The sequence below is a fragment of the Pempheris klunzingeri genome, chromosome 8, assembly GCF_042242105.1.
Source record: "Pempheris klunzingeri isolate RE-2024b chromosome 8, fPemKlu1.hap1, whole genome shotgun sequence".
NCBI classification, from domain to species: Eukaryota; Metazoa; Chordata; class Actinopteri; order Acropomatiformes; family Pempheridae; genus Pempheris; species Pempheris klunzingeri.
In genome coordinates this window covers 3899229-3971052 of record NC_092019.1, presented here as the reverse complement: position 1 = coordinate 3971052, position 71824 = coordinate 3899229, and the positions used below count along the sequence as shown (strand labels likewise).

General features: G+C 41.2%; 4 protein-coding genes across 4 annotated transcripts in view; 3 read left to right on the top strand and 1 right to left on the bottom strand.

Moving 5' to 3' along the window:
* Nucleotides 1-2037: 2037 nt before the first annotated feature.
* On the bottom strand, nt 2038-9722 carry cndp1 (carnosine dipeptidase 1). The gene is given in 13 exon segments (XM_070835688.1): nt 2038-2116; nt 2896-3043; nt 4025-4166; nt 4752-4916; nt 5002-5162; nt 5715-5799; nt 5938-6135; nt 6712-6800; nt 7009-7171; nt 7857-8000; nt 8160-8270; nt 9644-9691; nt 9693-9722. Coding segments are annotated over 13 exon segments (1563 nt in total).
* Nucleotides 9723-15790: 6068 nt separating this feature from the next.
* taf2 (TAF2 RNA polymerase II, TATA box binding protein (TBP)-associated factor) lies at nt 15791-40366 on the top strand. The gene is made up of 27 exons (XM_070835781.1): nt 15791-16287; nt 16506-16560; nt 17312-17472; nt 18088-18206; nt 18560-18701; nt 19757-19988; nt 20899-21083; nt 21275-21388; nt 24145-24244; nt 24649-24734; nt 24860-24995; nt 25141-25295; nt 26139-26253; nt 26626-26735; nt 27140-27205; nt 27463-27589; nt 28067-28192; nt 30349-30489; nt 30833-30943; nt 31181-31374; nt 32103-32242; nt 32663-32732; nt 33601-33710; nt 37113-37342; nt 38009-38173; nt 38396-38498; nt 38612-40366. Exons 1-27 carry the CDS (start codon nt 16238-16240, stop codon nt 38905-38907), a joined length of 3639 nt encoding a protein of 1212 aa, XP_070691882.1. The 5' UTR covers nt 15791-16237; the 3' UTR covers nt 38908-40366.
* Nucleotides 40367-41596: 1230 nt separating this feature from the next.
* Nucleotides 41597-66269, top strand: enpp2 (ectonucleotide pyrophosphatase/phosphodiesterase 2). The gene is made up of 25 exons (XM_070835480.1): nt 41597-41642; nt 42576-42681; nt 47018-47173; nt 48561-48686; nt 50243-50303; nt 50495-50592; nt 50780-50859; nt 51285-51404; nt 52043-52098; nt 54700-54765; nt 55671-55743; nt 55850-55958; nt 56169-56294; nt 56901-56932; nt 57053-57180; nt 59366-59441; nt 59655-59742; nt 60525-60694; nt 61964-62009; nt 62236-62375; nt 63552-63687; nt 64149-64226; nt 64356-64488; nt 65262-65415; nt 66099-66269. Exons 1-25 carry the CDS (start codon nt 41625-41627, stop codon nt 66267-66269), a joined length of 2547 nt encoding a protein of 848 aa, XP_070691581.1. The 5' UTR covers nt 41597-41624.
* A 4405-nt stretch (nt 66270-70674) lies between these two features.
* Nucleotides 70675-71824, top strand: part of nod1 (nucleotide-binding oligomerization domain containing 1) — a 9484-nt gene continuing 8334 nt past the window's right edge. Inside the window, exons 1-2 of the mRNA XM_070835844.1 lie at nt 70675-70851; nt 71062-71236. Of these exons, the coding sequence (XP_070691945.1) occupies nt 70675-70851; nt 71062-71236 (352 nt within the window). The remainder of the gene's footprint in view (nt 70852-71061; nt 71237-71824) is intronic.

The following is a 71824-nucleotide window of genomic DNA, read 5'->3' as shown; positions in this document are numbered from 1 at the left end:
ACCAAATAGAGCACTGTTACATCTGAGGTCTGTCTTGTGTTTCACTGAGCAGTCACGCTGAGTTTTTGTAAGAGGTTTGCTAAAGATAACCACTCACTGCGCTCGGAGTGATTCGAGCATTTTACAGATTCGTTTTACCGAGTTTCATGTGATTGGTGAGGCTCTCCAAGACTCCTAATTTTCAAACGCTATATTAGCTTCAAAGCTGAAAATTAATCGTCCTGTTTCTGTCTCACTTTCTGCAGGTTTGCGGTGTGAGACTGACTTGGCATCAGATTGTCACTTCCACTGAGTGAGCAGAGAGGGGACTCTCTCTCTGTATTTAAACTGCCCTCCAGTGAAGACAATGTGAACTGCACCCATGCTGCTCTCTGTCCCACATTAGCCTCCAGTCAGTCAGAGTGTTTCTTATTGTTAAACCCTGTCAGTTGCACTACTACAGAGAAGAGGTGAGTATCTCCAGTCCACTACTTTAATGCTAATAAGGCAGATTATGGGTCTGTTTTTTCCTCTGTGGCTCCGCTGTGCCTGCTGCTCTCTGGGAATAATAAAAAGTAGCTGTAAACACTGGTTGGTGTCCCGTCAGCGGCCTGTTTCTGTCACTGAGCCACTGAAGATGAACTCCTGACTCCAGCCTTCACACTGCCTCTGTGCCGTCCTCTGCTACGGCACCGTGAGTGTGTGTGTGTGTGTGTGGGTGGGGAGGGTCAGCTGGTGTTGTGAATCAGGCCGCCGAAGTGTCAGATACGGCTTCTTCACAACACCAGGGTCCCTCCCTTCCACTTCCTGCGGGGATGGACACCACCTGGACAAGATCACAGCGATGTCCCCCCTCAGACACTGTAGATTAGAATATGGCAAACATGCAGTTCACCTTGTGGTGGAAGTGGAGGCTGAGGTGACACCTGCAATCCTCTGCTACCTACAAACTTTGTAATTCTAGGAGGAGGACACTGTGTCTCATTACCTTTATATTGTCATTTCATTTTTAGTTTTGTCGTGAGCTTATTTTCATTTGTAATCATGTGACTTAGTGTCACAGATGGTTGTTGTATTTGCTCAAAACTTCATTATATAAATGATTAAAAAGTGTTTATATACTGTAATAGTGTTTTTGCAGCGTGGTCAAATAACACAATGTCTGTGGTTTGATTCAGACAGTTTGATTTCATATGCATCCATCTCTCCTGTCTCTGCTCTCAAATAAAGGCAAAACATAATCTAGAATTGCAGTGATTTGTCTTATTTCATCTTGTTTTTCAATGACATAGTGACACTCCTGAAACATGTGGGATTATAATTATTGTTTCTCGTGTTAAATTAGGACAAACACATATTTAATGAAAACTTCTAGACTAAATTACCTATTTAGATGTTTGCCAGCATATTGATGTTGATGCATTTGCCTGAATAGGACTTTGTCTTGGGTGGAGTGCTCCAACATCAGACAATGGCTGGATTCAGCCCACATGTACAGTGACTATCACTTCCTATACAGAACGTTTGAGTGGTAAATGAATGTCTCATGACTGAGGCAACAATACCTGCGTGTTTGGGCATTTTTTTCCCATAATAACAAAAAAAACCACAATGTTTGCATTGTACAGGTTTTACTAGACGGCACACACACACACACTTACAGTACTGTCTGACATTATATGGAGCATAGAAATATGCCGCATATGCGAAGTGAGTGACGCGAACAGCAACATGAGATCACTAAAGACATCACATTCACTTACAGATAGATAGATAGATAGATAGATAGATACTGAGTCATCTCTCCTCGCCTGAGTTATAATCTAGACGTTATTTAGGAACACTTTACTAACTAAACAGGAGGACAGAGAGGCAGCAGAAAAGAGAAAGACAGGGAGGAGGTGCTTGAGGTGCAGATAAATAAAAGCTTGGCAAGACACATGAAAATGGTTGAAAGAAAGATGACAGCACAGTGGAAATAGAAAACAAGGCCCACGTCAGGGAGAGCTCACTGCAGCTGGAATGGTTTAGGAGGTCATTTAACGAAGCCACGGAGCTTCACACGCTGGTCTTCTTAATCTGCGACACTTCGTTCAGGTAGGCGATGAATAACTTGGTTCCCTCAATGTAGTTGTACCTGTGAGACGCAGGTTAGAGGTTGAAAAATCTCCTTCAGTCTCCTTCACATTCACAATCACTTCCTGCACGCTTCCACCGCGTACGCTACACCTTCTTCAAAATGATCCAAAGCATCAAACACCGTTTGTCCCTCCTCTTTGTACTTTGCTGCTGCCACTAGCTGACAGGACTTAGACACTAAACACTTTGGGATTGGACCAATGTGTCTTTATTTCTGCTTTTAAGGTTGCAAAGGCATCCATCTTAAAATCAGAAAGGCCTGCTGTGACCCTGTTTAGCTTTTTAGCCATCTGTCCTGTTCTCTCCTCAGATTCTGTGCCTTTGTCCTTGTGGTGTTGAATGTTTTATCTGGCTGTATAATTAAATTGACCTCTCAGATTTGTCTGAGCTGTTCTGCTTTTTGTTTCAATATTTAGAGCCGTTTTAGAGCCTAAATCGCAGCCCCATGTTCACGTTGTTTTTCAGACTGTTGCATGGTCTGCCTTTTTATCGATTCATTTCATCCTGGCTTCCTCATTATCTTGTGTTTTATATATTGTGAATATTAGGTTAAAGGATTATTTCAGTCCAAGGATGTGGATGATTAAGAGATAAGACTGCGTTAGCCCTGGAGGCTCTGATTCCTGCTTCTTTCCATCTGATTAAATCCCAGCTTCTCTCCGGCAAATTGTGTTCGTCTTAACACTCAGTAGTACGGAGAGTAAAGATAAACCAATAAAGGCTGTCTGTAAAAATGAAATCGAAACAAAGGAGTCATGTGTAAAACAAACGTCGAACCTGCTCATTTTCTCATTCTGGGAGTGCAGCCCGTCATCAAAGCCTCCGATGGGCATCATGATGATGCTTTTCCCCGTCACGTCCTGGAAGGTTCTGGCAATAGGGATGGTCCCACCCTCACGGATCAGATCAGGCTCCATGTTGAAAACTTGAGAAGAATATTGTATTTTATATCAGAGAATGGACATTAACCGAGCCTGCATGCAGCACATTAAGCACTTCTCAGTTACAGGGCACTTTCCAAAGGATTAAAAAGTCAAAACAGTAGAGGCACATAAAAAGAAATATAAAAGCAAGTGAGGGTAAGAGTCATAAAGGAGAAGCCAAAAGCAGTCATAAAAAGTAACTCCATAAAATGACCCCTGTAAAAACTGTGGTTTAAAGCCCACTAACTTCCTCAGGCAGGTTGTTTCAAAACCTCAGAGCCACAATGACGACTAATCAAACTCTTGTTTTTATAGTGCAAACAGGGGATTAACAAGTCAACTGAAGAATAGCAGGTAGAGGCCCAAGTAATAATGAGCGAGCCAGAGTAATAATGTGGGCCAGCAAGGTGCGACTCCAAAAAGATGTATGATTGTGTGGAAGTCTATGAGAAAAAGATCTTACTTCGTACTTTAATTAACTCAGTAAAAACCTTCCTGATGAGTTTATGAGCGCATTTTGGAAATGATGGTCCCATTTAGAGTAAAACAATAAAGCAGCGCATGTTTTAGTGCCCACACTTAACCAATCAGATGGGTTTTTGTGAAATGTAGGTGGGAAAAAAAATCAAACATCACTTCTTAGATGTCTTTCTTTATACTTTATTTGGATCATTAGCGCCCCATTAGCTTCTGCAAATTGACGGCCAGGCCACATCTAGTATATACTGTACATGTGGGATCAAGTAAGTGCTTCAGTACAAATATGAGGTACTGGTACTTTACTTCCATAACTGATGTGAGAAGCATGAATATACCTACATGTAAAATGTTTGAGATCGGACTCCAGGATCAGAAAGAGACACAATACATTACAAGCATTTATTCTACTACTACCATCACTTGTATATTTTAGCATTTAAGCATCTAGAGGATTGTGATGCAGTCATGTGTGTTCAATGTGAGGCGATGTGTGTGTTCGGTACCTCTCTTGACAGCAGCCTTCCCAACCTCATAGAGAGAATGCTGAGTGTCAGCCAGCCACGGCTTGGCCCCGATCACCATAGTGACTTTCAGCTTGTTAGGACTCTTCCTCTTGGCAAACACTGAGTTAAGGTAGTCTGTTACCTAAAGTGTTGCACCAACCAGACAAAAGCAGAGGTAGTTTATGGAAGAGACACTACACCAAAGTTTCCAGCATTATTCCTATCTATCTATCTATCTATCTATCTATCTATCTATCTATCTATCTATCTATCTATCTATCTATCTATCTATCTATCTATCTATCTATCTAATTAATTTAATTTACATAACATTTTATTGTGAAAATTGTTTTGTTTTTGTGGCTGCTGACAGTATTTTATGACTTATGACATGATATAAAAACATATGAAACATTTCCTCTGTAAAATCCTTTGGCTCTAATAAGTCCTTAAAATGTCTTTATTATGAAATAAGAAATAATAAATCATTTTGAACCTGGCTTTATCCAGGATTCGTTCTGCATATGTATGTAAATGAGTGAATATTAAATTGTATAATGCATCATTTGCATGTTTAAATATAACATTTCAGACAATGTGTAATACAAAAATAATCTAAGTGTAATGTAAGTGGAGACGCTTCATGGTTTTTACCCTTGTCTGGTCTTATGAGATAAAACTATTAGCTTACTCTAACAAAAAGCAAAACGTTCACATCCTGTTTTACCTGTTTCTTCACCATAGCGGGGTCCATGTTGGGAACTTGTCTGATGGAGAACTTAGCTGTAACCTTAGCAGGGATGACAGTCTTTGTGCCAGGGTCAGAGAAGGCCCCCTCAATGCCATGGATGGAGACAGTGGGGTAGCGCCACATGTGGGCCAATAAGTCCACCTACAGGAAGCGTACAGCGACAGTCACTCATTCAGTCGTGTCCACCTTGTCCTGGCCACCATTTCCGAGATGCATACACTCATACCTTGTTGCTGTACATGAGCTGGTTGACGCCGATCTTGTTCTTATAGTTGTCGATGTCAAATTCGATGTCCTGGTACATCTTCCATTCCTCATCGGAGAGGGGAGCCACTGCCTCCCTGATCCCAGGAATCAGGATCTTCCCGCTGGGGCTGATCAGTGTGTCTGATACAGGAAGTTATAAAAGAATACATTTGATGTGTTGTAGGGAGCAGGGAGGGATTGAGTCTTACTTTACAGTACACAACAATCCTAAACTACACCTACACTGCATCCTGTTTATGAAATATATTGAGACCTCTCAGTCATATTAGGCATTCATATTAATCACAATCATTCAAATATATATAATAGTTACTATTAAGTGATAAATAATGATCATCCAAGTTGTCACAGACCTGAAATCTCTCACTTAGTTTATTCTATGTGCACCATTTACTTGCAATATCGAGTTTAATGAATGAAAATGAAATCATAAAAGTGGTCCTCTACTACCTCCTCTCTTGAGTGTATAGGGAAATACTGATGCACACTTCTATACATGATACAGGCTGAGCATGATGCACATCGCTGAGGCCCTACTGTGGCTGTATGTGGTTTTCTTTATTGTCTTTCTGTCTTTAATATGCTTCATGTTTGTATGTCTCATGTAATGAAATGTGCTGTATAAATAAAGGTGCCTTGCCTTGAGTGTGTTCTGCCTCAAAATACACTCACCAAGAATGCCAACGAGGTCAGTCATGGGTTCGATCACGGTGCCTCCGTAAACACCAGAGTGTAAGTCCTGTTTAGGTCCTTCAACCTGCAAAGACACCAGAGGAAACCTTTGCCATGAAACCGCCAAGAAGAGCTCGATGACTTCAAGAGTATGTGTATGAGTGAGGATTTAGGCTTATTTGAAATCAAATGCTTTGTGTCTCTGTGCGCACGCAGACACAACCTCCGCATAGAAATAGCAGTTGCCTCTGGTGCCGTAGGTGAGGGCGGGCCGTCTGCTGAGCCAGCCGCAGTCTGAGATGATGATGTAATCCACGTCAGAGAAGAAGGTGTCTCTCTGGGCCAGGATCATGGCGTCCAGGCCGTTAGAGCCCGTCTCCTCCATGCCCTCAATGACAAACTTCACGTTCACTGGCAGCTCCTGTTGGACAGGAAAGAAGACGGTGCTGCTCCATTAGATCTGTCTGGCAGCAAGCGATAGTGACAGCATGTGGTCGGGGTGGAGGATGAGCTGCTGGAGGAGACTCTCATCTGAGAAACAGCTTATTTTGGGATGACGAGCATTTGTAATGGTGCTACAACAGACTTACAACAGTCTCCAAAATCTTGAGCCATTAGCTGCGTCTTGACAACACTCGCACGGCTCCTTTCCCCTTAATGCATCCAGCATCTGGCTGAGGCCTTTTGATGTACACATCATTTTTTCACAAAGTGGCAGGAACAGACTGCTGCAGTGACTTTGCAAAAGCAGCAGTGACTTTGCACGTTAGTTTGGCAGAAGCACAGTCTCTCCTCCCTCACTAGCCTGACAGCGTGCGGCTTGTTCCGCTAAACTCGACTTATACAGTCTGATCAAACAAGTGGGACTCATTTTTAGGTCTGTCTTTCCTGAGGCATATCTCTCTGTTTCCCTTCTTTATATTTCAAGTATTTCAGAGACAATGATGATTTAAGTGCCAGAACTAATATAACAGGGGTGTTGTGAACTTTCTCTTACCATATTGAGGGCCTGGTAAGCCTCCACTGCATGGATCCAGGCTAAAACTGGGGCCTTGTTGTCAGATGCTCCTCTTCCGTAAAGGTTACCTGCAGGAGCAAGAATCATTACACAAGTATGGGCTCTCATTTATACACGTCACCCAAATTCAGCCTGACACATTTGGTATCTTCTGAAATTTTGGAAACCACTTGAATTTAAAATGAAGTTCTGTGGGGTTTTTTTTTTTTTTTTTAACATTTTTTGGCTGCACAGCATGAATGTGTAATGACGACTGAGGAGTTTCAAGGCAGTTACCATTTATGTCAGTCAGGTTGTAGGGATCTGTTGCCCAGCCGTCCTCTAGCTTCGCTGGCTGGACGTCCACATGGCCGTAAACACACACTGTGTGCTTGTTTGGGTCGCTGCCAAACTGAGCTGTCGCCACTTTAGGCAGCGCTAACGTCTGCCCGTCAGGAAGCTGCAGGCGTTAAAGGACAGTTAGCATCAGCATGAATGGCTGCAGCGTTAAATAAAGTTAATCTATATCATCTATAGAACCCTAAAGTGCAGCCAGTGCTTTGTTTTTATGTGTTACATCAGTAAAATCCACCTGACCAGCAATGAATCTGTTGCACAACCTCAGTCTAGGTGTGCATGTCCCAAATATCAAAGGAATTCAAGTGATCCAGATTGTCTAACAGTGTATAACAGTGGTTATCTTACAGGATAAGAAGTGCCGTTCCATAATAATAAGCACACTCTAGTCGGATGTCGAAGGGTGATCAGCTATTGTTTTCACCGTTTACTAAGACAATACAATGCAGTACCATTTCCAGCTGTGTTGGTCCTAATTACTGGTGTGAAGCTGATGTTGTTGACCTCTAGTCTGACCTCAAACACACTATATGTCTAATGAGTTTGGGAAGCAGCTTTGATGTGTCTCAGTCAGTAATGAGGAGGTAGGTTTAGTCCTGACCACTCTGCTGTCTTTTTGAAGTTAGCAGCTCATTTGCCACTGTTACCCTCCCTGATGAGGCAACTCTCTGTTTGAAATACAGAATATTTACCAGGCAATTAGTGTGCTGATTATATACAAGGCTCTAATATCTCAGTATTGTAGTGTTTCCTTAAAGACGGGGGGGGGGGGGGCTCTGTTCACTGACTTCTTGGTTTCCGATGTCCACCAGCTCTACGGTCCCTTTCATCAGCCTCAGCTTCTCAGCCACCATATCCATCATGCGGTGTAGGTCTGGTCTCTTCAAGACGTTGCTGGAGTCGCTTTCGACTGCAACCCAGTCCCGCAGAGTCTAAAAACACACACCAAGGTTATAGATGATTTCTTAAATCAGAGCTAGGGATGTTTTACTGCACATTTGATGCTCTATAGGATTTACAATCTCTGCGGCGCAGATTATTCTAATAGATTTAAGTGCTGCTAAAGGAAGAAGAGGAAAAATGAATTGTACCTCCACATATTCCTCTTGATGGCTGTCAATGTACTGCGCCAGCTCTGTGTACTGGAAAGCATGTACAGTTGAAATGGCCAGCAGGATGGAGGGCAGGACTGGAAAATTCATCTGTTGGGGGAGTCAGAAACTGGATCATTGAATCTACTGATGGAAGTATAAAAGATCATCACTCCATCATCAGTACATCCCACAACACAGAATACCCCGTAGTACAAGAAACACACTATGTATATGTATGTATATATATATATAGGTTTAGGTTTAAGGTTCCATGATTTGAGGGGTGGGATTTCCTACGGCCTTTGAATGCACCATGCACGTGTTTCTGCGTGTCAAACGTTATGTTAAATGTTTAAAAAAAACACAGCTGAATATTTTAAAAGGTTTAAAAGGTAGATATGTGAAAGGTCACAGCCTGCATGTCCTCAGCGAGCTGAACATTTTCATGTTTGAACGGTTTCTCCAGCACAAAGTATGCAGGAGTAGGAACGTACGAAAGAAAACAAAATGGCCGAACAGGTTAACAATAGCTTTCATTATATTGTGATGGAAGCAGTTTGAGAGAAAAGTAGACTGTTGCACCTCTCCTGAGCTGTTTTCAGGCCTCTAGCTAGTGACGGTACACTTTGGCCAATCACAAGTCCTACAGTTGTTCCTGTTAGCTGTCCTACAAATGCAGATGCACGTCCCTTCAGATGCTGGTTAAAGCCTGATTCAATGTTTGTTACATATGTGGAGTTACCATGAAAGCAGGCGATGAGTGGCTGTGTTGAATGATGCAAATAGTTTTAGACTTCTGATAAATGTAGCCAAAGTCTGCAGCCAATTCCAGTTCATCTTATGTTTTATAACAAGTGTATCATTTCATCAAGGGCTTTACAGTCCTACATATTTACAGACAAAACAAGAAATCTATTAAATACTAACTTCATTTTCCTGCATGTATAAATGTCCGTGCTCGTTGGTTATCTTAAGTATATATAATCTATCGTCTGTATTATCTAACTACATAATGGCCTCAGTTAGAGCTGTCACTTATCATACTTTAGTTATTGAATAATCTGTAAATGATTTATTCAATTAATCAATCCAAAGTCTTACTTTTTTTTTTGTTTCACCAATCAGCAATAGTCCAAAGCTCAGTTATATTCAGTTTACAGTGAAAGCCTGAAACTAGAACATGCTTTTCCAGTTTTCTGTTGCCAGTAAAGATATAATTCTAGTGGAAAGGCATTAAATTGCTTTTTCTATTCAATTAAAATGCCTATTTTTTGTTTAAAAACAGTCAATGTGATGATTATTCAATCTAGAAAGAAACAACCTGCACACTCAGTGTGATTACAGAATATGAAGCCCTCCTCAGGTCTTTAAAAGCCTCTATTTCCCCAAAACACAGCAACACATCAGCTTGCAGTATATCACACTCACCTGTGGATGCTTTCAAAGTACAACTACACCCAGCAGATGGCCTTTTGTCTTACCTTTTCTTTGTCTGAGGAGTGTGTGACAGTCTCCTCAGGCAGGCAGGCAGACTGTGGCCCCGCGTTGCTGCCCGGACATTTATATACGCCCCCGTCATATCACACTCCTACTGGGCCCCGGGGTCGCACAGTCAAACATTTCCTGACACACTGCCAAGACAGCTGACAAATTAAATTTTTCTTGCTGACAGGCACAAGAATTACACTCAATCTATTGATCCCGCTCCAAGAACGCACGCCGGGGTTCAGCAGGAACAAAAGCAGCGTGGTGAAATGAACAAATTCCTGTTGTTGTGTTTTGGAATCTCCAAGCAAACCCCCAGTTACACAAAAGTAGAGCGGCTTTTCTTGTTCCATATTAGGCAGGCGTCCCGTTGTGCTGAACTTCACGTTGAGCCACTTGTAAGCATTCTTAGCTGACATGCAGCTATATTAGATTATTACCCTAAAATAGGTTTGTCTGGAAATATTTAATCCCATCACGTCTTCATGGTCATTGGATAAATTGTTCTTGGTAAATACTTCCTGCCTCTTTCCGTGTGTCCCAGTGTGAGACAGGACAAGAGCCTGGGAATTTGTCACACTCGCATGAAAATAAAACTTACAGGGGGTCAAACAAATGAAGCCCTTTGCTGGCAACAGGAACCGTATACCTGTGCACATTTGTTTTAGTCACTGTATGCACTATTCCTCTTCATGGAGTTAGGGACTTTTTATTTTACATAAAGATTTGAACTAATTGTGATGGAGCAGACTACAAGGATTTGAAAGGACATAGCTGGAAAACAGCTGGAACGTCTTGTTGGATTAAAGACAGTGATGAACTATCTGTGAGGGAAAAATGACCCTTTCCCCTTAACAACATGCCTAAATTATGCTATAGGTTAGAGTAGGTCACTTTAACCTCCACAGGTCTGAGTCCTGTCTCCATGTTAATGCCTTATCTTGGCCTAATAATGACCTAGTATGACAGACAGACAATCTGCAATCTGGATTATATAAACCTAACAGGAAGAGAGGATCCTCAGAATTGATGTTGGCAGTGCTCGCATGAACTGCTGCTCTGCTGGTGTCACTTCTCCCGATCATCAGTGAACGTTACTACAACGTAAGCCATCTGAGTGTGTCTCTCTGTGTCTGCCTCCACAATCCTTCAACAACCTCTCATCTTTCCACAACACTATCAATACAGCCTGCTCGCTACGTGGATAAGAACCAGTCGTAAATTGAAAAATTACTTTATAGCCAAAGTTTTCATTCCTGTATAATAGAATTGTCAATTTAATAACATTAGACTTTATTTTTTCTATATCAAACATCAAAGAGTTGACTGGTTCTCCTCCCACAACAGTAAGAGATGGGATGAAAATGATATATGATATATATGTCTATCTGTGAGACATTTCAGTATTAATGACAAAACATATGTATTTTTCTTTTTATTTGAATTTTATTTGAACACCTACTCTGCAGCACCTCATTCTGGAAAAGAATCTGCAGATCCTGTTAAGCCACTTTCTGCGGCTTTTGACTTCCGTCACTTCTCCGCTGCAATTGTTGACACCGTCAGGATTATGTTTTTTAACAGAATCAACATTTTTAACAGGTGGTTTCTTATTGCTGCCTGTAGCTTTGACTTTGACTGGTTGTCCTTTATCATTGCCCGCAGCGACTTTGGTGGGCCGAGCGGCTGGGGCTGTAAAATCTAAGGCAGCAGCAGCATTGGTCAAACGGGCTGATTTCACATATTGGTTGTTGTTACTGAGGTGGTTCATTGAGATGAAACAATGCTTCAAGCCTTGCTGGGGACGGCATCTTTTTAGAGGATTCACATGCAGAATCTTTTTGAGGAGCGTTATAAAAGCCAGCGTGTCCTCATGCTCTGTGGCATCCTTTACTTCTGGGCGGGCCTGCACGATGTCATCAAGACTGTTAAATCTGTTGAAAATGCCCACAGATGGTTTGGATATACAGCCTGTTCTCCGCATGTACTTGGATCGTGTATGAAACGTCCACGGACTCCAGAGGTATTTGCCCTTGGTGAAATAGTCCCCTGATCTATTCCCCATGTTCAGCAGGTAGTTTTCTGGCGGACCATGCATCTGCACAATGACTCTCATCACCTCATATTTGCACTTAAATGGATACAGATTGTGTCCGAGGTACAGGAAAGCCAAAACGCAGCCAAGACTCCACATATCTACCGCTTCACTGACCAGTGGGATTTCCAGGATGACTTCCGGGGCCCTGTATCCAAGAGCCTGAATACAGTTGCTTCTCCTTATTTTGGACACCGGTGCAGCCAACCCAAAATCAATCAGCTTCACCTTGAAGGGATGCAAGTGATGGTTAACTAGCATTATGTTGTCTGGCTTGATGTCAGTATGTGCCAGATGGATGCTCCTGAGGGCCTCCAGAGCCGTCAGCATCTGTTTCGAGATTACTCTAATCTCAGACAGAGACAGCGGCTTGAATCTCCTCGCCACCATGAAGTCATGCAGACTTACATCGAGCTTTTCAAACACCAGACAGGCGTGTCCTCTGTGCTTAAAATGCTCAATTAACTTGACCAAGTTGTTCTTGTCTCGATCAAGCCTCCTGAGTTTTTCAAGCATGGTCACCTCGAATTTATAGTGTTTCTCCCACCTCTTCTTCACAATCTTCACCGCTATCTTCTCCTTGGTGACTAGACTTTCACAGCAGGCAACTTTTCCAAAAGACCCCTCTCCGAGGAAGGCGTCTACCTTGTACTTGCCGAACAGAATGTCGCTCTTTTGTATGGTAGCATCCTCCTGATTATTTATTGTTGAGGCCATTTGTTACAGTTTACAGGAAGTGAGCTCAATCTGTCACAGGTGGTGCTGACCACAACTTGGAGGACTACACCCATACATGCACCAAACACGCGCACATGTATATATATGAATTGCATAATGACGTCACGGAAGCGTCACTTAGAGCGCATTGATCTTCAAACAAAATCTCAGTTGATTCAAAAGATAACAGGGAGGACGTCAGCGCGCTGTTTTCATTTGATACAGAGACGTAGAGAGCACTGCGCATGCGCGTCATTTCCTCCCTCTCGGACGTGTGTTTTGTTTTGTTTTGTTTTTTTCAGCCTGTTAAATGTGATCGCACGTGTCACTGGGGATGCTATGCGTGGCACTTTGAGCGACAAATTGTAGACGTGAGCTGGAATTAATTTTTTTTTTTAGCATTGTTCTGTTTTTATTTATTGATGTGCCTCCACTTGTTACAATTATATTTTCTGTTTTACTTATGCGGGAATCGGGTTACGTCCTCATGTCATGTGTCGAGGTCATTGTAGGTTCCTGTACCTCAGACAGATAATGAGTTCTTTGTTTGGGATTTTACATTTGATATGACTTTAATAACTGTTGAACTGACTGGCAAAAATACTAGAAATAATATTGTTTAAGCATAATAACAAGAACCAGTAAGCTGCCATCAGAAACACCTTGACAACCACTGATTGCACCCTAGCAACCGTCCAACAGTGCCTCATCAGTCACTGAAGGCTAAAACCTTTTCCACTTTAGGCACTTCACTGACTTTTGCTGAAAAATTCAAGCTAGTTACTGTGACTGCAAGTACCAATGATTTAATAATACTCCTGCTACTTTATTATAATAATCCTGCTGCTTTATTATAATACTCCTGCTGCTTTATCATAATACTCCTGCTGCTTTATCATAATACTCCTGCTGCTTTATCATAATACTCCTGCTGCTTTATCATAATACTCCTGCTGCTTTATTTTAATACTCATGCTATTTCATTACAATACTCCTGCAGCTTTATCATAATACTCATGCTACTTTATTATAATACTCCTGCTGCTTTATCATAATACTCCTGCTGCTTTATCATAATACTCCTGCTACTTCATTATAATACTCCTGCTGCTTTATTATAATACTCCTGCTGCTTTATCATAATACTCCTGCAGCTTTATCATAATACTCCTGCTGCTTTATTATAATACTCATGCTACTTTATTATAATAAGATAAATTTGCAGCAGCAAAGAACAAGAACAAGAACAACAGTGCAAAGACAAGTTAAACAACAGGTGCCTTTATAAGTAGAATATAATATAAAATAGAATAAAAAAGCTATGCAGTATATACAAATATAACAAAGATATGGCGCTGTAGTAGAATGGATGAAGTGCACCAGTCAGAAAAACAGTATTGCACAGACTTGAATGAGAATAAGATATTGTAGATGAGTCCAGTTGAATTAACAGTTCTGATTGTACAGTCTAACAGCAGCATATATGACATCTTGCTACTAGCATCACTTGTACCTACACCTGCATTAAACAGTGTAGTATAATTAAACCACATCTGCACTGCCTACTGCGCATGTCCATGCTCATCTCCTGTATAAATCTTAGCATATTCATTACCCCTGCACTGTAATTATTGCATGCTATTTTTTTCTTTTGTCACCACTCAGCTGTAGGCCTACATTTGTTGCCCACATACTCTGCATGATGACTGCATGCTTATCTGTATTTACAAGTAACTTAATCTATTCTATTTTACTTTAAAATCAGCTGACGGTTCTGATTTGTTTCGCTGTTTTAGTGTCTCCTCTGTAATTACTCTAAACTACACTTTTAACCTTGTCTCTTTGAATAGGTTGATGTAGCTTGGCTCCTGATAAATCGAGAATACATCAATCTCCTTTAGCTTATTCTGTCCTTAGGCTCTATTAACTCCCCTAAAATGTTCAAACTCTTGTTTTTCCACCATGATTTTAATTACTTTCTGCCATTCCTATCTCACATCTTAGCAACTCATCAGCTCAGGCACTCATTAGTAGTTTTACACTCAAAATTCTTTATCTTGTGTGTTGCTGAGAGCACTGATCAAGGCCAAAGATGTTCCCACTGTGTTTTTTGGTGTGACAACATTTTCTTTATGTGTCCACATGGAGGCAGTACTGATTCGGGGACAGAAATTTGTTATTTAGCCTTTATTCATTTGTTGAGATCAAGAATTATTTTGCAAGACAGACATGAGTGCAGCAGAAGAACCATAGTTAGTTAGTTATGGCTGCAGGCTCTGTATGTGACCACATGGTGGCAGTACTGTATACTCTTGATGGCTGGGTCATGCATTTAGATGAATGTTCCTAATTAACTAGAGAGTGTATACTGGATATACGACTTGGACAGCCTTATAGATGGACTGTTTGTGTCCAAGCTGCAGCACTTTTACTGGCTGAGTCTCTTCTTTCTAATGCTGCAGAAGTGCGTGGCTTTGGTCAGCACATTGTAGCAGCCAAAGTGATATTAGCCCACATTTTGAAGACGCAAAACAAGGAGTGCAACCTGTTTCATTTTATTTTATGAAACAGGCCCTATTTTCCTTTTTAACACTACTGTGTGATACTGTTTGTGAAGCGGTGTTCAGGGGTGATGTTTCTGTAATCCAAATATTAATAATACTGCATGTGTCTCATAACAAAATGGACAAATGCAACGCAACATTTTTCATAAATGAAGTGCTGAAAGGTCTGCACAGCGTTCCCAGAATCAGAACCAAGCATGGTGCAAGCAGCTTTTAGTGTCTATGCTCCCCACCTGTGGAACAAGCTCCCTGAACACCTGAGCTCTGTAAGAACTGTCATTTAAATCAGGCCTTAAAACATCACCGTTTACTGTGGCTTTCTAATAATAGAGCTGCACGACTTTCTTTTAATTTGTAACTATTAATACACATGCTTTTATTGTCTATTGTCTATTGTCACTGAAATGAAATGGGCTTCTATAAGGTCCAGAGCTGCATTGCACAAGGTAGAAATACGTGATGTGGTCCTGAACGTCCCACAGGTTTAGCTTTCATGTGCGCGCTCCCGCGAATCTCGTGCACGTCCCGATAGTTTACGCCCCGCTCTGACGCGGCAGATACGCGTACTCTATTTTTTTAAAAATATAAATTATATTAAATAGTTTTTACTTAATAAATCATGAAAATGTCCCTGTAATGTTTGTGTTGTACATTTTGATGATTATCTCTTGATTTTATTAAAAAAATAATAAGAAATTGTTGTCATTTTTACGCGGGAGGTCAAAGGTTACTGACAAAATGGCGGAACGCAGTGGCGCTCTAGTCACAATGCAATGAGCAGCCGGGTAGAGAGGATATATTTGGATGATTTGATGCACAATCAACAGCAGCAATTAATATAAGGAGCTATTATCTTTTATGCAACACCTACTGGGGTCATGACCGGCTCATTATTATGGACACATCCCATATGGTTGCGGTAGAGAACTACACAGCAGCCTGAAAGACAAGCATTCACTGCCGAGTATCGCTAACGTTACAGTGCTGGATGCTGCATTTGACTCTGACTGTCGTTGTATCGATTCAGATAACGTGTTTGCTAGAATAAGGCTCAGTTTTTGAACTTTTTGCAGCCTGGAAAAGTGCATGAGCTCGCTGGATGTTGAGCTAGCAAAGTAACGTTAACGTTAGCTCGGCTGCTAAGAGGGAAACATCGCGAAGCAAAGTTATGGTTTGTTGAAACTTGAGTTAAGACACAGCAACAAGAGGCGAAGATGAACAGGAAGAAGGATAAAGGCTTCGAGAGTCCGCGTCCCTTTAAATTATAAGTATTTTTTGTATCATTTTGTCCTTGTTAGCATGAAATGCTTTGCAGGTAGCGTTAGCTTAAAGTCGGCGAGCCTGCTTAGAGCACAGACAGTAACTTTACTTCAAATACATATTGACAGATATCTCAGCTTATTGATTGAGTGTCTTGCTAAATTCGTAGCTCAGATTTAGCTTCACCACATATTGACATATCTGTTCTGTCATTGCTTTCACGACCCACCAGGTGGTGTGCATCAACAACATCAACTTCCAGAGGAAGTCTGTCATTGTGAGTACAGCAGCTTCTGTGTAACAGAGGAGACACAACACGGCTGTCCTGTTTAATCTGTCCTGTTTAATCTGTCCTGTTTAATCCGTCCTGTTTAATCTGTCCTGTTTGATATCTAGTTTCTGTCATTGTGCTCAATGTCAAGCTGCATCCTGTCCGGTCACTGCACCTCCTGTAATATTGTAGCTCACAGTAAGGGACAGCTGCATGATGATCCTCGTTCAATCATGGAGAATAACTGATTTCATTGTAAATAATCATACAGTGTATTATTAGATTAGATTAGATTAGATTAGATTCAACTTTATTGTCATTACACCTGTACAGTACAAGGCAATGAAATGCAGTTTGGCATCTAACCAGAAGTGCAATTTGTAGAAAAAGTGCAGAAATATATATAAGGTATGTACAGAATATACAGAATTACAGAATTACAGGTGCTACTACAGAATTACAGGTGCTACTACAGAATTACAGGTGCTAAACAGAATTACAGGTGCTATAAAGTTATAACACCAAGAGCCACATGTAGTAGATAATGGGTATAATGGTTGATTATTTGTATTTGCTGGATGTTATGCAGGGTTGTCCGTGTCGGCCAGTTGTGTTAATCCTAAATCACGAGCACGTGGGATGACTTGCTGCTGTGATGAAGCCAGCAGACACTTTGGAGCAATGAAAGTCACTTCAGCTGCCGATGAGCTCTATAAAGCATTTTCACCAACGTCTTCCTCTCTTTTGCGTCACTTAGGGCTATGTTGAGCTGACCATTTTCCCCACAGTGGTCAACCTGAACAGGATCAAGCTTAACAGCAAACAGTGCCGCATCTACAGGGTCCGAGTCAATGAACTCGAAGCCCCGTTCATTTACAATGACCCCACGCTGGAGGTGTGCCACCATGAGTCCAAGCAGTGAGTATATCAGTGCTCTGTATGCGACTCCGATGAGCATTGCAGTGAAATCCAGAAGTCATAGCTTGTGGTTTACGCTGTAGGCTTTAATATTTAGTCTCCAGGCTCAATCCTATTGTGTGTCATTAGATCTATTAAATCATCATCACTGCCTACTTAGTCCAAAATGTCACCTAAAAGTAATTGACTAAGACACTTTTTTTCTGATTTAAAGCAACAAAATAAGTGCCATTATATTTATGCCTCATCAGCTCCAAGGCACCAATCCTAAATCAAGCCAAATTCATTTTAACTATCTAATTACTCTTGAATAGCTAGTAGTTGTGAGCTTCTTTACTAGTACAGTTGTGTCAAAAGGTCTGTCTCTGTTAGATTTCTGACTATAAGTCACTGATATCTGCTTAAACTGATATTCTAGATTTCCTGCCTACCAAGTTAGCTTTGAGAAATGTGGAACTACATTTGGCTCAGATGGTGAGGTGTGGAGAAAATATTTTCATTTCTCTTTTTGGTTTCCTGTAGTTATCTAACGTTTCACAGGGGCAATATCACTGTCTGTCTACTTAAAGAGGGATGGTGGCATATTGGTCAATGTTCTTATGTGTGTCTTTGTAGGAGAAACCTCAACTATTTCTCCAGTGCCTACACAGCAGCAGTGAGTGCCGTGGACCCTGATGCAGGACATGGGGAGCTGGTCATCAAAGTTCCCTCTGAACTCTGGAAGCAGGGAGATGGTAAGACAGTGGCATGAAGGCAACTGAATATTAAAAAAGACACACAAAAGTTAATTTTGATAATTTTCTGTGTAAAATGCAGAGGATTCTGAAGTGCTTTTTTTTTTTTTTGCCAATCAAATAGAAACATAATCTACTGTCTGTTTTAAAATTCATCACATTCACCACATAATCTTCCATAATCAGTGATCAAATTTTAATCAAACTCCTTGCCAGGTAGTTTGAACTGACATGGTCATAAGATGTGGATCACCATGTCTCCTAAGAATATGTGTGTACGGTTTTCTTCTCTTGGATTATTGACAGAAACTGTAAGACTGACACACCAATGTTTCTGTATTTTGTGTCCCCAGATCTTAAAGTTTTGAAGGTGTACATAGAGTTTTCCTTAGACCAGCCAAAAGGAGGACTCCACTTTGTTGTTCCTGAGATGGAAGGCAGCATGGCGGAGAGAGGAGCTCACGTCTTCTCCTTTGGATACCAGAACTCCACCAGGTCTAGAGACAATGACTAACCCTGATGTAGTTGAGTCAAATTAACAACACTTGTTTTTAATTCCACAATGCCAGTTACAAGAATCAAGATGTCACTATTGTCACAAAAAAGATAGAAGAATATAAATAGAAAAATAAAGTAGATGACACTGAAACTAATATGAAGAATACATAAATAGAATACAGAAAACTGAAGATTATCCCATTCGTCCATTTCCTGGCACGCCTTTGAAGCTACACATTGTAAGATTGAACAAAGTATGTCATCCCAACAAATTCAGCTGCTATTTGCACAAATTAAATTTGGCTGTTAGGTATGGACCCATTTCTGCCCACAGAGTAAAAACTACAGACTGTTGTCTGTCCAGATGAATCAGCCTGTCACATATCTTCAGTTTATTTTGGTGTAACACAAGTACAGACCAGTCGGATGTTTCAAACTGCATGTGTTGTTCACGTTTTACAGTCAGTCATGATGTATTTTACAGAGAGGAGCACTTCAAATGTTTGAGCCGTTATCTCTAGCTGCCTTTTTAAACGATCATTGTGGGTAGTGTCCTGTCGAGGTTAGACGGACTGCTTCTACTCTGAAGTCCTACATGAAGATGGACATGTAGTATTATGCATTAGTAGATTAGACTCTCATCTTTTCTGGGCACTGTCATGAAATGTCACAAGCAATGACCCGTCATTAAAATAATCCAGGTGCAAAACACAGGAGTGTACAACAGAATACATAAAAGTAGATTTGGAGTCCAACAGTTTATTAAATCCTCAAAAATGTTTTGTCCAACTTCACCACAAGGCTCTAACAGTGTCAAATAGTTAATTTGTTTTAATGTAGGTGCTGTCAAAACTGGGCTTTGAAGTAGACTTCTTAATGTAATCTGGCCCAAGTACATAGTAATAAAGCCTCCTGCTTGTAGTCTGTTATCATGTCACAACTCTTAAACCTTTTTAGGCTTTGTCTTCCTCTAAGCTGCCCATGATGGCAGCGGTCTGTACAGTCCTGTATGTGTCCGTGCTCAAAGCTCATTAGAGTGTGTCCTCCCCCAGGTTCTGGTTCCCCTGTGTGGACTCCTACTCAGAGCTGTGTACGTGGAAGCTGGAGTTCACCGTGGATGCGTCCATGGTGGCGGTGTCCTGTGGCGATCTGGTGGAGACCATCTACACCCATGACATGAGGAAGAAGACCTTCCACTATGTCCTCCCCATCCCCACTGCAGCCCCCAACATCTCCCTGGCTGTGGGGCCCTTTGAAATCCTCGTAGATCCCTACATGCATGAGGTGGGTTTGTAGTGACCAAAGGTGGCTTTAAAATGATGGTGCAGTCTGGGATGCTGGAAGAGGAACCAGCAGGATGGCTGCGGGTCCTTAAAAAGTCCTAAAATGTCTTCAGTTCACGTGAACTAATAAAAGTCGCAACATCATTTAATGTCATTTAATCTGTTGATTATTTTCTCGATCAATCAATAAATTGTCAGATCTATAAAACTCCCAAAACTCAAGATGACATCCTAAAATGTTGTTTCACTTTTCTGTCATAAAGGAGTAAAGAAACTAGTAAATTTAAGAAGCTGGAATCAGAGAATTGTGACTTTTTTTTTACTTAAAAATTACTCAAACCAAGTAACAGCTGTCAACTGATCATTTAATTGATTAGTTATTGCGGCTCTAACATCTAAAATATTTATTACTACATGTTTCTGGTAATGTTCTTTTGTCCATCCTTGTATTTTCTGCTAACGACCACTAGATGTCCCTAAACACAAGGTGGCAGTATTGAAGCTCAGGTTTTGTTACTACAGAGGCTTCTTCAAAATGATAAAATGAAATACTCTTTACAACTATGAATTGTATTAGTCAGATTATAAATCTATCAAGCCACTTTATTTCATACATTCAATGAGGTAAAAAGTGGTGTGTGGACATCCTGCCTGTCTAATGTGTAATGTTAGTAAATGAAAAACAAAGGGGACGTCTTGGTATTGTTTTATGGCTACTGTCATTAAGTTAGACAGAAGATAACAGGTATTATTATTTCCTCTGTTCTCTGACCAGAGGACTAACTTTTAAAAATGTTTTTTAACCTTTTTAATGTACATGTTAACTTTTTACTTCCTGTCTCTGACATTTTGAAACATGCGGATGCTGAATAAGTAGCTCTATTATTATTCTTTGTCCTGTCCCCACCCAGGTGACCCACTTCTGCCTGCCACAGCTGCTGCCGCTGCTCAAACACTCCATGTCTTACCTGCATGAGATTTTTGAGTTCTATGAGGAGATCCTCACATGCCGCTACCCTTATGCCTGCTTCAAGACTGTGTTTGTGGACGAGGCATACGTACAAGTGTCCAGCTATGCTTCCATGAGCATCTTCAGGTAAGCATGAGGTCGTGTGAGTGCCTGACTCTGTCATTTCTGTCAACATCTCCTCCCACAAACATTTCTTTTAGTGTGCAAGACTTCTTCTGTCTTTAAAGATAATTTAGATTAACCGTTGCACATTGTAATCATACTCACTGTATTCATCTCATCCTGTACCAACTTCAGTTGTTGTGTCTGTTTTTCAGCACCAACCTGCTCCACAGTGCAATGATCATAGACCAGACCCCAGGGACACGCCGCTGTCTGGCCCAGGCTTTGGCACAGCAGTTCTTTGGCTGTTTCATCTCCAGAATGTCATGGTGAGACACAGCAAGGCTGTCAAGTCTTAGACAGGAAGTCTAAGCCACGCACGCAAATATGCCAGTTGGAGCCTGCAGATATTGGAGGCTCATTTCTCACGGGCTGATCGCATTGTCAAACGAGAGTGTTTAAGCCCAATGTAGGAGCATTTTTCTGCATCTGCCAGGAAACAAACGTTAAAATAATAGTTATGAAACAAAAACAAAACTGCAACCAAAACTTTGAGCTTGTTAGAGCAGCATAAACATTGCAGTGGTTTACCAATGTGATTAGCATTTACCGAAAAGTTAATGGCCTTGAAATAAATGCTTGTTGATTCTGGATGAATTTAACTCATTACAAAGTCTAAAGACATTTTCCAAGTTTTTCCCTTGATCATACATGCATGAAACATCAATGGGACTAGCCCTGGCTGAAAGGCCTCAGCGTGCGTAGAACAAAGTGTTTTTTTTTTTTGTCTAACGGCGTCTAAAACGCTTCCTGAAACAGACAATCGTACGAGCATGCCTTTACACACTGATTGGCCAGGTGTGAGGAGTTGTAAACGTCTGCAGGGTGTGAACTTCTGTGTCAAGCTTCATTCTTCGTCCAATTACCTTTTTTCACTTTTCATGTTTACAACACCATCTATGCCTTCATGGAGAGACTGTCCAAAAGCCCCCTCTCTATGACAGCAGGCCACCTTCAAATGTGGCCATTCGAAACGGGTATAAACACTTTAGCCTTTAGATATGATCAGACGGTGTGTCGTAAGGACGAGTTTGATTTAAGCGTTCTGAGTAACCAGGTTTGTATGTAATGGAAAAGTACTGTCATTATTGTTTGGAACAGTACTCACATAATGTACAAACCACTTTTAATAGAACCAAGCAACTCCCTCCACTGTTTTCTGGTCTTTTTAAGAAGTGTGGTAACATTTAGTCCTCAGACTTTTTTTCACATAAGGCCAGTGATGAGAGATTTACAACAGAACTAAGCTATTTTGTCAGTACTAGGAGTCAGAAGTCGGGCCAGCACTCGCCTAAATGACTGTATTTGCCAGCGTGATGGATTGCTGTGTTACTGCTTGGCAACTTGCAGTGTGGTTGGAGTGTGTGAGAGACTGGGGGAGTAATTCAGAGAGGCTTAGTTGTGTTAAGAGGCCCATCAGTATGATTGTAACACTCTAGTGCTGCTAGCACCGTGAAAAGAAATGCTTGGTGTCCTTCCTTCACCTCCTCTCATTCTCCTCTCCTCGCTGACCTCTAAACGCACATCAGATGTGGCACTTTGTTTTGGTTATGTCGTTGAGCTGGCCTGTGTTGTGTAAGAAAAGCCCTCAGAAGAGCCAGATCTCTTTGATTTTAGCAGAGCTCGATGGCGCTGCCTGCTAGCAATTAATCAGAGTGGGGGTTAACTGGGGTCTGTAATTGAAAACAGGCCACGCTCAGTAGCCCATCAGACATATAAAAGAGAGAGCACAAGAAAGAGAAACTGTTTTTTTCCCCTCATCTGTGTCATTGGACTGACAAATGGTGAAGTTGTTTGTCAGCTTTGTAAAAACAGGACCTTGGATTACAGAAGGCCAGCCCCCAACCAAAGGAGCTCCCACTCAACTAGTTGCTGCTAGTTCAGGCCATTAGTCATGTAGTTGTTGCACGTTTATTATACTGATTTAATTTTAATATATTGTTGGGTGGAGCATCAGTAAATGGTTTGACTCCCAAGGCTGAGAACGCAGAAGTAACATTAACACTGTTTACATTACAGAGAAATACAAAACCGTAACAATCAGCCTTTAAGTTTTACAGGTGAAAAACTTCCTGTAACCAACCGACCAATGAAAGCCTGGTCAACTCAGACTCTTATCATCCAATAATGTTTGGTTGACTGTCAGGGGGCAGCCCTAGACTACAGTTTTATCTCCTCCTTGTGTGTCTGTCTAATAGAAGATGAACCAGGTTTCTTCTTAATGAGCGTCTGCTGATATGGCCTGTAGTATCTGAAGGTCTTGTTGTCTAATATGCTGGATTTAAGGGGATTTTGTTATTTGGTTTCCGAGCTTTGGGCTGAGATCATGAGAAAAAAGAAATTCAGGGAGTTCCTCAGTCATAATATGATGTATAGACAGAGCGTTAGAGGAAAAGAGTGGAAACACTTTTCTCCATATTGCTGATTATAGCATACACTGATGAAATCATCGTTACTCCATAAGCCAGACTGGATTCAGCTCAGCATCAAGCGGTGAAGCTGCCAAGGTTGAATCAGCGTATTGTGCCTCTGTTTTTTACAGGCTAATAAATCCAGGCTGATGGCTTTATGAGAGTTGCATTTGCCATGCCAAGTTTCTTCCTAGAAATACCCCAGGGGTAAACCTCACATCATAAGTGACGCGGCATCACAAGTGTGGCCTTAAATGCTTGAAAAAGGATGTCTGCTTTCAAAGACCTCAAACCAGTGGGCGACAGGAGTTGAAAAGGTCAAACTAAAGTGGGACTTTATCATCAAACTCTCAGTTTTAAGGTGCTCACTCTTCTAACTCCATTTACCTGCCTGCTTCCCTCACACCACACTACTGCTGTAAATTATTCTTGTCCAGTTGTCATGTAGCTTCACACCTCTTGGTTGCTATAAATCAGATGCTAAAAAGAGGATGATTAAATAAAGATCAGACATACTTTATGCCAGGAATTAAACTCTCCGCTGATTAATTCATTGTAATGATTTGTTTCCTAAGCTTAGAGTGCAGTGACATGATGTGTTGTTACCTCTGAAGGGCTGATGAGTGGGTGTTGAAGGGAATCTCAGGCTACATCTACGGTCTATACCTGAAGAAGACTTTTGGAGTCAATGAGTACCGCCACTGGATCAAAGAGGTTGGTGACAGTTTTAGTTAGTCTACGACAGGACGACAAGTAATGATTATTTTCATTGTTGATCTGCTGGTTGTTTTCTCGACTAATCGATAAGTTGTTTGGTCTAACAGATGTCAGAAAATGGTGAAAAATAATGACCACTGTTTCCCAAAGCTCAAAATGAAATTCAGTTTACAGCCACAGCAGAGTAAAGAAACCAGAAATGATTTACACTTAAGAAGCTGAAATCCGATTTTCTTTGGAAAGATTAGTTCCAATTGATTAGGTTATTAACAGATAATGTGCAACTATGTTATTGTTCTTTGACAATTGTGTTCCAGGCAGGTGTCATTGGTATTTTCCACTATTTTCTGATGTTTCATTAGAGCTGCGACCTTATTCAATCTTATTCTGTTGTTTCCCAGGAGTTGGACAAGATTGTGGACTATGAACTAAAGATGGGAGGAGTTCTGTTACACCCAACCTTCGGCGGAGGCAAAGAGAAGGACAAGTAATGCACTCAATTTCAGTTTGAATGTCTATGCATCCATGTGTAACCTACGTTTAACTTCTGAAGTATCAGTAACTTTCTTGATCATAATTGTATGACACACTGGGAACTTTTTTTCTCTTCAGTCCAACTCCACATCTTCACTTCTCCATCAAGCACCCCCACACACTCTCCTGGGAGTACTACGAGATGTTCCAGTGTAAGGCCCACCTGGTGATGAGGCTGATAGAAAACAGGATCAGCATGGAGTTCATGTTGCAGGTTAGACACAAACAGCATGTGCTTGTCTTCTGCCTCTGTAATTGTCCAAGTTGAAACGAGTTAGCGTTTACTTCACAACGAAAATGGGTGTAGTCCTCACGTGACTTCTGTGTTTTCTCCTGTCCCCTGCTCCACCCTGCTTTAGGTTTTCAACAAGCTTCTGAGCCTGGCCAGTACAGCCTCATCCCAGAAGTACCAGAGTCACATGTGGAGCCAGATGCTTCTGTCGACTCACGCCTTCCTCAAATCCATCTCCAACGTCTCTGGCAAAGACATAGGCCCCCTCATCAAACAATGGGTGTATCCTTTGATCCGTATTGGATCTCTGTTAGCAAACAAACATAGTGATTCTAAATGAACTGGCTGCACTCTATGACCTCAAACAGTTGGAAGCAATGGCGGTTAATGCCTTTAAAAGTTGTTTTTTTTAAGTTTATTTGTGCATGTTTTGATGTCTGAATGATGAATTTATTGAAAAAACATTGGAGCTGGTGTAGCAGATGGCTGCAGCTGCAAAATATGCTGCAATGGCTACAGTGTAATCCTGTGGGAGAACTGACACGCTCAGATTGTTATTCAAAGTGTCTAACAGCATTATAGAGAGGATCCCTACAGAATTAGGCCTTTTTGTTTAAGAGTTCGATCTTATTCTTTGACCAGAAACAGCTATTCTATCACTTTCGTCAAAGCCACCAGACTCCATTAACAAAAACAGTCATTTTACTTTGCAGAACATGTCAGTGGTTTGTGTTGTTGTGTTACTTTGGTGTTTTAAAGGGTTAGTTTGGATATGAACTAAACCCTTAAAAGACCAAAGTCACCAAAATTCTGTGTCCTGTGAGGCAAGATAACCCAGGTTTAAAAATACCAGAGCTCTCCTCTTTAAAAATAGAGCACTTGGCTGGGTTTTCTTTGCCGTAGCTCAGTTCCACTAACGTGAAAAACCACTAGAACTTGTCATAAGATATGGAAACACCTGCATGAAATAAAACTAAAAGTAGGCAGAGAGAAGCAGACCGGCACTATAGAGTGTCATTGCATTATATAACCCCAGTAAATGGGACCTCTCTTAACCGGTTATGTTTGTCCCCAAGTGTTCGTTGTTGTTGGCATATGGTTTTAGTCTTAACTTTTCATACTCAGAGACCAGAGTGCTGTGGTGAAATTCTTTGGCAGTTTTGCCTTCAACAGGAAGAGGAACGTGCTTGAGCTGGAGATCCGTCAGGACTACACATCATCTGGAACTCAGAAATATGTGGTGAGCGTTTAGTTTTTTTTAGAATAAAATCAAGGTAAACAGCTGTTTTTAGTTATCAAATAATAACATGAAAATATACAATGGTTACAACATCTTAAAATACTTTGTGCTCTTGTAACCAATTAGGATTTTTAATTTTTAAATGTCTTCCATGGCAGGTATCACATATGGCACAAATATTGCTGTTCTTCCTGAACAGTCAATTTGTATGAAAACCAAAAAGCCGTGACTGAAACAGATAAATCAGTCTAGTAATGTTAATAGATTCCATGTGTGAAAGCAGCTGGAAGTACCATTACAAAAAGAAGGGGTTTTGTTTTTTTAATCATTATTTTGGTTGTTGTATGTAATCATATGTATTTTTCCCTGCAGGGTCCCATCAAGGTGACGGTACAAGAACTGGATGGATCCTTCAACCATACGCTGCAGATAGAGGAGAACAGCCTCAAACATGACATCCCCTGTCATTCCAAGAGCAGAAGGTTTGCACTAAATTAAACGTTTACCAAATTCTCTCCAAATTACAGCAAACACATCTTTCTAAGCAACAAAAGCTTTAAGTGCCAAAGACAGACTAAAAGAAACAAAGAGCTTTTCACTGAGTGTGTTTTTTAATGGTCAGCAATGTGATAGCATATTATTTGCCATGTGGGCATGTGGCTGCTGTAATGTTGTATCATTAAAGGAGACTTGAGTATATCACTGTCAGCCTTCATGTCATGTCTCCTGATTTGTTCATCTCGTTGGTCTCTATTCTATCTTTGCTGTTTCTGTCCTCAGTCCTCTCCTGAGCACTAGTGAAACAGAACAGTTTTTAAAAAATGAACATGTTATTCTTCTAAGTTTTTGCTGTTAAATCATTTGTTGTTCTGTTTTTTTTTCCTAGAAACAAGAAAAAGAAGATCCCTCTGATGAACGGAGAGGAAGTTGACATGGATTTATCAGCCATGGAGTAAGACTGCCGTCACTATTGGTCTCATATTGATACACCATATATTACATGAATGTTGTCTTTTTCCTTCTGTTAAAGCTGCATTACATTTAAGTAATTCAATGTTCTCCACATGACTCACATCACCCAAACATAAAGATTACATTTTGTGTGAAAGCACCAATGGATCCAGGGAACCAGCTTTCTCTTGCGTGAGTTAAGTTCAGGCACTTTATTTTTCTTTCCCTCAATATGTTCGTGTCCTTTTACGTCTGCAGTGCCGACTCGCCTCTCCTCTGGATCCGGATTGACCCAGACATGTCCATTCTGAGGAAGGTGGAGTTTGAGCAGGCCGACTTCATGTGGCAGTATCAGCTGCGCTATGAGAGGGATGTAGTTGCACAGGTGGGCTAATGGCAACAGTGTAAATTACTGCTCTCCTAATGCGTGCTTCTGGTAGAGGTGGCTGCCAATAGTAGGACTTATTTTGGATCCAGTTCCCGATCCGCAAAATACCCGTGTTCATTAAGCTCCAACACTAATGTATTGTCTTTTGTCTCTTGTCTCTTTTCACTCTTTTTTATTAGCCAAGAAAAACTGGAAACTTATAGGTAGCAGCACCTCATTTTTAACTGACTGTCGCTGGTTGAAGTCATGGATTTATAAATAATATTTCATACTATGTTATGCTGTCTCATCTGTACAGTCAACAAAAGCTGATAAGACACCTCTGAGTTATTTTAGGCGTTTAGTTTACTTGCAAATGTTGAAAGGTGAACCTACGAAGATTTGATGAGGAGTTTGAAAGAAGAAAAGACAAAATACTGCTGAACCCCTTCCCCAGCTTCCAGTTTGATAAGGATATTTCTATCTCTCTGTCAGGAGGAGGCCATCTCGGCACTAGAAAAGTTCCCAACTCCTGCCTCCAGACTGGCTCTGACCGACATCCTAGAGCAAGAACAGTGCTTCTACAAAGTCCGCATGCAGGCCTGCTTCTGTTTGGCCAAGGTATGTGTGTGTGTGTGTGTTTGTATATCATTACCACTGAAGTATTATACAGTGATTTTTGAAAGAAATGAAGCATCTGGGCAGCAGGATTGTGTTGAGTCTGTGGGTGCAGATGAGTGGATGGTTCTGTGGAGTCTTCTGTGTCCTTCCCTAACCTTCCTGACATCCTCTCGGTCTGTTAAGGGGTCACACCAGCAACCTTTTCCAACCGTCTCTCAAAAAATAAATGTTCTCTTCTCTCATTTCTTCTCAACCTCTGGTTGCAATGATAATGACTGACATTGAACTTTAAACAAAATCTTTCTGTTTTGCTGTTTGTATGACTTTTTATGTTAAATGAGCTGGGTTTTCCACTAAAACAGATGATCTCAAGGATTATTACTATAAGTTCTTGAACTTGGGCCATCCTAAGCCTCTGGATCCAAATGGCCAAGGCTTGGTGTTGTTTAGTTCTTTGCTTAGACTCGTCCAAACTGGCACTGTCTGGGGTACAGAAATGTGGTTTAGGGGACCTGTGGAGTGGTACATTTAAGTGGGAAAACAGTCAGGTCATTTTAGGTTTTGGTCCTCTCTGGTAGAATTTGTTATGGAATTAATTGTCTTTGAAATGAGTAAAGAAAATGAAGGAAAATCTTCAAAGTAAAATAATGAGTGTGGAGGAAGGGTGGAGGAGAGAGAGACTGTAGCTTGGCAAATATGGACTGACGGGGAAGAGAAGATAAAGGGAATGATGTGGATGGGTTAGTAGATGACAGAAAGAGGAGGGAAAGAAAGGCCTAGAGTGGAGAAAGGGACCAAAAGAGAAATAAAGTGGTCTGAACTTGAGCTGGTCTCACCTCTGTTGGAATTTCAGAACCTGTCATTTCTATTGAGTTAAGTTGACAGTGTCTCATATTTCTTGTCCATATCGTCTCTACTAACTTAATATTTTGGTAAAAATCCAATTTTTTACAAACTTTTTAGTTCAAGCAATACTGTGAAATGGGCTATAGAATGAGAACAACATGTAACTTCCCATCCAGCAAGGCCACCCACCAGTTTAACCCTCGCTGCACTTAAGCTCAGTTGACTGAATAATCCAATTCTGTGGCTGCAGGAAATTCTCTATTCTCTGGATTTGGTCTTGTCCAACTTTAACCCCATTGGATTTCCGCCATTCGGCTTCCACCTGAACCAATATTTTCACAACATGATAAACTGAGTGGAGGCTGAGATGGCAGCACTCCGCTTTTTTCATTAAGTTGCTGTGTTTGGCCGCAGAACCCCCAACAGACTCCATCCTAATGGCCTTTGGTATATACTTCACACACAGATTGACATAGAAGCTCATACACGGAGACATGCACATACTCGGACGTGCACATGCACTCATAGACTTGCGCACCCACACCGACCACAAAGTAAAAAAATGACTGACTTAAACCCTCAGATGGAGTTGGCTGCATCATGATTGGTTGGGATGGCATTCACTTGATTGTTATTAGTAGAAAATGTGGAAAGGCTAAAGGAACAGCCCGAGGGTACCAGGGTGGGGGGTGGCATAAAAACTGACAAATGCGTACACACACACGAAAAATGCAAGTGTTCACGAATGTGTGCAAACTCACATACAAAAACATTCCTGTGTGCATGCCCCCCTTTATTTACCTTACCAAATGACAACATCCCGTGTCAGTGACCCATAGCCCTATATTACCACATTAACATAAATTCCCCAATATCCTGTTGGAGCCCAAAGACCACTGGAGCCACTGGTCTTCATACCTGTGGAAACCTTGTGTGCTGCTCATGTGTATATTTGCCTTTTACTTTGTAGTTCAGTTCTCACCACAAAAATTATAACAGACAGAGAGGACATTGTTATACAAGTTACAGCATTTTTGACGTGTCATTAAGTGTGCCAATGCAGTATTTCTCTAGTAACTACAATAGCTCGTGAGAGTACGGCTTATACTGTACCTCTGTGTACATTTTACATTCCACATGCTCTGCAGAAATCTTGAATCTTTAATCTTTATTTCTAATCTGTTATTCTACTGTGTTGACAGCTGACAGAGGCTGCCCTCCACATGTGGCAACTTCCACAGAACTGAACTGAAGTAGCTAAAAGTATAACTGCATTCCTCTCATCTCTCGTGTGCATGTTAACCTGGCAGATCGCCAATTCCATGGTGAGCACATGGCAGGGCCCGCCGGCGATGAAGTCCCTGTTTACCCGAATGTTTTGCTGTAAGAGCTGCCCCAACATCGTCAAGACCAACAACTTCATCAACTTCCAGAGTTACTTCCTGCAAAAGGTACATCAAGCAAACAGAATACACTGGCAGGCATACAGCAGCTCTAGTAACCGTCAAGTCGCCCATAACAGACTGTATCGTCATTGTATCGTATTTTGGACACAACTGCTCAACAACAAAATTTGAGATTCCTTATTATGAATGTTTCTTTATTTATTTATTCATTCAGCCCCAAAATTCCAGTGTCGGCTGGTTTTTCCTCACAAGGCCAAGTGCGACACCATGTAGCACTTTGTAAAATGAAGCTATGAGATTGTGTTTGTCCATCTTTTTTGTTGCAGTTTCAAATCATAATTACCTTTTTTTTTTTTGTGTGTGTGTGTGTGTGTATTTTCCATGTCAGACGATGCCGGTTGCCATGGCGCTACTCAGAGATGTCCAGAACCTCTGTCCCAAAGACGTCCTCAACTTCATCCTTGACCTCATCAAGTACAACGACAACAGAAAAAACAAAGTAAAGACACACATTCACGAACCCTCTCACCCTTTTACCATTGTAACTCTTAAAGACTCTTAAACACACACTTCTTTTGGCATTCTAAAAAACCTGAAGAGAGATTTGTTTAGATTTTGCTATTTTACACAGACCCACACAAAATCTTTGGCCTGAGTGATCAGAATCCACAAATTTTTGTTTTAATTTCTCCTTTTTTCTCTTTCTTCTCGCCTCCTCCCCCTTGGCTGTCCTCAGTTTTCCGATAACTACTACCGCGCAGAACTGATTGAGGCGCTGACCAACTCTCTGACGCCAGCCATCAGCATCAACAATGAGGTGCGGACGGTGGACAATTTAAGCTCTGATGTCCGTCTCATCCTGGAGGAGATCACACGATTCCTCAACATGGAGAAACTGCTGCCGAGCTTCAGAAACACCATCACTGTCAGGTTAAGAGTCTGTTTGTCTGTTTCTGCTCCACAGATGTTCTCCTAAAACATGTGTTGTTCCTGACCACTAGCGATAAATACCCCAGTGTGTGCCACATTGACAGAGAAAGCTGAGCTCTGCTAGTCGAGATGTGCCGGCTGTGCTTACATTTTCCAGGGTGTACTGCACACACGCCTCTGCCTTCCAACCTCCTGAATCCACCCAGCTCGTGGACTTAAAGTTAGAAAGGCGTCCCAAATACTTCTGAGGTGGAGAAAAGTGATCCAAACTGACATAGCCTGTAGCTCTTCCTGGTCGTTACTCAAATGACGGCGCTGGCGAGCTCAGCTTTCTCCGTCAGTATAGCACTTATTGCTTCAATGGACCATCAACACTGACTTTACGTCCATACAGAAAATGGCAAAGTCTCTCCTTGAGATTGAGGTAAATTTCAGTGATAATATAATTTGAAGTCTTCAGTTAACAAGGCTTTCGTGCCTTCTGCCTTTAAACATTACACAGAGATTCATCTCAGGTTTAAATTCATCGCCTTGTTTGTATTATCTCTGTCAGCTCAGTTTGTAATCCTCAGATTTTTTGACAGTCGTCTGAAGGCAACATTTAAGGGTGGCTCAGCTTGGCATATTAGATTAAGGAATTAAGTTGTTTTGTGGGAAAGAAAGACGTGATACTTCCACAAATCAAATATCGCACATTTTTCATCTCTTCTTCTCTTTCCTCTCTCCAGTTGTCTGAAAGCGATCCGTCAGCTTCAGAAGAACGGTCATATCCCCAGTGATGCGTCACTCTTCAAGTCCTACGCTGAGTACGGACACTTCGTAGATGTTCGTGTCGCGGCACTGGAGGCGCTGGTGGATTATACTAGAGGTAGGACATTTATCACACGTATGCCTGCTGTTGTCATCATTATTATTATTATTATTATTGTTAGCATTATATAGCATAGAATCCCCAGACTATTTTCAAACAAACAGGTTTTATCCCCGAGTTTAAATCCCCACACATATTGTACTTAAAGAAAAACACATTTTATATTCTGTCCATATGTGGCGCTGAGAGGGGAGGTCTTTGTTTGCTGACATGGGGCCGAATCCTCAATTAAGATGCAAATAAGTGTATAATTAAGACATGATATTTGAATGTTTGTCGAAAGAAACACTGTATTTGCTGCAGCTTTATTTTGACACAACTTCAGTATCTTTAGGACGTTTAATCGTAGTGACATGTCTTTTTTTTGTATTTGTTCTGCCCTTTGTGCATGATATTGTTTGTCTTTTTCTCCGGTAGTTGAAAGATGCTCAGCAGAGCTGCAGTGGCTGCTCAACATGGTCCAGAATGACCCAGTTCATTATGTCAGGTCAGCTAACACCAGCTAGCACACACATGCACTCAGTTAACACACATTCATATGTCTGTACAACTCCAATTTCAGTGTTTTTTCTTCTTCATTACCATCATCTTCCTAAATTGTTGTCAATTCGGTCACATATTATACTATTACATAAAACAGCTGTGCGTAGTGTTGTCTTAAAACAAAGAAATGTAATAGTTTCTGTCACCATAGCACAGAAGTCAACCACCATTATTAAAAACCTGTGTTAGCCATATAAACAACGGACAATACAAAATATAAACAACAGTGCATAGCAGGAAAAAAAAAATGGAAGAAAGCAGAAAGTTATGGACAGACAGTCCAGTCCAGGCTTTATGTGACTTTATGGGGGAAATACGACTTGATTCTGGCTCGTCAAAATGAGACGTTGCCATACCAACTGCCAGCTGGCTTGTGTCACTTTAACGTTCGTATTGGCGGTGCGAATGCAAACAGAAAAAAGGAACCTTTGAATGTATGAAGCTTTTGGCTGAGCTCCCCAGTGGGGAGTCATGTCGACTCAGAGCTAATTGACCTGAAAATGCCTTGTCAGTCATATTTTAAGACTTGAGAAATGTGAACTCATCCTTTAATAGTAGGTTTTGGTATCGCAAAACTTTTTGCCAAAAACGAAAAGGCTTATAAAAACGATTATAATGATATACAACCACTTTGTGAAACTTTTTACTCGTACCTCCCTGCAGTGTACTTCTCCATCTGGATAAGTGATCATGCACGGACACATTTAAATCACCAACCTCACCTGCTCTTAACGACGGCTGTTAACGGTCAATGTCGATTTTCACCCCCTGTTTGTTTGCTTGTCTGTATTTCCTGTTTGTTGTCTGATCAGACATGAGATTCTGGGCATGCTCTGCAAGAATCCACCTTTCACCAAGACCACAGACTCAGCTCTGTGTAATGAAGCTCTGGTCGACCAGCTCTGGAAGCTGATGAACTCAGGTGAGAGAGACACACACACACACACACACACACACACACACACACACACACACACAGCCTTTTACTTCTACACTTTCCAGTCTTTTGGTTTCAAAACCATCCAAAATCTCCCCGCTCTGCTAAAAACTTGTTCCAGTCCTCCGTACACAAACACACACTCTCATACTCTTTTTGAAACACAAAATGTAAAATCCTTTTGGCGTCTTGTTGTTTTTAAGAGTCAGTCAAGCTGTTCTCCTTATAACAAGCTGCACAGACATACTTAATACATTTTTCAGAAGTATATAAGTCATTCACATCGTTAGGAATATATTGAGTTTAAGGTACTTTTTTTCACAGGGTTCACTTAAAAAGTCTTAATGCTTAAATTGCTGTTTTTATTTCATGGTAAATTGAATATCTTTAGGTTTTAGAGTGTTGATCACATAAAAAAAAGTCATTGGGAGTCGTCACCTGGAGCTCTGGGAAGCTGACATGGATTGAGAAAATAGTCAGCAGATTAAAGAAAACAATTGTTAGTTGCAGCTGTAATGGTTTGTCTTCCCTTTGTTGTTGTTCAGTGGATGGAGAGAAACACTTACATTACTAGAACGTACATTCAACCCACATCCCTGTACAGTAAGGATATGTTCAGGCATGGTACCCTTTTCCCTTAGATTCATCATTTGACATGTGTTGTCATCTGACATCTGCCTTCATCTCATTAATAAAAAGAGGTTAAAACGGACGGCTTCCTTTTCCTCAGATGGACAAAGGTGGAGATGAATTAGTTTCCCCTTCCACATGTGTTTGACTGGACAGACTTCTGTCAGACTGCTAAACCAGTCTGCCTTTGCACAACTCACTGACACAGTTTCAGTGTTCTCTGTGAGCTGCTATAATAGATCCCAAGGGGCTTTGAATTAACTTAAAAGGAATCACTGTGAAAGTTGGTTCTGCTGTAAATTATTGTTTTCAAATGGAACACGTGTGTTTCAATCAGCTGGTTTCCAGATTTCTGCTTTGCTCTCTTCTAGCAGAAAAAACAGACGAGCCTTCAAGCTTTGCTACAGTTTATCGTGCAGTGAAGTATAATTTCCCTGTGAATGTTTGCTGTTTGATGGTCCACATCCTTCAGGATTTACTGCTTCTCTGCCCCTTTTGTTCTTACCTGTGTTATTTCTTTTTCTCAGTTGAAATTGTTACTGCACAGTCTTGGCACACTTGCAGTTCCGCTTGCTTACTGGCTGCACATGCGTCTCCAGTGAATATACAACCAGGGGTATTGTGCCTGTGGTTGTGTTATTGTCCATTCAATAAGATGGAGCCTCAGTAGCTGAATGGTTACAAAGCACGACATGTCATACCCCTCTTTCTCCCCCATTTCCTGTCTGTCTTTTTACTGTCTAATGAAGGTTAAAAAAAAAAAAAAGGCCCCTAAAATAATCTTACAAACAAAGAAGTTTATGCAATAATATGTAGAAAATACTAAAAATCAATCACAAGTTTTCGAAGCCCAAACTGACTCAAGTGTATTCAATTAATAGTGACGTAAAACAGAGACAGCAAGTTCACACATCTGAGAGGCTGGAATCAGTAAAGTCATTTTTATTTGATAAATGACTTCATGATTAATGGATTTCCCATCAACAGCAAATTGTCTGTTGATAGACGAATCATTTAGTCAACTGGATGTCTCAGCACTGCTCCACTTTGTAGTATCACACCGCTCCTGTCGATATAAGACAGTAGTTCTCTCAGACATGTGGCTCTAACAGAGATCTCCCAAGATTTGTGCACATCCTCCTCATTGGTGCTACTTGGTTAAGATATCAGCAGCCCCCGATGCCAAAATGTACTTATTCCAGCACTTCTCCACCTTGCAGGGTGTTTTTTTTTTCTCCAAATAGCTTGTTTGCATATGACATTGTGTCACAGCGACTGCAGGTGGAGGGAAGGAAGTGATTTTCAACGTTTGAAGCGAATCACAAACTCTCAAAACGCCTGTGGTTTGCATTGTCTGTGTTTGTTAATATTGATTAGACAGACAAATCACAAGGAGCTTTGATTGAGTACCAAATGTTGTTGCAATGCAAGATATTCGTCGTATAATGTATAAAACGTGTGTGCAGTGACCCCTCCGTCAAGGGCAACATAACTTGCTTGGCTAGTTATAGCTTACTGTTTCCTTACTTTTGTAACCTAAGTTATTTATTTTTCTTTGCTTTGCTGTAACTGAACGATGATACATAGCAACGATAACTAATATAGTGGCTCTACTGTCCTTGTTCATCGTCATTAAGAACCGACCACCATCTGTTCAGTGTCATTATTGTCTGGTTGTTTCTTCCAGTCGTGAATCAGAACAAGGTTACCGTCTACTTTTGGGTGCTGTTCCTCCACCGTCTGCACACACGGTTCAGCCTTCTATTGTGTCCTCAGGTTTCATTATGTCTCTCTCTTCCAGGGGGTCCTATGTGTCTTTCAGCCAGCTAGCCAGGCCATAACGGTTCAGTCTGCCAATCCAAATACACACCACCTCCAAGTATATGTTCACAGTTCTATATTCCTGAAAACCATTGGGCTCTTATTGCAACATGTTATTTAATTGATTGACTTACAAGCTTGAAGGATGAAGAAAAATATCGATGATCATTATTTCCAGTGAACTGCTGTTTGCCGGTCAGTCAGTATGGGTGGCTGTTGGACAAGCCTGACTGTGCTGCCAATTTAAATACAGAGTGACCAGAGTGTGGTAACCCTAAATACTACGTTATGAAAATGTGTTGGTTGTTTTATCCCCCCCACACACACAACCCACAGCCCCCGACATGTTAAACACACACTCGCACAGGATGATGTTTCACTGGCTGAAGGTCAGTGCTGTAAGAACACAAACTCCGAGTAAATTCTGCTGCTGCTAGAGTCGTTTATTTCAACCTTCTTCTAAAGCCGCAGTCCACCCCCCATGTTAGGCGCCGGGCCTTTGGATTGTCAGCTTCAGCAATATTTGGCCCGTAATTCATTCCAACTCTCGGCATGCTGCTGCTCAAGTGACTCATATAATGATGCATTTAGCGCTCGTGTCACTGAGAGCTGATTATCTTGTGTTTAGTTGTGCTCACATTGTCTCTTTGGGGATGTCAAATAAAATGTGTGGTTGAAGGAACGTGCAGCTCAGGATTAATGGTTTGGGTACGTTCTAAAAAAAACACACACCACGAGCAAGTCTGAAGGCAGAAGTGTTGATAGCTTTTCCGAATGGCCGCGCTCAAACACGGACTGACATGCCTGCTGTCATAGAGAGGGCCGGGATGTGATAACGTTATGCACGTTGTGTCTTTACTCCAAGTGTCACAGAGGTGTTTAAATCTTACTTGCCACCCCTGTAACCCCCTTCTGCCTGGCCCGTCCTTTACTCAGGTACCTCCCATGACTGGCGGCTGCGCTGCGATGCTGTGAATCTCTACTACACATTGTTCGGTCTGACGCGGCCCTCCTGCTTGCCGCTGCCAGAACTGGGCCTCGTGCTCAACCTGAAGGAGAAGAAAGCTGTCCTGAACCCCACCATCAAGCCTGAGCTGGGGGTCGGCACTGTCATGGACACGCCTGCCAGCATAGGCATCCACGGGGTCGGCATGAGCTACACGGCCGTAAGTGATGTGGGATCTATTCTCAGGGCACTTGGTTCAGTGTAAATAGAAAATTTACTTTATGAACTAATGATTGGACTAAAGTTGAAGTTTTTAACTTGTGTAACTTCAGCCAACAAACACATTAGTTAAAGAGACAATGCATCACGTAACAGCTCCTGAATCATTGGTTTCTGTGCTACAGTAATGGTGATGTAATCAATAAGCTGCTTTGTGGTCTTTATGTCCTTCTCATTTAATGTCCTTGATGTAGTAATGCTATATAAATATTCAGATGGCACACAGATAGAAACTACTTAATAAAAACTGTGTTATCTTAGAATTGATCTATATAATTATGGGCACCAGTGCTGCCAACAGTGATTGGCTCTACCTTATTCCCATTGCATCACTGTTGTACCCAGAATGACTGTAAATGTTGGCTCCGACAGCTGATTGAATCTATATTATCCCATCCTGGACTCAGCTTAGCTACCCTGCATACTGATAGGACAATACCCATGAAACCTAGGGAGCTGCTGCCACTCTCTTAGAAGCGACAGTAAAATTCTTACACAGAACTATGTGAAGTATTTCATTATTGTGCTCAAAAAGAAGTGGTTTCAGGTGTAAAGGTAAATAAATAAGCCATACTACAACATTATCAAGTTTGTTTGTGTCTGCCAGGTGGATGAAGAGCCAGATCCTATTTCATTGGGGGTGTGTGGGGTGGGCCAGCCTCCTCAGGGCCTGAAGAGGAAGGCTGAGACCCCGCTTGGCTCCCCTCCAGAGCCAGGACAGATCCTGCAGCCACAGGATGACGATGGAAGAGCAGGGCGCTTCAAGATCAGGGTAACGGACAGCTCTGGCATGACTCCACTTCCCTTTTTTTTTGGTTTATTTTCTGAGCTCTGTCCTGCTCTTCTCAAGTCTCTTGTTCTATGTGTTGATTGAGTTTTATTCAGGCGAATAGATTATGAACTGCTAATGTCTCAGCTGTCAACATAGATTAACACACATTATTTCTGTGAGTCTGTTACCTGGTATTGATACACAGTCCTGGTTATGTTGTAGTTCAACACAATGGAGGATGAAGATATTGATATGGAGACTGTTCATGATAGTCAGGCCTTCATTCACCATCATCTCAACCTGTTAGAGAGACCCTCTACACCGGGTAAGCACACACACACACACTTACGTCTTACGTTGTTGCAAAAAAGACATAAACACATAAAAAGACCCCAAACAATGGTGACACACACACAGTTGTCCCCTTTCTCTTTTAAGGCAAAGAGCCTCCGTCGGTGGAACAGTCCATGCTCTCCATGCCCGCCACGCCGGTGCCGTCCTTCTCCAAAGAGACCACGTCTTCGTCCTCCAAACACGGCGGCGAACATGGTCACCACCATCACCACCACCACCACGAGCACAAGAAGAAGAAGAAGAAGCACAAGCACAAACACAAGCACAAGCATAAACACGAAAGCAAAGACAAGGAGAAGGACAGAGAGAAGGACTCCCACGCCTACAGCAACAGCCCGGCGAGCGGCAGGTCCCTGCGCTCACCGTCGCTGTCCGACTAAACATCTGGACGAGAACAGCTTTTGGTTCAGTCAGGGTTACTTGGATACATCCGTCTTGCAGTAGCAGGCTTGTATCCCTGTAAGTACAAAGTGTTAATCGAACTGGTTACTTAGTGTTATCGTATAGGAAGAACTCATCTGGAGAAAGTGTTAAAGAAAAGGATGCTGTTCAAGTTCTGTAATCCTCAGATAAATGACAGCACTGAGGTCCTGGGCAGAAAGAGCCGTGCATGTTGGTTTGAGAGAGGAAACATGGAATTCTGAACTGAGGCTGCAGTGTCGTTAAGGTAAACCCTCCAGAGGCGTCCTTGTGTCCTCACACACACACACACACACACACACACACACACACACACACACACACACACACACAGGCTGCAGGAGTCTGTGGACTTTTAACACTGCTTCCAAGCTGTCTGAGGCATGCAACCACATACACCTCTCTCCACAAACAGGCAAATACAGTCTTAGCTGACCCCACACCACCCCCTCCTCTACACAGACACCACTCTGGTGTGCCTCATCCCCGCAGCTCCATCCCAACAGTCAGTCAGTGGCTTCTGAGGGGAAACACGACGGACTGTGGTGTGGATTTATCCCCTCTGCCTGGACTGGGCTTCCGGTGTCTTTAACATCCCGCAAATGGCATTTCCCTGTTTGCTGGCAGATGAAAGTCAAACAGAGGAACTTCACTGTACTGTACAAATGAAACTCAAGTAATACTAGTGTGATTTTTAAAAATACTTTTTGTTTCCCGGCTGTCGTCATTGATTAAAGATGCTTTTGTGTTCATGAGTGTTTTAACAAGGTTGAATCCAGCTCCACAAAGGCGTTCAAGGCTGGGTTTGCTTTGGCACAGTTTCTTAGCCTTGATTAGGCGGTTTTAAAACAAAGAAAACAACTTGCAGATTTCCAAATTCCCCATTGAGATAACAGGAGGGTATCAAAACCGTGAGTCAAAATGTAAAAAACAAAAAACGGTTTTCTTATTTAGCCAGCTTCCTTAATTCACCTTGTCTTACATAAATAAGACAATAAAGGAAAAATAAAGTCTCAGCATTCCTGTATAGATTTCTGGCTTTGGTTAAAGAGTCCCTGTCAGCATTTATACTCATTTAGTACTTGTGAATTATCTAGGGAACCATGGCCTCCACTGAGTTCTGAGATTTCTCTTGAAGGCGGTGAATTCCCTAGTTGGAATTTAAATAAAAGGTCCATCGGTCTGTTCTTCTCGTTCAACTCAATAATCTATTGAAAGCTGTGACACAATATTGGTTTTGTAAAAGTTTAGCAGGTAAACCAGTCATGACAGAAATGTAGGGGAAACAGAGATAATGTTCATAGTGGAATTCACAATCTTTGATGGAAAAGTAAGGATGCAACGGCCTGTTTTCTACATTGTACTTTTTGTTTAAGACTTGTTGATTTTATTATTTTTAAAATAAATTGAATAAAATGATCTCGCTTGATGCCTTTGTTAAAAATGGGTTGTGGCAACGTTTGAGCTACACGGAAGGTTTGTTTTTTTGTCTGTGTCCCACTTAAATCCATAATCTCATCTGGAAGACCACCAGCATCGGTTTAATCTTAAAGGTCCCAGCGGCACTTTGCACTGCTGAGTTTCCCCAGTGGTACTTTTTCCAGCACCTATCACAGCTTAGTAATACACTCCTACTAGGATTCACACCTGGTACTTAACCAAATGGACACATTTGTTATTAGCCTACACCACATGAGTTCAGGAATAATACATACGTTTTTAAACTATTGGATTTATTTCCAGATTATCTGAACTAAACAACACCAAATGTAGGATAATACAACAAGTAATTAACACATGAACAACATGTCAGTACTCTTATACAGAATTAACTTCACTTGAAAAGAAATTTGGGGAAAACCAGGAGAAAATCCAGTCAGAAGATGCTCTCAGCTCCACTATGAGAGATTTTTAAACTTTGTCAAAGCTTTGACTTCATTGTCCTCCTCTTCCTCCTCCTCCTCCTCCTCCTCCTGGCTGCAGCCAAGAAACCCTCAATATAAGAAAAATACTTTTAGTTTGTTCATTAATACTCGGTCTTTATAGATTTACTATATTATATGATCATAGTTCCTTTTATAATAGTTTAGCCAGACATTCATACGCGCTGCAGTGAAATGATATTGACTTTATTACGTCTGTATTTATTGCGTTGCTTCAAACTGCTCCTCGCAGATTAAGTGCAACATCAGGCACTTGCCATGCAGCCACTGTGGGTTTCTGAGGCTTGATGGTGGACCTGCTTAGAGGCATTAAAGTATTCATTTTAACTGTGTGGGACAGCGAGGAGGAAAGTGTGGAGACATCGCACACGTGGTTTTAATGTGTTTATTAGTGAATCAACTCATCTTTGCCCTAACGCACAAATACGCGTCCGCAAAGCTTGAGCTCACACCTCCTTCCAGGTTTCACTGCCAATTGTAGCAGATAGGTGCAAAGATAACTCCCCGAATGTTTTACATTATAAAAACTAGAAGAAGAAAAAAAAAACCCAGCCCTCGTAGCCCTCCTCCAACCCAACACCAATAAGAATCCGGTCCGCTCCTTTCCGTCACCTCCCCCACTCCCTCCTGTTCTCTTCAACGGTCCTCCTCTCCGGTGGTCCTTCGGTGTTGGAGTCAGCATCACTCACTCTCCGACCTACAGCACAGGACTACGCTCAGCCCCACAGAGGAACATGTTGCTGCAGCAAACGGTACGGTAAGAGTCCACGCCTGCAGGTTTAAGCTGCGGGCCACTACAGAATATAGACTTCGCCGTGCGTAAATCCATGCGTAATTACGCATTTAAACGTGTGTTTTGGTAGCTTGCATTACTCATTGTGATAGTTTTTTTTTTTTTTTTTAACTGAATACCTACCCCCTTCCCTCCTTCCTTCCAGCTGCTAAGCATTTGCAAAACAATTGTAGATTCGTTTGTCATTTCCAGGTGGCGAACAAACTATCAAAGGCGATTGTTATGCTGATGCGGTGGTCCCTATTCACTTTGAACTAAGCACAGCACCAGTCTTTGCAGGTCATCGAGAAAATGCAGCCAACATGACCTGTGTTAGACCAGTTTCAATAAAGGAAGTGCTCTTTAAATCCGTGTTTTGATCAAGTGTCCAAATGTATGGTTGATGCTTCACAAACTTAAGAAAATAGAAATGTGAGAATTAATTTTGAAGGAACCAGTGCACTGCAGACACTCCTGACTTTATTGTTGTCTTTAATACAGCAAACCTTTAAAAGACAGGACATTTTGAAGATTTTTGCTATAATCACACCAAATGTAAAGTCAGCCAAAATATTAGAAATGTGTTACATTACATTGAAAGTATATATTGTGGTATTTGTCTTTTGTTCCCTGTGTCAACTCTCTAATGGAGAATAAACCAGATTACACTTGAATAGCCTGTGAAGCAGTTATATAAGATCCTGTTCTAATATCAGACTTGTATGTACCGAAACTGTTATTTTTGATACTTGTGTATTTCTTTTGCTTACTTTTTATATTTTTATATCTCTATTTATTGTCTTTATTGTCTTTTTTGTAAATTTCATATGGGAGAGGTCAGTCAGATGGAATTTAATTGTACTTTGCCGTATAATGACAATAAACCTGATTCTGATTCTTCTTGTCACCTCAGTTTGTTTGGATCCTGTCAGTCCTGTGTGGCACTGATGTGTGTTCGGGATTTGTCTACGACCGGCCCAGACGCTCAGGAGAGGACGGGACTTCAGGCAGGACAGAGTGTGAGTACTTCCTGGGAAACGCAGAGAACATCTTTGAACTGACTGACCCAGAGCTGGTGAATATTAACACAAGTGGGATAGCCTTGAAAAAGACACTGAATCCCTCCCACTCTCAGGGCGGCCAGTGTAAAACTCACCTTGACCTCTGGCCTTCTTGTGTTTAGTAGGCGAGAGAAAAGTTTCCTATAACGATCAGTAAAGTATCAAAGTGATGGGAGTGAGTGGAGAACCTGGACTGCTTGTGAGTCCAGAGTTAGAAGAACAACCTGGAGTCCTTTTCCTCTGGTGTGCTATAATTACAGCAGAATATTCCTTCTAGGCATTAATAAAGCACGTCATTATGTGATACACAATATGTGGCCCCGCTCTGAAGGGGTGTAACTAACTAGCGTTCATCAAAGAAAAGCAAAGATCAGAGAAAAGTCTTTCAAAGGTTTGGAGAAAAATGAGTTTGTTTACAACCCTGTTAATTATCTTGCTACGCCTGAGGTCCTTTATACAGCAGGGTTTCAACTAAAGATTATGTTCATTATTGATTAATAAGCTGATGACATGCTTGATTCATAGATTAATCATTTGGTGTTTGAAATATTAACAAATAAAGAAGAACACTTTCCCCAAGTCCAAGATAACGTCTTCAAAAGTACTTGTTTGGTTTGACTGACAGTCCAAACCTCAACTAGATTCACTTTGTTATCACACAAAGACGAAGAAAAGCTGCAATTCATCACAACTGCGAGGCTGCAATTTTGAAATGTTTGTCATTTTTGCTTGAAAATGACGGTGCTGCTATTGAAATGTATTATAAATGTATTAACGATAGATCAATAATCATTCTGTCACACTGGTGCTGACAAGACGAATTGATAAGGCAATGAACAAGCAGTTAAAAGACATATTATATGTGCTGAAAGATAAATTATAAAACAGTTATTTGATCAACAATAAATCATTAATTACAAACGTATCTGCAGCCCTGCATCACCACACTACACTACTAATGTGAGGTGTTTTTGGTGTCAAATAATTGAGAAGAATGCGAAGGTGCATTAAGCTCATGCCAGAGCTTCTCAGAACATCAACAACACACATGTTCAGTGAAGTCAGCCCCAGAGAAAGTCGCACACTTTAATTTTGTTGCCAAACCGTCTCAGCACAGGCAACGTGAAGTGTGTTTTGGACCCACCTCAATGTGTCTTGGCCAAGTGTAGGTAGGACATGCCTAAAGCAACGCTCCACGTCCAGGCACACGCAGAAAACAACCTTGGAGTCTTTTTTAGAGCTGAGTAAATCTTAAACTTTGTGAGCTTCAAGTGCAATCAGTCACCCCAACGTCAACCAGAGTGACAGACCACCCCCCCCAACCCCCTCTCCCCCCTGGGCCGTCTCCTAAAGATCCCTCCTCTCAACCTGAACAACATGCAATTAGATGAGAACCAACTTTCCAGCTCCAGAGGAATTTCTCCCGCCGTTTATTTGCTGGGTTATTTTCTATATGAAGTGTCTGCCAGTGCATATGAAATGAGCGAGCGGAGAGGTGGTGGGGTTTACAATGGATCACTGTAACCCTGCGGGGTCGTGATTGGGCAGCCTGTGTGTGTGTGTGTGTGTGTGTGTTTGAGGAGAGAGAGTGTGTTTGTGTTGCTCTACCTTGAGTCAATATTAAGAGAGCATTGGAGCTCATTTTCTGCTCCTGATTCTCAAACCTGTCGGCATGAGAAGTTGGAGGTTTGCTTCACTGTGCCATAGATTGTCATAGTAACAGGCAGCGGCTACAGTCTTTGATGGGGTTTGGTTGCTGTATATTTTGCTATATTATAACAAGAATTCTACAAAAACCCATTATGCCACACCATCACCCTCATCTGGGTGGTATAAATTGTTTACAATCACAATATTTCAAATATCTTTATTTCATTTTTTCAAAATAAGATGCCGTATTTAGTCCAAAAACAAGACAAACAACATTTCAAGTTTAGAGTTTAGAGAATGAATGTGATCAACTGAGCTGATATCTAATCGTGTTCCTAAGAAATTGAAAATGCCTCCATTCTTGTTCAGCAGCAATCTTTAGTAATCTCCCTTGAAAACCGGAAAGTTGTCACATTAGCAGAAATGTTTAAACCCATGGAGCCCAGAGGACACAGACTGTGCGCTCTAGGAGGTTTTCACCTTTGCCCTGCAGTGAGTCTTATTGAAGCTGCACCTCGCTCTGAGTCCACACTCTGTGCCAGCTAGCTGGGCAGCATAAAGAATTAGTGTGTATGTGTGTAAAGTGTATCACACATGGAGTTCATATCCACATGCATATGCACGTGTGCTTGCAAAAACACACACATGCACATATGTCCACACAGGAACACACAGACCCACGTTTAAAAAAAACAACACTGGTTGGCATCCTCCAGTTTTCTCTGCTTGCAGGGTTGTTTTTTTCTTGAGTTAGTGGACAAGGAGCGTGCTGTTAGAAATGTAGCAATAAGTTCACTCCGTCTCACTCGCACATCTCCAGGATGTCTTCAGTTAAGTCAGGGGCTCCTCAGACTGTGGGCTGGGGTCCAAGCTGGGCCACTGCCATTCGGGTCCAACGTGGACAAGAGCATTATTGTGTTTTAGGGCAGCTGAGTGTCCCCGTAGTGAGTTTGGGTCCCAGGAGAGGCTTTTAAGTTTGGCTCCTGGCTTACAGACCTTTGGTCACAGTAATTATCAAAGATCATTTCATTACCGTTTTAGTTTTAGTAGTATGTTATAATCATACAGTATTTATGAGTGCAGGTGGTACTTAACTTTTCCTTTTAAAGACATGAACTGTGAAGCCAATTGTTAAAATTTTGGAACCACTGGGTGTCCGATGAGTGTTAGGCAGCAGGAGATGGACCCAAATGCAGACAGTCGAGGCGGGTAGAGACAGTTCAAAGATTTAATGGCCAGATAGATAAAGATAAAGCTAGGCTCACAGGTGAACAGGTAGTTTGGTGGGCAGGTGCAAGTGCAGGTGGCTGGAGAGCACAGAAACATGGCAACAAAGACACTGCTACCAAACGACAAATGTGGTACATGTGAGTGTATGTTATTCACGTGCTCCTTGGATGGTCCCATTTCCTGAGCTGGTAAGTCGTTCTTGTGGAAACAACATGGACACAAAGACTTGTTGCATTTTTAATTTTAGTTTATTAAACAGTTTGAAGTTTTCTACTGCAAAGTTAGTTTGTCCCAGACTTGCACCAGTACATTCACTACATTCCCTAAAACCACTGAAATATTGCTTTACCTCATTTGCATTGAGGGTTAGTGCTAATAATTAACTTCTCTAACCAATCTAGGTCACTCTGCATCGACAGCAACTTACAAATTAAGTGAATATGTGAATTAATAAAAAGTTTCCCATCATCAACCAAACATTTGTTTTTGCCCGCATTGTTTTGTGTATGTGATGTCAAAGTCAGAAAATCATGCACCAAAAGTTACCAAGTTGTTTTTCCAACTAGAGGTGGCGTTTGTGTGAACTTTCCCAGTAGGGAACTCATTCCGGCACCACATGAATGCGCCAATATACCAAAAATCAGGGCTTGTAGTTTAACTTAATTGGTAAAAATGGTAAAGTGTCCTAAGCTTTCATCATGACGTCCACATCAACACATTCCTGAGCAGAAGAGAACATGGCAGCATTGTATGAGTATGATTTTAAGAGAGCAGAGTTTTAAACACACACCTGATGTTTCTCCACTAACCTCAATAAACCACAAAATAACAAAATCAGGTGTGGTTTTTAGTGTCGCCAGACAAAAAAAATCAATAAAATGGCAGAAGGAGTCCCTGCTTACTGGAATCACTGCCTTTAATTTTATTAATAGCATTTGGACCAACTCCAGGTCCTCAGGCAGAAACCCTCAGGAGGGAAATGAAGGGAAATACTGCACCAAGAAAAATGACTCATGACACCAGAATCCTCAATTTACATTCACATGTGTCAAGATAAAAGGAAAAACAAGATGAATAGACCTGTAATTATAACTTAAAGTCATCTTACTCTGTGTGGAGCCAGTAAGGTAACAAGACTGAGGGATGACAATACCTAAAGTATTATATTATATTACCTAAAATCCTACAGGGGGCTTAGAAATCATAGACATGATCATTATCCACGCCCATCTATGATTTGAGGATTTGCTGGTTGCCTCAAATCACATTTGACGACAGATCATGAACCTCCACTTTAACTAAAACTTGTGCATTAAGTTTTTCACTTCTCTCTTCATCCTTCATCCCAGAGCAGAAACTATGTAACATTTATAACAACATACTAAAGGTGTATTTCTGTGTCGTCCACCTTCAGCCCGCTCTGCGTCTCAGTACGTGCCGACCTCCGGCTCCTGCAGGAACAGGTGCTTCGAGCTGGTCGAGTTGGAGCCGCCAAACTGTCGCTGTGACAACCTGTGTAAGACCTACAACGGCTGCTGCTCGGACTTTGATCAGCTCTGCCTCCGGACAGGTACTCCATCACCCTCCATGCTGCCTGTCCTCTGACCTGGTTTTTTATTTTTTTAAGATAGACTGTAGACACAGCAAACATTACCGTGGTCACACTGTGAGAAACTTAAAAACTAGAAATCAGAAAGTGTTATGATTAAAACTCACTTGTTTTAATATGCAGGAATTGGACATTTTGCTGTGATTTTAAAAACAAAGACATCAGACATTCAGTGTCACTGTGTTATTACTGATGTGCTGCCATCAGTGTTGGAATAGTTTAGTACAGTTATTTAAGTTCTGCGCTCAGTACAAGTGTTTCCATCTGATTCCTCTGCTCTACTATAATACAGGGGGAAATACTGTGATTGCCTCTATGTCATTAACATGAAAGATTCACATTTACACATTTACCAAACATGTGATGAGTCTATAACATGTGTTGCAGTGATATTGGTCTATTCTACCTTACACATGAATGCATCAGTAACAAATAATGTTTTATACTGTTTTTATTCCTGATACTTTAAGTATATTTAGCTAAAATGACTTTTACTTTGGTGTCACTTTAATATATACAGTGTGGTATTTCTACATTTACTGAAGTAAAGGATCTGAATACTTCCCTCCACCACTGCTTGCTTTGATGATGATGACCCTCAGTGTTATGCAGCCGTGTAGCCAGACTGGGATTATTATGTACTTCAGCCCTATTTTGTTTGGAAAATAACTCGCAGTGCTTAAAAATGTTCAGTGACATTTTTTTTGCTGAGCGTTTTAATCAAGACTCAGAAATATCTTGGTGTAATTTTAAAATCTGATCGTCCAGCTGCACAATTCAGTTATGTGAGCTGGAAATGATCCATGGACTTAATATGCACACACTTGATGTGGGTCTCAACAGGTTTCTTCCTTGTAACACAAGCTGTACTTGTTTGTTGCTTTTCATGTACTCCCGTCTCTCCGTCAACACTCCCCCTCCTCCCTGCTTCCAGTGTTGGTGGTCTGGTTTTATGTTCTCTCCTTCAGCCTGGTGGTCTTTGACTTACCGCTCCCTCGCCGCTGTAATCCCCCCCTGTGCCTGAAAATGATGATACACTCGCTTTTATGGTTGTACTCTGGTCTTTGCCCCGACACTGTCAAATCCTACACTATCCTACAGTACAGCTCTCATCCGGTGTTCTCATCTTGCGAATTTGGCCAGAATACATGCAATGTTGTCAGTATTCAGCCAAAACACTGACACATGGATGTATCAGCTTTCATTTTTCAGTGCTTGTGGTCTCAGGACCAGTTTATCAGATTAGTTGGGTATACACCGAGGTATTAGAGTCTACGGTTCTTATTTCCCTCTGGTTTTTATGTGAACATTTTTTATTTTTTGAGCTAAAGTCCCTCCTGTGTTACAGAGGGGGGTTATGAGTGCAGCAAAGATCGGTGTGGGGAGACTCGAAATGAACAACATGCCTGCCACTGCTCTGATGACTGCCTGGCCAGAGGAGACTGTTGTACCAACTACAAGACACTGTGTAAAGGTCTGCGACTTTAAATGTGCTGTGTGTCCTTTATTTGTTTAAATGTGTCTGTATATTACAGTGATTTACACAGAAATGCTTACTGTCTAGATCAGAGCTCAGGACAAATGTCTTATTATCTTGCAAATGATCAAACAAACAATCCACCAAGAACAAGTTCACCGCTAACTTCACTTTACAGACTAAGTTAGCTAAAGTGAATTAGCTTGTGAGCTTTCAGCAGCTTCAACCCAGTCATCATCTATGTCGGTCACTTTAGATGCCAACTGCTGTGGTTATTTCTCTTTAATACAAAAATAAACAGGACCCCGTCTGTTCTTGGCCCGTAGGATACAGTTAATCTCCCAAGTTTTAACAAACATAAAGAAAACTCTAAATAAACAACATAAGTAAGATGTGTACTAACATGTGTTTAAATAAGTGAGTTACAGTCAGCTTTCTCCAGCACGCTGATTTTTTTTAAACATTTGATTATTTGTTAAATTCAGACACGTTTGTGGTGTCTGGAAAGTCTCTGCTCTGTCTGTCCTGTCAGTGTGCAGTCATTGTCAGCTCCAACACTCAGGAAGCAGCGTCTTCTTCTGTCAGTATTGTTACAATTAGTAATACAAAATAAGGTCGGAGGTCGAGGAGAAGTCTGATCACTGACCTGCTGCATGCATGTAGTTAATAAACACAATGATCATCTCAGTGTGTCCCTGCTGACAGTCAAACACATTCAGCGGCTCCCCTCACTCAGAGGTTTGTACACTTAAGGAGCATTTCTGAAGTATCCATGAAACCTTTTCTTTTCCTGTATTTAAAGCAGCATTTGGTAACATAAAGAAGAGAGTGAACTCAGCAGGACCTCTCTGCTGCGCTTCAGTTCTGCCTCAGGCCAACCACAGCGTCCACAGCAGCACACTACAGTAGCACTGCTAATGGCCAGACAGCCACGGTGCCCCAGGTAGCAGTGGGGAGCCACAGAGCTGCTCAGACCTCTGGGGAGATGGCGAGTCAGCCTGCTTTTAGAAGGCTTCAGGCAGCCGGTAGGAGCTGCAGAGCTGCAGGACGTTATAAGAGCAGAGGAGTACAACTGCTTGTTGACCAGTGTGGAGAAATGCACTTCTGTTGTGAACAGCCAGGCTGCTGGTTGCCTGAGACTCGACATATCAAAGTGCTTTGTGACTCCCTCTCCTGTGTTTCCCCGGAGTGAGACTGAAACACTCCACATAGCTAGAAATAACATGTGTTGTTCATGGCTGGTGGTTGTTTTTTTAGCCACTGTGTTTCCAAAGCTCCTCACAGCTTCAGACTCCAGAGAAGGGGTCTGTGCAGCATGTGCACTGATACTGCGCTAGAGAGTTTTGACTTCAGCAGCACCAGGAGAAACCAGAGAAAGCTGATTTTTTTTTTTACCTGTCTCGTGTCCTACTGTCAGGATACAGTGACATGATATGACAAAAATCTATGCAGCTTTAATCCCAAAATAACCATACATTTGAAATATTTATTCACCAGCATGTGCTGTTCACCCATCAGGGTTTGATCTGTGTCTTCCTCTGATATTCTTTCAGGAGACACGTCATGGCTGCAGGACGAGTGTGAGGAGATCAAGACGTCTGAATGTCCTGCTGGGTACGTTTATCCTGAACAGTGAGGGAGAATCAATGAAGCATTGGTGTTTTCTTCATTCAGCAACAGTTTGCGTCCTCTTTTAAACCTTTTTTAAAATGCCACATGGAGGATTGATCGAGGCTGATTTACTATCACATAACAGCATTTTCTTTTCTTGCTCCCGTGTGTGTGTGTGTGTGTGTGTGTGGCAGGTTTGTGCGCCCGCCACTCATCATGCTGTCAGTGGATGGATTTAGAGCTTCTTACGTGAAGAGAGGAAACAGCGTCATACCCAACATCGAGAAACTGAGTAAGACCTGGACAGGATTGAGAGAAAGATTTGGTTTAGCCGTTAGATCTCTACGCTCTTCTCTCGGCAGCAGGCACGACTATGAGCGTCAAGAGACAAGCTGACGACTGATTTGATGCCATTTGTGGGTGTCTGGGTGTCTCTCTGCTAACCTGGGAGTTTCCTTTCCTCTGTTTCCCGTTTTCAGGAACATGTGGAACTCACGCACCATACATGAGGCCTGTTTACCCGTCCAAAACATTCCCCAACCTCTACTCACTGGCTACGGTACGGCTCAGGAGCATCAAAGTATCACTACAACTGAATAACTTATGTGCTTACTTATGCTTACCATTGTACAGCTTGCATTTCAGCTGTAACTTAAATATTGTCTTAACATAAGCAAGTACAGCATGCTAACATTTGTTTTTAGTTAAAAGAAACCATAGCTTAAATGTAGTGGAGTAAAACGTACAATATTTCCCTCCAAAATGGAGTTAAGGTCTAAGTAGCCTGAAATATATACACAAGTAAAGTACAAGTACCTCAGAACTGCTTGACACCAGTATGTGAATGTATAGTCCACCACTGGAAATGTCCTAAATGGCTTCACCATTACTGCAGCACTGAAACTGAGCAATCACACACTCATATATAGTATAAGCTTTCAATGTGTTTGTACAGAGTGTGTAATATGTTTGAATCTCTCTCAGGGTCTGTACCCAGAGTCTCATGGTATCGTTGGTAACTCCATGTATGACCCGGTGTTTGATGCCACCTTCACCCTGAGAAGCAGAGAGAAGCTCAACCACCGCTGGTGGGGAGGACAGCCAGTAAGAAGTGCCTCTTCTTCTCTTCTCTTCTCATCTTCTGTCAACCATCTGTAGTTCATCGACTCTGTGGCCGTATATTTAGTAGTGACAGTGGATAACTTTTCAGTCGGGCTTTGAACGCCAGTGCTTTTTCAAATTCACAGATCGGAGGCCAACAAAGGCAGGAAAGACTTTTCTTTTGAAGCCAACTGCAGTAGGAATAGCAGGACTCAGATCTAACAAACCAAGCGTGAAAGGCTTTATTATCCACTTATGAACAACAGATGTTGATAAGTGATTATGAGCGCTGGGTTTGTATCACATTTAGCTCTTGCAAGCCCAAAGCTTTTACATGAAGCAGTCTGCAGAGTTTGGGGATTTACTCATTTTTCCCAGTTTCATTTGTTGTTTCCTAACAGAATACTTTGTCAGGATGAATTACTGACTAACAAGGCTTCACCAGTGTCTTCTAAAATAAAAACTTAACCCACCGTATGGTTTCGGAGTACCAGGAGTTGGTCTAGACAGTGGGATATCCTTCTTGACCTTAGTTTTGTCACGGTCATGGTATTTTTTGGGTCCAGGGTAACGCTACAATCGTGTCCTGCTAAACTATGTGAGACTGATGAAATAATGAGGCTGTACTGTTTGTCTCCTAGATCTGGATCACAGCGCTCAAACAGGGAGTGAAGGCTGCCACTTTCTTCTGGCCCGTGTAAGTTTCCACCTGCCAGTCACAAAATATATTCCTCTTTCAATGAAAGGTCAGTAGGTGATCTCAGTAAATGCTTCTCAATGAAGAGGTTGAGGTTTCACAGCGCTGTTCAGGATCCAAACGTAAAAAATGGGTCTAAATGAAGGTTTGCTGTCTTGGTTTGCCTGTGACTCACACATCCCGACAATTTATGTGCAATTTAGGTGCAGCCAGAAAAAAGACACGGTGTTGTCACGTCTGCTCTGTGTATAGTCTGCATACGTTACACATTCAATGTATCAAAAGAGCAATGTGTTAAAGTGTAAATGTATCATATGAAGTGACGGTGAGAGGCCTTGGTTCAAAGAAAATCCTGATAATGCTGGAGAGGCCTTTGCTTTTTACAAAAGTGAAACATAATCTTCAGCCCCCTCTCCATGCCAGTAATTTCTGTACATGACCTCAACCGCCGTCATACTCAAATAGTTTCTCCACTTGCTGCCTTTTGCACTAACCTGAGCTGAAAGTCTCTTTCACGGGCATTACAGCTGAGTCGATGCTTTGCAATAGCAGCCTCTCCTCGCTGTGCCACCCTGCTGCTCAGACAGCGCAATTTAAAGCTCCTGCTGCAGGCAGAGTGCAGAACTTCAGATTTGCGAGCTGCTCTGGAATAGTGTTTTGATATTTGTTCATGTTGCCTGATAATTAAATCAGGGATGGTAAACAACACTCGTGGGGAGTCAGAAGCAGATTGTTTAATATACTGATTGCATCTCCTCTCATACCAGGTAAGAACACATTCATACACTGCCAAAAATGAGCACGATGACCTATGATCATATTGGAGGCTTTACAACCACAAGTACACGTTAAAAACATTGTGCTATGTTTCCTGTTAGTGGTTTGAATTACAGTGACTTTAGAGCATCAATGCAGATTACTTGGATCCTGTCCAGTTTATGTCTCTCAGACATAACTTAGCTCAGTTTATCAGCAATGTGAGATTTTGAAAATGTTCTCATACCTCTTGTCTCAGCCTGATCCTAATTAAGAATCTTATAAGGCTCTTTTTTCTGTCACTGCAGACATAGACCTGTAAGATCCTTTTTGTTTTACCAGAAATAGCCGTTAGTTCAAAGCCAGACTCCATTGACAAAAACAGTACTTTTAAACTGTAGCTGCTGGTCTACCACTGTCTTGATTAGTTAGTTTGTTTGTGTAATTGTGTGAGTTTAGTGTTTTAAATTGTAAGTTCAGATCCAACAAAGTATTTGTGTAACACACAGTAACACTAACTAACTAACTGATGAGAACAGCCTCTGCAGTTTTCTGCAAGGTAAAATTATTGTTTTTTTCAATGGAGTCTGGTGGGTTTGAAAAACAGCTGTTTCTGATGAACAAAAAAAAAAAGATCTGGCAGGATGATCTCCATAATGATCCATTCTGACCAGATTCCAACCCACAATATGTAAAAATAGTTATCCTTCAAAGACCCCTGCATTACCATCTTGTAATCGATGATTCAGGGACTGTAAATTTCATGTTCCTGCTGCTCCCTCAGGCCTCTGCTCTAAACCTATAGCCCGTGGAACACAAAGGAGCCCACATTTATCAGCACAGAGAAGGCTTTGATGGAGCGGGAGGCAGATCTCAGCAGAGGGATGGCGTTGGGCTGTTTTTACAGCAATTTGTGCAAATGGGCCTGTTTACACTGTGCAGGATTCCTCTGTGAGCCGGGGTCGCAGACGTACCGCTCTATAGAACCACGGGGGCACGTCCACAGTGTGGTTTACAGTGCTTTTCTTGCACTTGGCACTGACAGAGGTGTGTGAGAGAGACCGAGAGAATAAGCAGATAGAGACGGGAGCGTGCATACGACAGGGAGACAGAGAGTGGAAGTCCGTGCTGACATTTCTGAGAAAGCCTTTTTAGACAAAACATCACATAGCTTAGCGTTATAGTACCAGTGTGGGGTTGGCGTGGTAATGGGGACCAGGGATTGTGGCTAAACGACTGGCTCACTGGTTGGGTTCAGTTTTCTGGGAGGTCTCCCCCTAACCACAAGCAGAGACCAAGGGAGGATAGAGAGACTGGGGAAGAAAGAAAAGTATAAAACAGTAGAAGGGAACTTTTTGCTGAAAGTGTGAACAGAGACCAAATTACAGAAAGGGAGCAAACATGGAGAGAGAAGCCTGCTGTCAAGTGTTAACGCAATGTAACCACACCTTCTTGTTCCTCCAAGCTGCCCGCTAACGCCTCACACATCAAGCCCCATTCAGGGCCTCGGTCGTGGGCTTGATGGTTGACAGCTGTGGACTGTATGACAGCCAGCAGCTTGGTTGGTGGCCTCGTCACTACACAGGCAGCATACAGGCTGCTTTTCACTCACAGACACTTTAAACAGTGAGAGGGCTTTAAATTTGTTCTCCTCTGCATCCCTCAACTTTATGAGGCTCTTTGAGAATTAAAACGAACGGTTTGGAGTTTAATGGTTTAATGGTCCATGAAGGCGGCAGGGTGGCAGGATTACTTTAACTCTTTGGCTTGTTTCTCACTTGCAGGTATGCTTCTCTTCACATGTTAACCGGTGTTGACGCTTCATTGTTTGTGTTTGTGTTACAGCACCATCCCGTTGGAGAGGAGGATTTTAACCATGCTGCAGTGGCTCCACCTCCCTGATGGGGAGAGGTGAATTCAGCTTTTCCTTTTTTTGTCTGCTTAACATAATGTTTTTTCTTTTCTTGTGTTTTATTTGTTTATTTTTTCTTTGCCAACACTTCCAGCCAGAGTTTAGCAGGTGTGGGAACAACTGATTTACTATATCCAATCATTGTATATACTGGTCTGACTTCTCAATGAGTACATTCATCCCCACTTGGTTTGAATATGGCAGCTATTCCTCAGCTACAAGTATAAGTCCTGAAATTAAATTTAAAATTAAAACCAGGTCTCCTCCAAGTGTTAAAATGAAATTATAATTGCATAATTGCTACATCCCTGTTGAGATTCAAGCTGTCTCTCTTCCCTACAATATACTTGATCAAGATATTTGCAAAATACTAAAAAATACGTATGTTGGTATTAGAACAATACATAAGTAAAAGTCCAACTTAAGTAAACGTACATAAGCATTATCAGCTAAATACTGTATACTTAAAGTATCAAAGTCTACTGGATAATTTCTCCTCTTCTTTTCCTAAAAATAAATATCTCTGTCTGTAGACATCAGAAACAACTAGATACTGTTTACTGAAAGCCTTAAAAGGGTTAATGGATTGTATTTTATAATCACATTTTGATTATACGTTTTGTTAATAAAAGATCTTTATCTGGGAAGCAAGCGACAACCCGAACTGTCAAAGAAGTGTAGTGAAATTACAATAATTTCATGTTAGATGGAATGGATTAGAGGAAGCAAGTAGCTCACAATGGAAACGGTAAAGTAGTAAATTGTACGTAATAGCTTGAGTAAATAATGCGCCGTAAAGCACTTTGAAAGTTCTGAAATAAGGAAATAAGGTTACTGTCAGTTATTATATCATCACTACAGCTCCCACAAACACGTCTCCCATGTGACTTGCATCTTGTTTCAGACCCTACGTTTACGCCATGCACTCTGAACAACCAGACACATACGGACACAAAATGGGGCCCATGAGTACAGATGTGAGTACTGAGTGTGTGCATCTGTGTGTGTGTGTGTGTGTGTGTGTGTGTGTGTGTCATCCAAACACACACTCAGAGGACTTTGACTCCCTTTGTTGTGTTTCAGTTGAACAACCCTCTGAGGGTGATTGACAGAATTGTTGGCCAGCTCATGGATGGACTTAAACAGATGAAACTGCACCGCTGTGTCAACATCATCCTGGTGGGGGATCACGGTACAGACACACACACGCCCACACACACACACACACACACACACACACACACACACACACACACACACACACACACACACACACACACACACACACACACACACACACACACACACTAAGGTATTAAAAATCATTATGTGGGATGTGGCGCCTTTGACTTCATAATTTGGCAGTCACGATACTCCCACTCGCCGCCCTGTGTGTTCTCAGGTATGGAAGAGGCCCACTGTGATCGCACAGAGTTCCTCAGTAACTACATGACCAACATTGATGACATCATTCTCATCCCTGGGTCTCTGGGCAGAATACGCTCCAGATACCCCAACAACCCCAAATGTAAGAGACCAAAAGAAAAGGATTTTTTGCTGATGTATTTAGCTCTTTTTTTTTGTTTTCCTTGTTTCACAGACTTTAGCTTAAAGGATAAGGAATAAGAATTTGGGGTTGAAATGACTGGTAGGTCCAAAAGGTTTGGAACTGGTCCAGTTTTTTGCCACAGCAGACAGCCAGGAACGGGCAACCATACTGTCAACCATACTGTCAACCATACTATCCAATAAAAGTGCTTGTTTTTGCCACTGACAGGCTCAGACTTTGGAAAGGATGCCTGCAGAGATAGACCTCCAAAGACACCAGACTCCATTGACAAAACAGTCATTTTATCTTGCAAAACACAAGAGTTTGAATAACAACAGTGGATGTACTTTCACGGCCATGGTTGCCCCAAAAGATTACGTTACATTATAACCTGTTCGCAGGCCAATCATGTCTGCTGACTGAGGCGATCTACTGGATCATTTCCAAAGCTTTTTGCACCTACCAGACATTTTGAACCCAAAGTATATAAAATAGGGCCTTATTTTAAAATGCTGGAGTTATCCTTTAACGTTGGTTAGGATGTCTGCCCTCTTATTCCTGCTCTGACCATTGTTCTTTTTTCAGATGACCCTAAGGCTGTTGTTGCAAATCTAACAGTAAGTATCAGGCTCACATCAAAAGATAAATAAGAACAATTTATACTATTATAGCACAAATAAGGTGGAACATGCGTTATTGGCTCTCACTTCTCTGAATGGCTCTTGTCTTTGTTCCAGTGTAAGAAGGCAGAGCAGCACTTTAAGCCGTACTTGAAGCAGCACCTGCCCAAGAGACTGCACTACGCCAACAACCGACGCATTGAAGAGATTCACCTGCTGGTGGAGAGGAAGTGGCACGTGGCCAGGTACTGTACCACTACTACCACGGGAAGTGCAATAATATAGAGAATAAACAGGCAATGGTTTTAAAATTAATTAGACAGATTTAAAAACAGACACACCTTTCGATATGTCAAATGGAGACACAGCACAATGAAGCACATGGGAAGTTCTGAAGATGTTCTTTGTAATGTTGCATGTTAGTAATAATGTTTAAATGCACAAAATATTCTTCACGGCATCGTTATACTTCCTGTTTACATCACCCAAGGCATGATGGGAGCTGCAGTACCAAAAACTCCTCCCAAATGGAAGTAAAAAAAACAAACAAACCTTCTCTTCCTACACTATCACTCCATTTTTCCGACTAAAGTGCTAAAACAGAAAGAAAAACAAGATTCTTCTATTGGTGGAACATTAACACTCTTCATGCTGCATGCACATTTACTGTACCTGCTGACAAACATTGTGAGTAGTCTAACATAACCCATCCTGAAAATGTAAAATAAAATATAAAACTCTTAGCTAAGACAAGTACTGTACAGTGGAAAAAAAAGGAAGAAGAGTTCAAAGGGTTAAATCCGAACCAGTCAGACAGGTGAGAGAGAAGGAGTGTGATGTTGTTGCTGCATCTGCTACCAGGAAAGTGCTCTAACGTTCTGTGGAGTCAGTGTTGATGTGGCGTTTTCAGCTTTTTACTCCACATCTCGCTTTACTTAAAACACATTTCATGTCAACATGGGCTGCTATCAACGTATCATCAACACATGTAGTGCTGAAAAGCTTTAAGATGTGCTCTCCAGAACCACACATGTAAGAAAACAAAAAAAAACCCAACCTACATCTTTTTCAGAGGTGCAGCTGCTGAAATGTTAACGACTTGCTAAAATGAAGTGTGACAGGCGTTTGATGTGGAGCTCTGAAAAGTCTTACTGCAGTGATTCAGTGACAAAGTAAACCATGAAGTCATCGGGACTGAGAGAGAAAACAAACCGACTAACAGTAACGGTCCCTTTGCGTGGAGCTGTCATGCTGTTTTGGTTGGTGAGCCGTGGGAGAGCTACGTTCTCCAGTACAGGGCCACACACACACACACACACACACACACATATACACACACACACACACATATACACACATATACACACACAGGCCTGCTAAATGAAAGAGATCTTTGAGGTTTCTGTGCAGCACTGATAGACAGACGAGCTAATCGTTGGCACCGAAGCTGTGAGCAGAGTGTCGGAGCACATACACACACACACACACACACACACACACACACACACATATACACACACACATACATACATTAGTCAATGTCTGCGTAAATCCCAAACCAACAAACTGTTCACACCAAATGAAACACTAAGTTTGTCTCATATCCCCGTCAGCCAGGCATTTAAATTTTTAACATGCTTGTGGCTTCACCCCTAGACACATCCATGCACGCACACACACACACACACACACACTCACTGCACGCACACATATTACAGTGTATAACTGGAAGTAGTGTTTTAATGGACACTTAATAAGAAGTGGCTGTTATTCAATTAGAGGACCGTGGCCTGAGTTGTGAAAAGGAGTGGTTGTCCTGGGTTACGGGGTTAAAGTAAGTGAATACTGACGGCACGCTGCTGTTAAACTGTATTTAACACCAGAGTCTGACACTTTAAACCCTGATGGTATAAAACAGCAGGTCTTTCTAAGCCTTTTGACTTTGACCTATGACTTTAATGTAGCCATTCGAAGAACCTTGCTGGTTTTCAGCCGTCACTTGGAAGTCAGGAAAAGACCGTATTGTTTTCATCCTGTTTCTTCACCCTCTTCTTCCTCTTTACACTTCTCAGAAACATTTACCACTTGTTGTATTTCCAGTACTTACAGACCTAATGACACACTGACCCCCTGCTGTCATTGCCACTGTTCTACTTGATTTGTCTGATTTGAAATATTGAAATATTTTAGCTTGTGTTTGGACTTTTGCAGAAAATCTCTCTGGGTTATCTGGCGTAATATTCCAACCAGGTTTTGTACCAAATGATCAATGTGTGAATGAGTCTAATAGCATTGATAATAAAGATTTTTCTACTAGTCTTAGTTGCATTGTGCTGGTCTACTGTGTGACCTTTACAGTCTTAGGTCAGACAGAGCTAAATCCCAATGGACAACCAAATACTGATGCATGATTCATACTCTTCATTGCAGAAAGGTTCCTGAGGGGAAGAGGCACTGTGGTTTCTCTGGTGACCATGGATATGACAATAAGATCAACAGCATGCAGGTACTCCTAATAATCCACTTGAATCAGTCATCTGACGGGATTTTAATATCCAGAGCAGCACCTTGATTGTATGCACTGCTCTCCCGGCCTGTAGGATGCCCTATTTAAGAAGTAACGGTCAATATCCATAACACACTTCACAATGATATATATGAACTCTTGTCATTTATTGTGACAAATCAATTGACATGTGCCATTAACTTTCATTTCCAGACTATTTTCCTCGGGTATGGACCTACATTCAAATACAAGACTAAAGTTCCAGCCTTTGAAAACATTGAGCTTTATAACGTCATGTGTGGTAAGACGTATTTTTGTGTCGTCCTTGTGTGCTTGGGTGGATAACAGGGTGGGAGAGCATGTGTTTGAGTCTAGTCATGTTAAACTAGCCAAAATGTGTTGTTAAAGGATAACTCTGATATTTTTCAACCAAGGCCCTATTTGTTTTTGACATATATGATGACTTGTAGGTACCAAAAGTTTTGATAACGGGATGCACATGGTCTACAACAGCTGCACTGTATTCCTTTAACCTTATTTTTGCCACTGACAGGCTCAGGTTGTTATTTGAAGCATCAGACAACATTATGGAAAAGATCCCTACAGCCACAGACAACAATAAAACCCTTTTTCTTTGACAAGAGTCGGCTGTCATACCTCTCTCCTTAAAGCCACCAGACTCCATTGACAAAAACAGCAACACAGAACAAGGGAGCTGCTCCTCTACCGCTGATCTCTATTGTGTGACTTGTGTTTTAAAGGCTTAGTCTGAATCCATCACAATATTTGTGTCACTCAGTAACACAAAAAACTAACTGACTGAGGCAGCAGTACACAAGCAACCAGTGTGCTCTACAAGTTAGAATTATTGTTTTTGTCAATGGAGTCTGGTGGCTTTGAAGAGAGCGCTATAACAGCAAACAAAAAGGATCTTCTCTGGTCTGTCTCAGTAGGGATCATTTCCATAATGTTATCAGACACTTGTGTGAGTTCACTAGTTACAAAATAAATGATGTTTTTATCTGGGAATACTTCTGCTTATTTGTTTTTAGCTGACATGAAATTAATTTCTCTTCCTCTCAGATCTTCTGGGTCTGAAACCGGCCCCCAATAATGGAACCCATGGCAGCCTGAACCACCTGCTGAGAGGCCCCCCCTTCAGGCCCACCATGCCAGAGGAGCTTTCCAGGCCATTAGCCTCCGGTCTTGTTCCTGCAGGAACAGACGACCTTGGCTGCAACTGCGAAGACAAGGTCAGCCATGATGACTCAGTGGCAGACCTGGGGCCAGCTTCCTGAAGACTGCTGAAAGGAATACTTGTTTTTAGTCTTTTTTAGTCTGTCAGCTCACTTAGACAGTGAAACCAAAAACATTGAGCATCATCACCTGTTTTGGGATAAATATATTTCCAATGTGTCAGTAATTCAGAGTGAATTAATAAGAAATAATAACTACTGACAACTTTTATCTTGCAAGTTTTAGCAGCTGTAAAGTTAAGTTATGCATAGATGTTATCTAATATGGGCGTCCTGTTTATTACAACTTTGAAATTTTCACAGGTTTGACCACTGGTTCAATGGTTATGCATTTAAAAAGTAATTTCTGAGTTCTAGTAATTCAATAGATAACATAATATTGTGTCTGTTGTACTGTTCTGGATCTGTAATGCAGTCTTAAGGGATGCAGTCACAATTATGAGAAAGAATTTGTACAAAGAATCATAATAATCCCCCTGAAGTGTCAGCGCAGACCAGAAAAATGACTTTTCATGAAAACCTGTAGTGACTCTAGACACATTCAGTCAATGCTAATGCTGGAAATAGAGCGATTAGTAGGTTTTCCCTCGATCTGTAGGGCAGCTGTAGTCTCATAGAGTGGGAAGACCAGCTGTGTGTCGTCCCGGGAGAGGACACCAAGTTTGTTGTAGAACTTTTCAGTTTTGCAGTTAAACCTTCTTTTTACACAGCACACCTGTAAAAAGAACCATCTGCATGGGCCTATCATTATCATCCATGATTATTTGATCACTGGTCTGTCTGAATGAGTGCATTAATGGGCCTGTTTGACTTGTACAAATGTATCTAAATACCTGATTGCTTTGTTGTCTTCTTCTCAGCTTCCTTAAAACTGAAATAACCTTTTTTTTTTTTTTTGCCTCTTTTGCTTCCTGCTGCAGAGCTGGAGTCAATTCACCTCCAAGTCAGTCAGTTCATTCAGATAAAATCTCTATTTCGTTGGCTAACGAGCTGATCTCTTTCATCGAGGTCCAGACATTGTCAGTGTGTTTTTGAGATCTGCTTCCTGAACTGCATGAATTGGACGTGAGCTGGATCCAGCGCTCCTCTGCAGCGCGTCACTTTGTCTCCACTGTGTTTGTGATTCCCATGTAGATCTCTGGCAAGAGATTGTTTCAATCTCCGATCTTTTTGCAGTTGCGTGTAAAAAGTAGGGGCCAGAGAGGTTTGAAAGTGACCCTTGTACGAGGCTATAACCTGGAGTCACTCTGGCTCTGTCTCTTACAGAACAAAGTGGAGGAGCTAAACCAGCGACTGAGGCAAGCTATTGATGGTCAGTCTTTCGTGATGCTACTGGAAATTTCATGAATAAATGATATTTAAAGCAGTATATCAGAATTAGAGGATGAAGAAACTCATAATCTAAGATAAATACCCAAAACGTCCAGTGAATCCTCTTGAAATGAAAACTAGCCCACAGTGCCTTTGTAAAGGGACAACACCCCCATCATGTCCTGTTACACACCTGCATCTCCTCTACTGCGCTCCTCCTCTCTCAGACAGCAGGAACCTGCCGTACGGTCGGCCTGCTGTACTCTTCCGCACCAAATACTCCATCCTCCACCACAGTGACTACATCAGCGGCTACAGCGAGGCGCTCTCCATGCCGCTCTGGACGTCGTTCACTGTCAGCAGACAGGTACTCTTCGTGCTCTTCCCCCTGGTTGGACAGAATTGTGAATATTTACTGTGCAACTAAAACTGTCAGCAAACTGTCAACACATGAAATAATATTACCTTTAAAAGTGGTTTCCAAAACATGCTTGCAGGATGGCCCAAGAGATGATCCTAAGTCTAAGTGAAATACAACTCTGGTTTAATCCAGGGCTGTTCATTAGATTAGTAACCTGATATTGTTGTGATTTTGTTCACATTTCCAAAATACTACAGTGGCCACACTCATTATTTGCACTTATTTGATAGAAATATTTCTTACTGACTTACTGTTTGTCCTGAAATAATGACCAGAGCCTTTATTTACCTCAACTGCAGAGGGCACTGGGCTTTTACTGCTTATATTAGAGGCAGGCTTTATTTCTAATCCCCTCTGTTTGATAATAAGTGCCTCCTTGTTTCCTGATCTTAAAGTTTTATTACTGTGTTATTACTGTTCATACAAAATATAGTTTGGCACACACACAGACTGAAATTCGTCTTAAATGATCCAGAACAACAAGCTGTTGAAAATATTTTGATTATATCATTGAATTTATTAAACTAAAGTGCTGGAAATGCAGATTATATATAAACGGCATACACATGCTAAAACAGGCACCGGGGGTTTATCCCTCCTTGTTGTCTTCCCAGGGATTTGTGCTTGTTGGCTTTTATTAGATTATTGGCTTATTATTGGTTTTTATTTGAGGAAATTCGGCATCCCAACCAACTAAGAGCTACTGGCCAAGCGGTCAGATATCCAAGTATCAAAGGTGACATCACTGATGTTTCTCAAAGTTAAGATGAAAGAGTTGTCAGTGAAGTGAAATCTTCCTGTGAGCATTGGATGTGATGGTCTTGTATTCTTCCCTGTGTGACATCTAATCACAATTTGCAAAGATCCAGAAACTGATTTCAAATGCAGAAATATTTTATGTTTGTTTTCTCTTTTGGTTCAATATATGAAACAGTTTGTCCCAATAATGACTTTGTGTGCTTCAAGCGCCCCCTGCTGCCGAAAGTAGAGTTCAACATCTTCCCCTCTCATTACACATCTTGTAATGTGTGTGTGTGTGTGTGTGTGTGTGTGTGTGTGTGTGTGTGTGTGTGTGTGTGTGTGTGTGTGTGTGTGTGTGTGTGTGTGTGTGTGGTCCTCCAGGTAGAAGTGTCTCCTCTACCTGAAGCCCTGTCCAACTGTGTGAGACCTGATACCAGAGTCCCTCCAGCCTACAGTCAGTCTTGTACCAATTACCGGGCAGACAAACAGATCACCTACGCCTTCCTCTACCCACCACGTACGTTTACACACACACACACACACACACACACACACACACACACACACACACACACACAGTTACACAACTAAAATAAGCTGTTCTTGCTTATTAATTTCATTTTAAGATGAATGTTTGGGACTATTGATCAGACAATTTAACCATTTTCTTTTGTTGTTGTTGACTAAATGATCAATGTAAATTATAAAAAGTGTATAATCATATATTATATATATATATATATATAATATAATATAATTATATATATATTCATTGTAGAATGAATCAGTCTTTCATTCGCTCTTATATTATCACCAGTTTCTACCATTAAAACAGCTCCCACACCTCAGGATGGGTCTTATCTTCATATTTCTATCCCCTCACTCCCGTCAGCTGTAGTAACATGTTATCCAGCGACCTGAGAACATCACTGCACCTGAGATGATCATGTTTCTTTTTGTTGTCTCTTTTTTTGACAGAGCTGTCTTCAGCCACTGACAAAAAATACGACGCTGTGCTCATCACCAACACTGTTCCCATGTATCCTGCATTCAAGAGTAAGTCTGAGTCCTCGTCCGTTCAACCTGTTGATAACCTGTTTTTGCTGCATTAAAAATCAGTACTGATATATTCATCACCGTGTCGTCTCTCACTCTCTCCAACTCTCTCCCACCTCCCCGTCTCAGGAATATGGGGTTACTTCCAGAGAGCACTGGTGAAGAAATACGCCACTGAGAGAAACGGGGTGAACATGCTCGTCGGACCCATATTTGACTACAACTATGACGGCGTCAGGGACTCGGCTGAGAAGATAAAAGAGTAAGAACAGTGATTTTACTGCTAATTCAGCAGCTATAAACACTATTATAATACATAATGTCTGGAAAGGGAACAGTTGGATTTACCCACATCCTAGTGGGCTAAAATACTTCTCAGCCTCCAAGCTGTATGTGATAAGATCAACATATTTATCAGTCCTAGATCAATTATGCATTACTATAGTTGTGTTCATATTAAAGACACTAACACTGAGATTTAATGACTGGAGTTATTAGTTTTCATTATTTATCAATTCAAGTTAGTTCACATCATTTTTTATTGTTTAAAAATGCTTAGTTTAGTTTTCATTAGTCTCAGTATTTGTTTTAATATTTTTTAATTATAATATGGAGGCCATTTGTCAGGGGCAGTTTGAAGAATACAAACACAACACCAGCTCTCATGTAGGCCTGTATATTTTTTATCATATTTTAGTTAATCTATAAGTACACAGTATTGTTTCACTTAGTTACTAGTTGTTTTTTTAATCAAACACATTTTTTAAAATTTCTGTTAACTGATATTTTCCACACCAGTTTTTTTCTAGTTAAATTAATAATAATATTCTATTATCATAACACACAAATAACCAGACTATTAGGAAATAATTATATATAATATCACAATTCTTCCTTTTTTAGTTTAACTTTCAGGTTTGGAGCATTGTTTGTAAAGATATTACTTTTTAGAACAAACAGAAAGAAAAAAAGAAGTCCTTGCTAAGAGGTGAAAGTGTTGCTGAGCTCGATTCCTCTGTTTGACCTTTCCTGCAGGTATGTGAGCGGGACGATACCGATCCCCACACACTACTTCGTGGTCCTGACCAGCTGCTTAGACTTCACGCAGGCTGCAGACTCCTGCAGTGGCCCGCTCTGCAGCGCTGCCTTCATTCTGCCACACAGACCCAGCAACGACGAGACCTGCAACGTAAGGAACATCACGTCTTTGAATGCATCGTCACACTTCAGTAACTCTTAAAGCACAGTGCAGTAGACACCGTGTACGGCCTCTTCTTCTTCTTCTTCTTCTTCTTCTTCTTCTTCTTCTAAATCTCCCTGTTTTATGTCTGGATGACTGTCTCTAAACTGATGTACAGTCACTCACAGACTCTGAATTAATCATACAAACTTACCTGTACCTCAGATTGGATGTTGTACATACGTACTGTAGCTATACGTCACTGTGCATTAACCTGTTGTCATTATAAATGTTCAGATTTGTTATTAACTTCCCTTTGTTATTACAAAGTTATTCTATGATACTTACAGCAGCCTTTTTACATTCTAGCACTGTGTTTGCTGGTTTTTGCACCTGGCTGATAATCTTTACCTTTATACCTTATTTTGTTTATATTCTTAATCTTAAAAATAGGTGTCCTAAAGGAACAGTGCACTATTTTGAAGAGTAGAATGAGAAGACTTAGCATAGAGTGGAAATATGGGGAAACTACAAGGTGAAAAAATAATAATGTGTCTTTTCAGCCTGTACACAAAACAGCAGTTTGTAGATCTGGGGGGAGTCATGTGTTGGATCTATTTCTTGACAAACAACAGTTTATCCGTGCAGCAGAATGTGCTAATGCCTCTGTGCCCCTCGCTGCCTCCCTGCAGAGCTCAGAGGAGGAGTCTCGCTGGGTGGAGGACCTGATGAAGATGCACACAGCTCGAGTCAGAGACGTGGAGATCCTGACGGGCTTGGATCTGTACCGCAGAACCACCCGGAGCTACGCTGAAATCCTCTCGCTCAAGACCTACATGCACACCTACGAGAGTGAGATCTGATCCCTGCTGTTAACGTTACTGTTACTGATCTTTTTTTATTTTATTTTTGTAACCGTGGTGGATGTATGTGGTACACATAAGGGATGCGACCATCTCTCTTACACTGACCTACACCGGCCCTTTGTGGCCCCTTCACTGAACATTTGCTTTCATCTCATTCACTCCATCTGTTAAGATTCAGCTTTAACACCACTGAGCGACTGGCTGTGGTTCTGTCCAGTTCAGTTTATTGTGTTCATGACGTCAGGATGAAAGAAACCCCCCCCCAGGACCTACATGCAGGATCGTTCTGGCATTCACAGAGCTCAGTTTGTCTTATTTCACTATGCAGTTTTCACAGATTCTTATCAGGGGCTCAAATTGGATCCGTACCAGTCATTTTGCATCAGAATGTGTAAAATATCAGAGAGGCCATTGATTGTCACCTGCCCTATAAGATTCCTCTGGTTTCCTCTGTGCATTGTGTGTTCACACTGTGTCTCCGAGCTCTGATCCAGCACGACGGATTAAATGTCCAGAGACCAAGAAACCAACCAGTAAGCCGATGCTGGAATAGTATCTGACAGCAGGCTGACTATTTTGATCAAATGCGATTGAACGTGGCTTAATTCATGAAAATGCATCACGGTAGCATGATGTGATGTTTAAATTAAATGATTAAAACTAGGTTTTGATGATCGCGGCCACAAGATCAAATAGTAATGCAGGACTTATCTGTTCTTAGTCTGTTTCAGTAGCACATTAACAAAATCTAGCTGACACACACTGAACCTGAGACTCAAGTTTATCACATTCCCTAACATCTGATTTTTACATGGGTCTCCTACAAAGTCATTAACCGAGAACGCGTCTGTCTGAGTTCGTCTTTTTTTTTGTACACTACATAAAACTCAAAATATTTTCTCTAAAACAATATATGATAAATAAACATAAACACAAATAAATATATGTGTACAGATTTATTTTGTAAGATGTAACAGAGTTGTGAATTGCACAGAATCAGTCCTGAACCAAACCAGGAGTTTTAAGGCAGGATTGTTCAACTAGTGCAATACGTGCATATTTCCAGTTTCCTACTCGATATTGACCCACTGTGTCTGATATTACATTTACTCGTCACACTATGTCTGCACTGAACAGCTCTTCTTTATGTTCAGTGACCAAAGTGCCTTTAACTTTTGGTTTTTTTTAATGAAATGATAATGCAATGATAATGTGTGTGTGTGTGTGTGTGTGTGTGTGTGTGTGTGTACAGTGTGTGCATGCTGAATTCATGAAATGTTTTGTTTGTTTGAGTGTGTGTGTGTGTGTGTGTGTGTTGTGATGTTGACTTTTTGTTCTGTGCACAATAGCCATAATGTCAATGATGATGATTTGTTAATGTTTTCCCTAAAACATTTACCACCTGTGAGACCGACCTATTTATGCTTCATGTAAATTTCACCACAATAAACAAGTGTTTTTACTAAATGAGGCGCCTGTTCCATTAGTCCAACTGTCTTCTAGCTGTGGATATATAAATATACACTACTCACAATAAGTTAGGGATATTCGACTTTCAGGTGAAATATATGGAAAATTTAAAGAGTGAATGCTACAGTGATATTATATCATGAAAGTAGGGCATTTAAGTAGAAGCATGCACTGGTAGTTTTATTCATTTTAAACAGTGTATTTGAAGAAAATCTACCAACAGTGGTAGGTATACCACAACAAAACATTTTCAGTGTCTCAATAAATTGGGACGTGGCCAAAGGACGTCCACTCCTCTCCTTTCTGTGACTCTTCCAGTCTCTGTATCACTGTTCCAACCTCCTGATGACACTCTGTGACCCTCTAAGCTCAGTGAACACCTCCGTCTGAGGACTTCCTGTTTGAAGCCTCCAGTGTTGAGGTGCTGCTGATCAACTGTTAGGTGTCGTCTTGGTCTCATGATGTCAGAATGTGAACAGCAGGATGAGGAGGACTGTTTAAATACCAATTCTAACTGAAGCAGGAAATGTATTGGTGGATTCATGGATCAAACCTGTTGTGAATGTTGCTGTTAAGCTTCTTGTTAGAGAACAGCAGCTGGTGCAGAAAGTACTGAGACACTGAACAGTTGGACATGTGCATTCAAAGGTTTAGAGAAGGTCACATTAAGTTCACCTGGAAAGGTTAGAATGCATTTTAGGTTCATCCTGAAATTTCACCTGAAAGCCAAAAATCCCTAACTTTTTGTGAGTAGTGTATTTATATATAAAACCTGCTGCCAAAGTAGAGACACTTTCTTTTGCTCCTGTTGTAGCAGAAACTACCAGAGAAGTGATTTTGAGTTTATTTGTCTGTCTGTGAACAGACTGTGTCAATGCAATAGTGTTGTGTAGGAGCTGTTGTTGATGTTATCTGATTCTCACATATCATTAGAGGTACTGACGTGAGAGATCAGGCTCTACCTGTTTGCACAGGTGAGCGTACCTCACATGTACCTGTACAGTTCAGCACAATGAGTTCAATGACGGAGACTAGAGAGTGGTCACATTAATAATAGGAAACACACTGTTGCCCATAAAGTTGGAATAATTGTTCAATACCCCCAATTTAGTTAAAGCCTGAATACACAGTTTGCAAAAGTTCATAGTGGTTTAAGTTTCACTGTGATCTGTTTGGAAGAGTTTGATCAACAAAGTTGAGAAGATATAAACTTTATTTATCAAGAATAAATCACATTGTCACAATCATTTCATGAGAAGAGGTTAAAAACATTTTATTACTATTAACAGAGTATATCAGCAGGTATCTGCTTGTATACAGTATGTCCATCCCTGTGTGTAACAAACACCAATATAAACACTGTGTTTCATCTTTTCCTCCAATAAAGGTGTAAGAAAAAAAAAAAAAAAGTTAAGCACTTTGAAGATTCCCACATTACTTGGGGACGTGAATGCAGCATGTGCCAGTGGTGAAAGAGTGGTGAGAACACTTTCACTTCCTCCAGCAGAGGGCTGCTGCACTGCTGCTGCACTGACCAGCTCACACTGCTCACTTCCTTCACTCGACACTTTTAACACCTCAAACACTTCAAACACTCCAAACACTCGGGTTTTGTTTGAAAAGTGAGCAGTTTTCTCTGCGGACTTCCTCCAGTGGTAAGTTTTTATTCTGTAACGTGTCTCTGAGGCGGCGACGTTTGACTTGAGTGAACACTTCTGCTTTTGTTTTGGTTGACAGAAACACAGAAACATACGAACTGGTAACTTTTTGCTTCTTTCAGCAGAGCCAGAGTGTTTGTCCGAGAGCTTCGGGAGTTAAGGAGTGAGAAGATCTGACACCTTCAGCTGGGAGAATAATAATAATAATAATAATAAGAAGAAGAAGCGTCATCAGAGGATTTGGGGAACAGCTGCTGTACAAAGAAACAAGAGCTGTGAACAAATGTTGGTGAGTACTTCAGGGCTCAGCCTGCTGTAAAGTGTTTGTATGAGGATTAAGCACCTCTGGGTTAACACAGGACCTCTGATCACTGATGAGCGCGTGTTTGGAGATGTTTTGGATGAACTGTAGTTGAGTCATTTCTGGGTGTGACAGAGAGATGAGTGATAGATTTCTTTTTTCTTTTCGACATTTATTTGATTGTCAAAGCACACAAACATTAAAACAGATGGAAGAGGGAAAAAAGAATCACTGCTTATGCATCTACTAATAATGAAAAGAGCTTCATTCCTATAGCACTTCTCAAAAGATATAAAACAAGAGGAATTACCAGATAAATAATAAATAATTCACTTAGACACTTTGTGCTTTGTAAACGTATCTTGATTTTTATTTAATTCCTTCCTGTAATTGTGTATACTGCTTCAACTTCTGTATTTGTATTGTGGCAAAATAATTTCCTACGGGATGAATAAAGTTGATCTTATCTTAAATACAAGTAGAATAGATACTAAAATAATGAAACACAATGTATGAAACGTACAAGTCGGTATTAGGACACTAGTTTTCACATAAAGAGGCTGGGAAAGAGGATGAATTCATAAAAAAGGGAACTTTAATTCAATTCATTCCAATATTTATAAGATGGGATTCAGTGTGGAAGTTAATCCACTCCTCTGTGCTAAGTCTGAAATTTCATCTGCCAAATGAACTAAAAGTGGCTGCCAGATTTTTTCCCTGTAAAGTAGAAGAGAGGCTTTCCATGAATAAAACCTTGTAACCTTCTCTGAAAGACTGTGTCACCTTTGGGTGCTTAATCCACTTGAACAAAATACATAGTCCAGCGAGCAGCAAGAGTTTTCACTATGAGAGTCGAAGCTCTTGACGAGAATCTTAACATAACTGATGATGTTTTGCCTCAAATGAGAGCGACGGTCCAGTTCAGCTGCCCTGCCGTGTGTTGTCCCACAGAGGTGACTGTTCTGCAGTGACTATGGGTCAGATGGAAGAAGCCAAGCTGTCGTGCCTGAACGTCCTCACCTACCACAGAGAGCTGCTGGTGTCCAGGCTGAGGAGCGTTCAGTGCGTCCTGGACAACCTGGCGGCCTCTGGCTTCATCTGTGAAGAGGACGTGGAGATCGTTCAGCGAACTGCCACCAAGAAGGATCAGGTTAGAAAACCAAAACTGGAAGACTTTTTTTTTTCTTAGAACTAAGAAAGACTAAATCAGATTACTTGCTTTAGTGCATAGTAGTTCAGTTTTAACCCTTTGAGCGCTATAATTTAAATGTTCTGCCTGCTTATCTCTCTTGTGCCAGTTCAGCTTTAGTTTGTCAAATTCTAACCAACACAAACTTTCTTCCCTCTGATTATTTTCTAGGTGCGCAAAATCTTGGAGCTAGTCCAATGCAAAGGGGAGGAGGCCTGTGAATACTTCATTTACATCATATATAAAGTATATGATGCCTACATAGACCTCCAGCCATGGTTGAAAGAGATCAACTACAACCCAAGCGATGACGTAGCGCTGACGGAAGTAGTTAACACAGACCCCAGTAAGTATATACGATCACTAACGCTGCTCTGAGCCACTGAGATGCTCTTTTTTTAACGCTTCATAGGTTTGATGTGAGGCTCCTGATGTCCGTGTGAGTTAGTCAGCCTTCGTTTTTCTCTGTTAGACTATTGTAAGAACCACAACAACACTCAATGTGCAAAATATGTATTTTATGATGATGTAATTGGACACCTGTAACTGATGTGTACATACTGTTTGTGGCAGTTTATTTTCTACATTTGGATCTTTATAAACATAACTAGTAACTAACAGCTGTCAGGTAAATAAACAGTGGAGTTAAAAAGTACAATATTCCCTCTGAAACATAGTATAAAGTACTGAAAAAGTACAGTAAATGTACTTGGTTACTTGGTCAAATTGTAGCTTGCAATTACAATTCAGTTTCATATTACCAGCTCCTTTAATCACTTATGCATTGCATTGTGGGACAGTAGTTTCCAATCTTTCTCAAAGATCAAGCAGCTTTAGTCTGCATGCTAACACCTTTCAATCAATCAATCAATCAATCAATCTTTAATTATAGAGCACCAATTCACAACAGCGTTATCTCGAGACGCTTTACATG

Bases quoted from the DNA above. Each gene is read 5' to 3' on its own strand.
- taf2 (XM_070835781.1), top strand. From the start codon at position 16,238: ATGAACAGGAAGAAGGATAAAGGCTTCGAGAGTCCGCGTCCCTTTAAA. The intron at 16,561-17,311 runs GTGAGTACAGCA...TGCGTCACTTAG, and splicing joins TCCAGAGGAAGTCTGTCATT to GGCTATGTTGAGCTGACCAT. The intron at 38,499-38,611 runs GTAAGCACACAC...TTCTCTTTTAAG, and splicing joins AGAGAGACCCTCTACACCGG to GCAAAGAGCCTCCGTCGGTG.
- enpp2 (XM_070835480.1), top strand. The intron at 50,593-50,779 runs GTAAGACCTGGA...TCCCGTTTTCAG, and splicing joins ACCCAACATCGAGAAACTGA to GAACATGTGGAACTCACGCA. The intron at 62,010-62,235 runs GTCAGTCTTTCG...CTCCTCTCTCAG, and splicing joins ACTGAGGCAAGCTATTGATG to ACAGCAGGAACCTGCCGTAC.